Source organism: Castor canadensis, chromosome 5 (assembly GCF_047511655.1).
Source record: "Castor canadensis chromosome 5, mCasCan1.hap1v2, whole genome shotgun sequence".
NCBI lineage: Eukaryota > Metazoa > Chordata > Mammalia > Rodentia > Castoridae > Castor > Castor canadensis.
In genome coordinates, this window is record NC_133390.1 from 106,192,366 (window position 1) to 106,264,454 (window position 72,089).

Below are 72,089 nucleotides of genomic sequence, written 5' to 3' on the forward strand. Positions count from 1 at the left end.
AAATAGACAACAAATGCCGGTGAGTGTTCAGGAAAAAGGAAACCTTAAGGGGAGTTATTAGGTGGGAAGAAGGAAACCAGTATGAAGTGGAAAGGGGAAGGAGAGGATGAGGGAAGATATGATTGAGGTATGTTGTGTGCACATGTAAAAAGACATAATGAAAGGAATTTAAGAAATTAGTCAGAAACTGGAGTACAGTGGCTCATACCTGTGATCTTAGTTATGCAGAAGGCAGAGATCTAGAGGATTGCAATTAGAGGTCAGCCTAGACAAAAAGGTGATATGGTCCCATCTCAACCAATAGCTAGACATTGTGAAATTCACCTGTCATCCCAGACTGCAAGGGAATACAAGATTGGAATGATTGAGGATCCAGGATAGCCTGAGCAAAAAAAGTTTATGAGACCTAATTTCAACAGAAAAGGGCTGGGTGTTGGGCTGTGTACTTGTCATGCCAATGATGGTATGAAGCATAAAATAGGAGGATTCTGGTCCATGCCAGACTTGGCAAAAAAGCAAGATCCCATCTGCAAAATAACCAGAGCTAAAAGTGTGGAACAAGCTATAGAACACCTACCTGGCAAGCATGAAACCATAAGTTCAGACCCTAGTACCACCAAAATAATAATAATAGTAATAATAAATCCCAAAAAACAAACAAAACAACACAACCAAAAATCCATGTAAAAATGTTTTTAAAAAAGAGGGTGTAGAGGGATAAAAAACTGCAGTAGAGGAGTGAAAAAGATCAAAGTACATTATATGTGTGTACAGAAATATCACATGAAACTCTCCACTTTGTACAATTAATATATGCTAATAAAAATAATTAAGAAGGACTGGAGGTGTAGTTCAAGTGATCAAAAGTGATAGAGAGGTTGCCTGGGTTGAATTCCCAGTACAAACAAGAGAAGAAAGGAGAGGAAGGAGGAAGAGAAAGAGGAAGAAGAAAGAAGGAGGAGGAGGAGGAGGACAAAGAGGAAGAGGAAGAAGAAGAAGAAGAAGAAGAAGAAGAAGAAGAAGAAGAAGAAGAAGAAGAAGAAGAAGAAGAAGGAGAAGAAGGAGAAGAAGGAGAAGAAAAAGAAAAAGACATCTCTGAGAAGCTGATACATGGGGGGCAGAGACAAGTGGACCTGGAGCTCAAAGTTCGTATAGGCCAAAGTTAGGGAGACCATATCTCAAAAACAAAATTCCAAAAAAAGGGCTAGGAGTAAGGAACTCATCACCCAAGGAAAACCTAAAAGTTCCATAGGTTTTGGCTATGTCTCACAGATCCCAAACTTATTACTGAAAAAGGCAGCAACAGAGAAATGCCATTGGGAGCTGATAAAAAACAAAAAGACAAAAACTTAAGATTTTAGCCTCAGAAAATGAACCACACAGCAAAACAGCAAACACTGAGCCAGCTGCTAGGCTGAAGGTAATCAGCACAGGAAAATCTGACCACAACCCTGACCATGCCACTGAAGCCTGAGTAGAGAGACTTAGATTCCCACCTTCACAAGGGTTGTAATGTGTCATCGTAACCCACCCTTTGCCAATCCCCAGATAGTATCAGAAAGGGCTGAGGGATATGCTGGGACTGTTGTTCCCTGGTGTGGAAAAGGAATGTCAGAATAGAAGGTAATGAAACGTTACCAATTCCCTAAATATTAGGGGAAATCAGGTGGGCCCTGGGCATCAGTTTTCCTGGTACCTAAACTGGTACTCCATATCCTAACAGGAAATGCCAAAGGAAGCCTAGGAGCGATTGAGGATTTAACACAACACTGTCCCAAAACCAATCCCCCCAGTGTGGTGCCTGGAGAGGCTACATAAGGACATTAATGAGGCACTCTTGCTCCTCTTGCCAAGGAGGTATCAATGGAAGCCTAATGGACAATGAGAAATTTTACTAGTATCTCAAAAAGTACTCATAGTTGATTTTCAACAGAGCCTGAATGGAGAAACTGAAGTTCTACTCCTTAATTATAAAACCCCCCTACCCTGTATTAAGAGAAAACAGATAAAATGACAGGTTTAAATAGTATCTACAGTCTTATAATGCTATAATATTCAGATTTTGATTAAAAATCGCTCATGATACAAAGAAGAAAGACTTCTAATCAAAGTAAAAAAGGCAATCAATATATTCCAATAGAGAGATGATGAAGATGTTAGAATATATAACATTTTAAAGCAGACAACATAAAATTGTTCAAATGAACAATCACACTAGAGTTGAAATTAAGAAAAATAGATTTACCTTTAAATAAAAAAAAGAAAAAGAAAAATAGAAAATATCAGCAAATATTTAGAAGATAAATGGAAGAGAAAGATGAAATTTTTAAAGAAAAAATAAAATTTAAAGATTCAAAAATAGGTTTGATCTTAGATGAAGGAACTGGAGAAAGAATTGATGAACAAAAAAGAGAATAATAGAAATTATCTAAATAATAAAGACATAATATGAAGAAAAATGAACAAATACAGGAATCTGTGGAACTAAAAAGTAAGTCTGACAGACATCCATGTCACTGGGGTCCCAGTACAAAAGGAAAAGTAAAGGGGACTGAAAAAACTCTTGAATAAATAGTGAATAAAAATGTCCAGAATTTGTCAAAAGACATAAATATTGGGAATGAAGAAATTTTGAAAAGTAAACACAATAAACACATCAAAAATATAAAGAGCAAATCCATACAAAAACACCTAAAGCAAAAGAAAATAATAAAATATTGAAAGCAAAGAGAGAGCAGTGAACCCTAACCTACGAGAGAAAGAATTCAAACACTGACTTTATCATAATAAACAATGGATGTTAGAGGAACTAATTCACCATTTTTCAAGCCCTGAAAAAAAAAAACTGGCACTCCAGAGTACTTCCTGCATCAATTTAAAACACCCTTGAGGAATTAAAGGCAAGTCAAGATATTTTCAGATAAAGGAAAGCTGAGAGAATTATTCATTGCAGATTATCCTCAAACCATGATAAAAGAAGAACCTTGTAACATCAGGAAATAATAATGAAAGGAAAAAGCAACAATTTAGTTAAATGTAATAGACTTTTCTTCTAAGGTTTTAATTTGATGTTGATGATTAAGGAAAAATTTTCTTATATGGTTCTAAATGTATACAGATGAAATATTTGAAAAAAATATAAACAGAAAAGCATAAAGAAACAATAAGAGAGGCATGGTTTCTACACTCCATGCAAACTCTAATGACATCAACAGACTCTAATATGACATAGTATAATATATATGTGCAGTATATATGATATTGTAGCAGGGAGAAGGAATAGCAAAGTAGAGAGATAAAACTTAAAAGAACTGAAACTTGAAAAAGGTCAAATAGCACTGGGGAAATGAAATAGCCAATAAAGTCGCATGCAGCCATATATGGGTTGAGCTTTGCTTTTTGCTTCTGTAACCTACTTGCAAGGATATGTAAGGTGAGACCTCTTTGTTCTCAAGACTCAGCCTTTGGATACAAGTCTGCTGGGTCTGTGTTGGCACAATAAATGTTGCTTCCTGCTAAACTGCCTCAGTGTCCTTTATCTCAGCTTCAGATGCCCACAACAATATAATGTAATACTTAAAGAAACTACTAGGTAAATGATGAAAAAAGTTCTAGAACTAAATCACTATTACCAAGATTTGGATAAATGAATGTCCCTAGGAGGTTCATGTATTAAAGGCTTGGTCCCAATGATGGTGGCATTAGTAGTTGCTGTTGCCCTGTAAAGGGTGGTGCCTTGTGAGACATCCTTAGGCTGTTGGGTGCATTACCTCAAGGGGAATGGTTGTAACCTGGTGTTTCCCTGTTTCTCTGTGCTCCTTGGTTGGTTTGCACCTCTACACACTCACAACCATTGACATCCAGTACTCTCACCAGAGGTCCAGAGCAACGGATTTGCCTACTCTCTGATGTTAGTCTCCAAGTCCATGAACCAAAGTAAAGCTTTTCTCTCTGTTAGTAAATTTTCTAAGATATTTATTTTTTGGAGGAAATGTTTCTTTTATTTTTAAAATCATTGTTGTGTTAAGTGGGGATAAATTGTGGCAGTTACAAAAGTTCTTACAATGTATCAAATATATCACATTTTAATTCATCCCCTCTGAAAGCTGAAGAACACACTGTCATAGAAACAAGAAAACAGAAAACATGTTTTCTAGTTTTATAAAGCTATAGATCACTGGAGTTTTCCCCAAAGTAGATTATATTCACAGTCTCACTTATATCTGATTTGAATTATTTAGATAGTAGGAAATGGGATTTGATAGAAATAGGGAGCCAAACAATATAAGCATAGAGCTAAGAGAAGATTAAAGATGCTGATCTTGAAAATCAGAGAGGGACAGCCACAGGTGAAAGAATAACTAACCATTAAAAGTTGGAGACAAGAAACAAATTATCCTCTGTGACTGCCAAAGGAAATGAGTATCGGGCAGCACCTTGATTTCAATCCAATAAAAATGACTTAAGATTTCTTGCTGATATATTGGGTCACAACTGTAATCCCAGCTCTTGAGAGGCAGAGATAGGAAGATCACTGTTGGATTGGGCAAAAAGTTAAGGAAATCATATCTTGAAAAACAAGTTGTGTGTGGTGGTGAGTGACTGTTAATCCAAGCTTCATGGAAGGCATGAGTAGAAGAATGACATCTCAGGCTGGTCTTGAGCAAAAAATATTACCTGATTAATGCCCAAAATAGATAAATGACAGATAGATGATAGATAGATAGGTAGATAGATAGATAGATAGATAGATAGATAGATAGATAGGAAATTCTTTCCAGAACTGTGAGAGAATCAATATCTCTTGATTAAGCATCCACATTTGATAATTTGTTAGAAAAACTATAGGGAAGTGACATAGACATCACCAACTAGCAAGATCTCTCTTCAATATTGGCAAGTCATTGCAATCAACAGCAGAAAAATTATTCTTTCTAAGCATTCACAAGATATGTGTCATACTCTAAAACATACATCAATATATTTATGAAAAAGTAAACCACACAGAGTGTGTTCATAATTCAAAATGGAGTTAAATTAGATATCAATAAATTGAAAGCACAAAGACAACAAGGGCTGGGGGTTTAGTTCAATGCTAGAGCACTAGACTAGCCTATGTGAGGCCTTGGGTTAAATCCCAAGCACCACAAAAACATAGTTATGAAAAGATAATGAGAAAATTTCCAAACACTTAAAAAGTAAACAATATGTTTCTAGATATCCATGCATCAAAGAGGAAGTCTTGTGGAAAGCAAAAACACATAGAAAAAAAATGGAAATTCAATGTTAAAAATTTATGGCATATAGCTAAAACAGTATTAAGTGCATGTATTGGTAAAGCATACAAATCTTAATAATCTAAGTTTCTTCTTCAGAAACCTGGAATACAGAGAATACATAAACTCAAAGCAAGTTAGAGAGAAACAATAAAGAGCAAATATCAATGAAATTTAAAAATAGAAACAATACCAAAAATCGATAAAGCAAAGAGATGATCTTTTTGAATGATTACTAAAATAGGTGGATTTCTATAAGCACTGAAGAAGAAAAAAAATGGAAAGGACACAAATTATAAAATCAGGAATAAGAAAGATAACAAAATTATATTTAAGGCATACTATGAATAGCTCTTTACATATAAATTTGAACTGAGATGAAATGGACCAAGTCTTAAGAAAAAGCACAGACTACCACAAATCACTCAAAATATATACGTAATTCAAATAGCTGTGTTCTCACTGAAGGAGTGAATTTACATTTAATAAAAAGTAATAAAAATCAACATCAAAAACCTGGTCAGGATATTTATCTTGATTGCATCAATATCAGTACCTTGTTTGTGACATTGTGTAGTTTTATAAAAAGATAACATTGTGATAGACTGGTTAAAGTGCATGCCAGATTTCACTGTATTATTCCTTAAAACTACAGATCCATCTATAACTATCACAAAATTTAATGCTTACTTTTTTAAAAGCTTTAATTAAAAAGAATTTTGACAGTGTTAAAAAGCTTGGATATATAGCAGAGAAACCAATTTTCATTATTAACTTGTTGAATTCTTTGAGATTTTTTGATTATGAGAGCCAAATATTTCTAGTGAAGTTAATTCTGAATTTATTTTGCCACAAAAAAGGATGATTTGTTGAGAATATACTCATCTATCATCTGTTGTAAATGCTAGTCAAAAGCTTAAAGCATATAATTATGAGAACAAAAATAAAGCTAACCAAATATTGAAGGAGAGTAAGATGTTTCCCATTTGGAAGCAGTAGAGAAAAACATGTGTATATTACAGTATAATTAATACTTCCGACAAATTGCACTAACACTCGGTGAGGGCTAAAAGCTAAGCTTTAGAAGTTTATTCATGAGTGACCACTTTGGATTCAGTGAGACTTTCAAAGAGATTTACCACTCTGCAGATATATGTTTATATTTTCAAAGGGGCATGAGACTCTTAACAGTGTTGAAGGCTGGGAGGTTTCAGAGAAAGATAGAAAAAACAGATAAAGCTCTTTCCATTTGGAAATACTATGTACTCATGTATCAAAATGGAAAAATGAGAGCTGTCAAAACTATTCCAAGAATGGGAGGGCAGTGAAAGACAAAGGAGAATAAATGATGGAGTGAATGAATTCAACTGTGATAAACTGTAAGAAATTTGGTAAATGTCAAAATGTACCCCCAGCATAAAAATAATAAAAATAAGATAATAAAAAGATTGCTCTATTGAGTGTTTCAGGTTCTTCTCATGGTAAAAGAAAGAGTACAGAGAGGACAGGAGATGAATTAAGGAACTGGGAGAGAATTTTCATTCCAAAGCAAATGTGAATGTACAAACTAAAGTGGGGTGCGTAGGCTTTTGACAGTAAATTGTGCCTGCCAGTTTTTTGGACAGCCTATGCTATGGTCGAGTTTAATGAAAGAGAGGATTATTGGGGAACACGGTGGAGAAAGTGTAGGGAATCACCCAAAAAGTATTTCTGCCCTTTTTGGGGTTATTTTATGGGGATTTGGATGTGTCATGGCATCAGATCCACAATGGGACCAGACAATCTTTAAGGTTGGTGATATGAAGATAACATTATGATGAACCAAGGGACAGATAGAGGTCACCTTGGCTGGCTTTGTTTGTCTGAGCTGGCTTTGAGTGGTTGTATTTTCACTATTTGCTAAATGCCATGATACACTGTTGGAATGCAGCTCTGTTACTACATCAGCCTTTAGTGACACACAGTTGCCTCTGTTCTGACGCTAACTGGCTTATCTCAGACCATTGGGACTTTTGGAGATATACCTAGTTGTAAAACTGAAGGGTCTAGTTTTACTTATTTCCTCTTCTTCCCACCTCCAATGAGATTTATTTACATTCCAACTTATAAAGACTTAAGATTCTTCTCATTATATTTCTAAGATGAATCCCTGAGAAGGGGAAATGAGAACAAGACCATGTCTCAGTCCTAATAAATATACAACTTAATTTTGGGGCAATACCCTACTTACCTACAATAACAAGTTGGTACAGAGCAAGTAGGCTAGACTTAGCTCGGACAGAAGGGTCCCTGAAAAAACTCTATTATGACTTTATTGTGACCTTAAAGGACCTAAGGAAGGAAAACAGGATGGACCAGAATGAGGATACTACCAGGACTACTAGGAATTTCAAACCTCCATGATTTGAAGGGCACAACCAATCAAAACACTGCAGACACAACCAACTGGAATACTGCTTTCTGCACACCTAACTAACATAGAGTTTGAGCAACATCCTGGGGTAAATGGCTAAAAACCTTACACCAGGTCACATCTTTGACAAACCCTCCCAACTCTGAGGGCTCTATTCTTTCCTGTTTTTCTATCACAATAAACTCTCCTGCTTTATTTGCTCTTGTTGTCCATGATTATCATTCTACGAAATTTCAAGATGAGGATCCTGGGCTCAGACAGAGCATGTCCATACTGTACATCACAGTGAAACCTGGTTCTCATCACAGGACCCAGGAAGGAGGACATTCTGACACAGGAAAACTTGTGCATTATAGGCTATGAGTAAAGAATAATCTGCTCAATTTCAAAACCCTTTTATTAGTGCTTAGGATCGCACTAATAGATATTAAGGGCTTAAATTCAACCTCTGGTTGAATGTAGATTTACATTTGAATTCCATTTGACTCAATTTTCTGCTAGCTACAACATAAAAAAGTCCTATAATGTTGCATGAAGTTTTACAAGCTAACAAAAACATTTTTTATCAGTAGACATAATTTTTGAATTAAAGGAATTGAAAACATTTTTGACCTAAAGAAATAATCTATCATGCAGGTTCTTTTATAAGAAACATTCAATGATATGATAGGAAAATAGAAGAATTTCAAAGTAAAAACTTAAAATTAAGTAGCAAAGAAATAGTATGTAGAAGTTTAAGTGGAGGCATTTTGATTAAGGACTAAAGTGAGATTTTTACATGATTTGAGTAAATTACAGTAATATGAACAGCAAGGATTGTTTGCTTGAACACACCTTAGTCAGGATATGAACTTTCTTCTAGACACATGACTTCATGTAAAGCAAAGTCAGATCAGCAACAAGTCCCATTCTTGATATATAATGTTTAACACCTGATGAAGTTCTTCAAACTCCTCCATGACCACATGATCCTTGGTCACCCTGGCTTGCCTGCATCAAGAACTAATGGTTTACTCTGTTTGATCAGACAATATTTTATCCACTGACTCCACACTGTTCCTGGATTATAAATTCTCCCTCGTTCATGTTATATTCAGAGTTGAGGACAGTCTGTCTTGCACTACAAAACCTCATTGCAAGGATTTTAGAGAGGCTCAAGTTGTTGAACACCTATTTAGCAAGCATGAAGCCCTGAATTCAAACCCCAGTATTGCCAAAAAACACAACGAAAAGAAATAAAACCCTATTGCAAGTAGTCACTAACCTAGTAAAATGGTCCTGAATAAAGTGTGTCTACTCTGGATTACTAAGCATCATTGAATAATTTAGTATTTAATATAACTGTCAGAAGAATAAATAATGAATATTTTCTTTAATTTTCTAATAAAAATTCTATAAGACTATTATAAGTCTGAAGTATCAGATACTCACTATTGAATTCCTGATATAATATATAGCGTTTGCAGCATCCTAAAAAGAACTTGCTATCACATGTATTAGATATCAGATGTAGGGAAAGCAAATACATATTTGAGTGTATGTGTATATATATATATATATATATATATGTGTGTGTGTGTGTATGTATGTGTAAAATTTTAGAGCATTCACTGGGCCAGTCTTACTTCTGACACAAACTACAAACTCAGGGATTTCTAAGACTGCTATTAGGTTGAGGGCAACTGGAGACCAGCATGCTGAGTGAGATAAATCAATTTCAAATAGCCAAATGTCTCATGTTTTGCTCATTTGTGGAACCTAGAACTAAAATGATGCTGAAGATGACAATAAGGGGACATAAATGTAAATAGTGAACTGGATGGGAGGATCAGCAGGAGGGGAAGGGAGAAGAAAGAAAATTGAATTACACCACATATATACATGTATCTATACATATATATGTACATACACACATGTATGTAAATACATAGCATATATATGAAGACAGCATAATGAAGCTCATCAAACACTTTAAAAAAGGGGGAGGAGAAAGTAGGGGTTAATGAAAATGGACATATAATGAAGGTGGGGAACATGTTCAAAGTACACTGCATGCATATGTGGCACTATCACAATGAAACCTCCTTGTATTATTAATGTATGCTTATTCAAATTGTAGTTAAATTAAAAACTCTCTGGTAAAAAGCTTGGGACATATAGTATACAGGGTGTACTTTTGCTTTACAAATGAATTTAGAACCAATGGTATGAGTAACCTGCATTAATTGAAAACATGAGTAAGCCTTCTGTGGAATTGTGACCATGAGTATAATTCAGTTATTACAACCTAGAAATCTTCATCAATATAACTTAGGTGTTTGTTTCAATAATTACTTGGCCAGAAAATACATCTATGAACCAACAAATAACTTTAGAATTTGCCTCAACAAATTCTTGAAAACCAATTTATCCAAGAACCGGCTCACATTTTTCCTATTAGGAAAGAATTTGTACACTTAAATCTACTTCTTCTTTAACTAAAAATAGATCTCTCAGTAGGACTCTATTCTTAATGTGTTCACCAATCCTAGCTGATAATGTTAGTTAACTTATTCATTTGCAATATACCTTAGAGTGAAAACAAAAATCTCAAACATTCAAAGGCATATATTGCAATTAGTATGAGAATGCTTCCAAAGAAATTAGATTACAAAATTATTTTTCAAAAAATCCAATCACCAAGGCAAAGGAAAAATATTGAGAAACTTAAAACTATTTCAATTTTAAAATCCCCCTCCAAAAAAAATGCTATCTGATAGCTCTTATCTCAATATACCTGTCCTATATATGCCCAATGCTTGCTGCTTGTGTTCTTCCATAAGAACATAAATTACCTACTCTACTTATCACTCAGATACTCACAATGCTCAAATGCTTAATAAAGTTCAGTCACAACAAGAATACAGGTTTTTTACAAATTATTTTAAACACTGGCCTTGATAAGAGGTGATTGAGAGCATCATTAAAGATTTTCCCAAATCCAGAGAAATAGGTAAAAATCTGTAGAAGAATTTAGGATAACTCTTGGAACTTAATCTTGGACTCTGCTATGCTAATAGTATATCAAAGATGCAGAGTAGAAAGATGATAAGATTGATTTAAGTGACTTTATTTTACATAGAGAATGACCGTGGTTTCTAAAAGCTGGATAGTAATGTTTGGAACTTTCTTGTGAAAATAGTTTATACTTTCACATAATTCTACAAGTAAAATGAAGATAATTCCTTAGAAGATTTAAGGCATAGACTTTAAGTCTTTTATGCAACAGTCAGGTGTAAATGCTAAAATAGAAGTACCAGTCTTTTTCTTCATGTGTTCTCACCAGCCTCAAGTTAGAAATAAGGAACTGAAAAGGCAACAAAATGTGGATTGGGAAGATTCCAAGATGGTGGCTAGAGGGAGGAAGCAGAAAGCATGCCTCCTAAAAAAAATCTTGGAGAGGCACTGGAGATACACCTTACAGGAACAACCACTGAGAAGAGGCAAAACTTTGACTCCTCCACACCTCCAGCCTGCACATAGCATCTCCACTTCACATTAAACAGAGAAACCAGGAGGGCTCCCATGCCACCACCAGATGGCAGTGCACAGACAGATTGGGAAGTCACAGACCACCAGGTGAGCTAAGCAGCACTCGGTACTCCCACAGACAACCCTGGGCCAGATCAGCATAGCCCCCTGGACAGACCGACCCCCACCCAGGGAAAAAAGAGAAAAAATAACTGAATAATAAGCAATAACAAAAAAGACACGTTACAAAGAGGGCAGGGTGCCCTGAGCACCAAAGGCGGGGTAGGGGAAATCCCTCACAACAAGCTGGCTGGAGAAGACTGGAGCAGCAGCACACACCAAGCAACCAGGAGCAGGAAAGCTTGTAAAAGAGGCAGTGGGAGGAAAACTCCACAGGAGTAGGGGGAAGAACCACTTCCCATGTGAACTATAAATAAACATGCTGGCCTGAGAAAGCCGGTGCAGTGTCATTTCCCCCATTGTGCTTGAAAAGGGGAAAGCTTGCAGCAGTGGCTCACGCCCAGGAGAACTTTAAGTAAACAAAGCCTGAGGGACCAGGTGAGTGTTAAGCTCACTCCTGAGATCTGCATAAATAACGCCTCCAGCAACAGCAGGCTGACAGCAGTGGTCAGGTAAGACACAGCCTCAGATAGCCATCCACAGAACTGTCTCCAGACTCTTTTTTTTCTCTCTTCCTTTGATGAGACAACAACCTGCCAACCTGCATGCTGAAAACTTACTGAAACTGTATTGCAATTAAACTTGGGACACTTTGTGGGGTTTTTTTTGTTTTGTTTTGCTTTTTCCCCTTTGATGAGACAATGACAGAACTACACATTTTATGAAGCCAGTATTACACTTATCCCAAAACCAGGTAAAGACTCCTCCAAAAAGGAGAACTAAAGTCAATAAATGTAATGAAACGCATTAACAGAAGCAAAGACAAAAACCACTTGATCATCTCAATAGATGCAGAAAAAGCCTTTGATAAGATCCAACACCATTTCATGATAAAAGCTCTAAGAAAACTAGTAATAGAAGGAAAGTACCTCAACATTACAAAAGCTATATATGACAAACCTACAGTCAACATTATACTTAACAGAGAAAAACTGAAACCATTCCCTCTAAAATCAGGAACTAGACAATGATACCCACTATCTCCACTCCTATTCAACATAGTACTGGAATTCCTAGCCAGAGAAATTAGGGAAGAAGAAGGAATAAAAGGAATACAAGCAGGTAAAGAAACTGTCAAAATATCCCTATTTGCAGATGACATGATCCTATACCTTAAAGACCCAAAAAACTCTACTCAAAAGCTCCTAGACACCATCAAGGTAGCAGGATATTAAATCAATGTAAAAAAATCATTAGCATTTCTATACACTAATAATGAACAAACTGAGAAAGAATATATGAAAACAATTCCATTTACAATAGCCTCAAAAAAAATCAAATACCTAGGTGTAAACCTAACAAAGGATGTGAAAGACCTCTACAAGGAACACTATAAACTTCTGAAGAAAGAGATTGAGGAAGACTATAGAAAATGAAGAGATCTCTCATACTCATGGATTGGTAGAATCAACATAGTAAAAATGTCTATACTCCAAAAAATAATCTACATTTTTAATGCAATTCCCATCAAAATTCCAATGACATTCATTAAAGAGATTAAAAAATCTACCGTTAAATTTATATGGAAACAAAAGAGGCCACGAATGGCCAAGGCAATACTCAGTCAAAAGAACAATGCTGGAGGTATCACGATATCCGACTTCAAACTATATTACAAAGCAATAACAATAAAAACAGCATGGTACTGGCACAAAAACAGACATGAAGACCAGTGGAACAGAATAGAGGACCCAGATATGAAGCCACACAACTATAACCAACTTGTCTTTGACAAAGGAGCTAAAAATATAAGATGGAGAAGAGACAGCCTCTTCAACAAAAACTGCTGGGAAAACTGGTTAGCAGTCTGCAAAAAACTGAAACGAGATCCAAGTATATCACTGTATACCAATATTAACTCAAAATTGTTTAAGGATCTTAATATCAGACCCCAAATACTAAAGTTGATACAGGAAAGAGTAGGAAGTACTCTGGAATTAATAGGTATAGGTACGAACTTTCTCAGTGGAACCCCAGCAGCACAGCAACTAAGATATAGTAGATAAATGGGACTTCATAAAACTAAAAAGCTTCTGCTCAACAAAAGAAATGGTCTCTAAACTGAAGAGAACACCTACAGAGTGGGTGAAAATATTTGCCAGCTACACATCAGACAAAGGACTGATAACCAGAATACATAAGGAACTTAAAAAACTAAATTCTCCCAAAACTAATGAACCAATAAAGAAATGGACAAGTGAACTAAACAAAAGAAATTCAAATGGCCAAAAATCACATGAAAAATGCTCACCATCTCTAGCAATAAAGGTAATGCAAATTAAAACCACACTAAGATTCCACCTCACCCCTGTTAGAATAGCCATCATTAGCAACACCACTAACTTCAGATGTTGGTGAGGATGTGGGGAAAAAGGAACACTCTTACACTGCTGGTAGGAATGTAAACTAGTACAACCACTCTCGAAAAAAATTTGGAGGTTTCTTAAAAAGCTAAACATTGATCTACCATATGATCCAACAATACCATGCTTGGGGATATACCCAAAAGACTGTGACACAGGTTACTCCAGAAGTACCTGCATACCCATGTTTATTGCAGCACTATTCACAATAACCAAGTTATGGAAACAGCCAAGAGGCCCCACTACTGATGAATGGATTAAGAAAATGTGGTATCTATACACAATGGAATTTTATGCAGCCATGAAGAAGAACGAAATGTTATCATTTGCTGGTAAATGGATGGAATTGGAGAACTTCATTCTGAGTGAGGTTAGCCTGGCCCAACGACCAAAAGTCATATGTTCTCCCTCATATGCGAGCATTAGATCAAGGGCAAACACAACAATGGGATTGGACTTTGATCACATGATAAAGGGAGAGCACACAGGGAGGTAAGAGGATAGGTAAGACACCCAAAAAACTAGATAGCATTTGTTGCCCTCAATGCAGAGAAACTAAAGCAGATACTTTAAGGCAACTGAGGCCAATAGGAGAAGGTGACCAGGAACTAGAGAAAAGGTTAAATCAAGAAGAATTAACCTAGAAGGTAACACATATACACAGGAAATTAATGTGAGTTAATTATAGCTATCCTTATCTCAACCAGCAAAAACCCTTGTTCCTTCATATTATTGCTTATACTCTCTGTACAACAAAATTAGAGATAAGGGCAAAATAGTTTCTGCTGGATATCGAGGGAGTGGGGGAGAGAAGGAGGGGGCATGGGGGGGTAAGGGAGGGGGTGGGGGAAGGGAGGAGAAATGACCCAAACATTGTATGTACATATGAATAAAACAAAAAGAAAAAAATGTGGATTGGGTAATAATCATCCTGCCACATCTCCAACTGTGAGTGTTTTGAAAGAGTTTAAGAATAAAGGCAGTGTAAGACCCAGGAAAAACTGATGTTGCTGGATTTCCCAGTAAAACAACTAAGTACTCCCATCCAGCTATTAAGTACAGGGGAAGAGAGCCTTTTGAAACAGACAATTGCAGAAAATGCTAGGAGAAAACAGCATTGGACAAATAATTGTCATGTGTTCCTGAGAAACTGAAAGTGAAATTGAATTCATCAGATGATCAATGAAGCACATGCCCAATTTCCTTCTGTACCCCTATACACTCCAGGAGTATGAACTGATCACTCTATGAATTTCTGATAGGGTCTAGCATTGAGTATGAATCTTGAACAACTGACATCCTCACACAAACTCTGTTCAATATTTGATCCTAATAATCTGCAGTTACTCTCACTGTCCAGCCTATAACTTTACATGGTGTGGCTTTTATTACAAAGGAGAGAATATCCACTTTCATTTTTCTAAAAAAAACCATGAGAATATAAGAAGATAGTTATAGCTCAGGCACTTACTGGGGTACTTTCTTTTTCACCAGCCCTTAGCCAAGACTGTAAGGTCTTAGATTTAATGAAATTGTGCAATAACCTCTTGAAGTGTTCAGTTTCATGTGAGTTTGAAGACTGATTGTAATGATCTCTTTGTTATCTTTGCTAAGAAAGAATATTAAGCTTCCAAATTCTTGTTTTATTTTATAAAAAGAAGTAAATTTCCTGGGACATGACTTATGCTGAGGAAGTAAATTTTTATAGCACTTTTCTGGTCATACATTTCTATCCAATTCTTTTTGTGCTATCCAAAGAAGTGAAAATTCATGTGTCTTAGACTCTTTCTGAAAAATGTCAATTTTCCATGTACATTCCTTAAAAATTCCTCCTGTAAAAATCTTGGATTACTCTTATGTTTTGAGGGTTTATGCTTAAGAACAGGAACAGGAACATCTCTGTCAGGCTATAACAGGACAGATCTTAACTCATCCCTGAATATGGCTTTTTACCAAAAAGAAACTGTTCATATTATAGAACTCGTGTTATTCTGTGGAGCTTGCTGAGTACCTAGAAATAAGACAGCTAAAATATTCACAAGAACAGCAAATGTCTTGCAGTAGTTCATAATTTGGAATGTTATAGCAACCACAGGGTTTTTGAAAGCCTCATTAAGAATGACCAATACACTAAAGACACATGTTCTGTTACCTGAATCTATAAAGGTGAAGGAACACAAAAACAGTAAGAGAAGGCATGCTTGAGGATCAGTCTGTCAGGTAGGCATCAGTCACTAAGACTTTGTCTTACAATACTCCAAAGTGCTCTTCAGAGAGTTTCAAAAAGCCTATTATGTAATGTCAGCAATTTTATCGAGAATCTGAAAAGAGACATTTGGGGAAATATGGTTGTAAATAACATGAGAGTACTCTCTGACAGTTTTGGGACAGCATTTGTTAACACCAAAGGACATCAAATAAAATCTTGAAAGGAATTTATATCTAACTAACCATAATAGGCAAAACAAATTGCCAGTATGCTCATCACATCAATGGGCAAAACTGCTGAGGATAAGTCTGGAGAATGTCTTACATATCACAACATAATCTTGGAAAAGTATAAAGGTAAAACATGGAAAGAATCCTTGAGTCAGGTTTTATTTTCATACCTCAAGCTAGATTTCATACAACTACCTCTGGAAAAAGTCCTGTTATTATTTCCTAATTATAAAGATGAGCTGAAATTTTACCTTGTTAGACAGTTATAGTTATGTTGGTAAAAAAAATCCTTAAGTTTTAAGTTCTCAACCTGGAGAATAACAAAGCACCCACTGTGTTGGGACTATCAGGAAGAGCTTTGCAAAGCCTTATTATCTATCTAGAAATTTTATTATTATTTCATTGAATTTTCAGGGAAAGTAGAAAAGACCAATCATATTTAGGTTTAGATGGTCGACCACTCTGACACAATTAAACTTCCTTAGCCAATTACATTTTCTGGCTCACAATTTCTCTCACAATTATTGATCCTCACAACAAAAATTATGAAGAGTCATTCTATGAAGTTATTTGTTTCTCAATTTTGTACTATACATTAATTCAAGATGATATAAATTACTGAAAGAATTCAACACATATATTCAATGATTTTGCAGTGAACTATAGTCACAATTACTAAACTACAACCTGCCCTTCCTCAAGAAATCTCCACGTGGTTGAAAACCTGTGTACGTTGTATTTGGAAAATACCTTTAAAGAAGTGTTAAAATCACATCAGGAAAGATCTTATCATACATTTTAAATAGAGCATAGTAACTGCTCAGTAGGATCCAAGCCTCTCAACTGAAAAGAGATACAAGTTTCATTTCCTATCATTTGTCTCCATCCTAATGAGAAGATTTTAAACTGTAGACTAACAAATCATCTGTAAGCAGAGACCTTAGAAGAAACTGAGCTTCCCCAAGGTGATAAAATCATGCTGATGACAATGGGAAACACACAACATCCACCTCAGGCAGCGGATCAAGATGCTGCCTTTCTTTGTTCTTTGTTTCTCTATAATTTTAGTTCATGTCTTTTGAGTTTTGTTTTCGTGTTGCTTTTTTTTTTAGTGTAGTCATCCACTCTAATTTTTAGTGTCCACATTTCATTTAAAGATGAAAATTTTTCTTTCATTCTAACCTTTCTTCTTATTCCTGTGGATTCCAATGGCTTTCCTCTGATATGATAGGAGTATCTTAAAATTATCCACTTACTAGTGTGATACTCAGGAAAGCACTGCAGGTTAGAGGTGCTCTTTTATCTCTTTGGGAACTTCTGTTAATGTCAATATTGTTGTCAGGAAGGTGGTAATTGTTTAAATTATTTAATTCACTATATATTTAGTTCACATCCCATTTGTTTCTTGAAAAAATGAACATAATTATTTTTAAAACATAGTTAATAATAGCAATGTTGATATTAATTGGAGATCTCTTTTAATTCCTTTTTCCCTCAGTTTGGATATTTTCCCTACATTTTAGTATGCTTATTTTTTGTCTTAGTTTTTCTAAATTTTTATGATAACCTTTCAGATATATGAATGACTTATGCATAGCTTCTTGAATAAAATCAGTACTGTCTAAGTATCTTGTAAATAAATATGCCATGTCATTTTTTAAAAATTCAAAATATGAATATGCTCCTAAAAAGAAAAAAAAAATAATCACAGCCTAGATGCCCACACATCAATTGCTGAGAACTTTTTAATTCTCATAGCATGCACTTATTATTGGATGTTTATTTTTATCTTTTAATGTTCAAAAAAGTTGGAAAAATATATAAATAAACCCCATATACTCTTTGCCCAGGTTCAACAAGTTATAACATGTTCCTTTACTCCTTAATATTTTATATTTCCTAAAAAGAGAGCATTTCATGAAAAATGATAAGGTTATCATGTACTAACTGTAACACTGATACAACACTTAAATGTGCACTATACATTGATATTCATATTTTACAAGAATGCCCTATTTGAGATTTTCTTTGCTTTACTTACAGGACCCAGTCAGGAAACAAAAAAAAAAAAAACTTGTCAGTGTTTGCTATGTCCACGTAGTGTAATTTGGAATCTTTCCTTAGTTGTCTTATGTTCTTATGTCTTGAAATACCAATTATTTCAACTTAGGATTAGTTTTTCTTGTCTTTTTCTGTCTTTGTTCCTCATTATTTGGTTCAAGTATGTTAGCTAGAATATTATACAGTTGACTGTCCTTCCCAGAGTGTCACATGTACAGGCAAATGGTACTTTATTGGTCTGTTATTAGTTATTTTAATTTTGATCATTTAGGTGAAATACTATATGCTTTCTTTCCTTTATAGTTATTCTATTTTCTTTTTGAATTATTAAGGAATTTTTCCAGAAGCATATAAAATTTTGTACATAACCTGTCCATGATAAGTATAAAACTATAATGTGTTTTAAAGTCATGTTATAGGAGAATGTGTCTGGTGTATTTCTCAGAGTATTTTCCAATTTGTGGTCACAACACTAAAATTAGACATAGTTTAAAAATTCTATGTAGTTTCAAAGTTTTAGGTCTTATATTAAGGTTTTTGATCTACTTTGACTTGATATTAGTAAAGAGTGAAAGACAGGGATCTAGTTTATGTCTTCCACATAGAGATACCCAGTTTTCTCAGAACAATTTGTTCAAGAGGCTGTCTTATCTACAGTGTATGTTTTGGGCTCCTTTCCCAAAAATCAGATGGCTATAATTTGGGCATTTATGTCTGGGTCTTCTGTTCTTTGTGTCTGGTTTTGTGCCTATATCTGCTCTTTTTGTTGTTATGGCTCTGTAGTATAGTGTGAAGTCACATACTGTGATACCTCCATCATTGCTCTTTTTGCTCACTGTTGCCTTTGTTTTCATGGTCTTTAGTGCTTCCATATGAACTTTAGGACTGATTTTTTTAATTTTTGTGAAGAATGGTATTGGAATTTAGATGTGAACTGCATTGAATACATGGATTGTTTATGGTCATATAGACATTTTCACAATATTGATTCTGCCAATTCATGACCAAGGGAAACATTTCCATTTTCTGATGTCTTCTTCACTTTCTTTCTTCATTGATTAAGATTTATAATTTTCATTGTAAATGTATTTCACTTCCTTTATTAAATTTATTACTAGGTATTTTTGAGGCGATTACAAATGGAATTGTTGTCCTAAATTTATTCTCAGTCTGTTCATTGTTGTTATGTAGGAAAGCTACTAATTTTTGTATATTGATTTTGTATCCTGCTATGTTGCTGAGAAGGTTTATAATGTCTAGGAATTTTTTGGTGAGGTTGTTCAGGTCTTTTTAGTATGAGATAATATCATCTGCACATAGGGATAATTTGACTACTTCCTTTTCTCTTTCATTTTTTTTACTTCTTCCTCCTGCCTTATTGCTCTAATAATTAAAAAATTATGATTAATAAAAGCCAGAGACTAGACAACCTTTTCTTGTTCTTGACTCTTCAGGAAATGGTCTCAGTTTTTCCCCATTTAGCATGATGTTGGCTATAAATTTGTCATATATAACCTTTATTATGTTGAGGAACAGTCTTTCTAGTATTAGTTTCATCAGAACTTTTATCCAGAATGGATGTTGAATTTCAACAAAGGATTTTCTGAATCTATTAAGATAATCATGTGATTTTTGTTCTTGCTTCTGTTTGTGCACTGTATTACATTTATTAATTTGCATATATTGTACTTTCCCAGAATTTCTAATGAATAGGGAAAATACTGTAACATGTAGGCATACGCAATAACTTCCTGAATAACACTCAATAGCTCAGCATTTATGAGAAAAGACTGACAAGTGAGACTACATGAAACTATAAATTTCTACACCACAAAAGAAAAGGTTAGCCAAAAACAGGAAGAACTACTCAATATCCCTAGCCATGAGGAAATGCAAATAAAACAGCATTAAAATTCCACATTATTGCTTATGTTCTCTCTTCAACAAAATTACAGATAAGGGCAAAATAGTTTCTGCTTGTAGTGAGGGGGTAGGAGGGGAGAGGGAGGAAGTAGGAGCAGGAGGAAGGGGGGAGAAATGACCCAAACATTGTATGCACATATGAATAAAAGAAATTTTAAAAAATTAATTAAATAAAAAAAATTCCACATCACGCTTCTAGATGGTTGTCATCAAGAACACAAACAAATGTTGTCAAGGATGAGGGAAAAAGGAACCCTTATTCACTGTTGGTGTGAATGTAAATTAGTTTAACTAGTATAGTAACCAGCATGGAGGTTTCTCAAAAAACTACAAACAGAACTACCATTTCAGCAATACCACTCCCGGGCATATATCAGAAGGAATGTAAGTCAGGCTAGAATAAAGACATTTGCTCACTGATGTTTATTGCAGTGTTATTTTCAATAGCCAAGCTATCTTATAACTGATGAATAGATTAATAAAACGTGATAATATATATAATGTATATATATAATTATGTAATGATATATATACATAATTATATATATAATATATAATAGACTATTATCTAGCCACAAAGAAGAATGAAATTATGTTATTTGCATGCAAATGGATGGATAGATCAAATGATAAATGTATACACAAATACAAGTATGATCATGTTCCATATATGTATATGCATACATGTGTGTATATATATATATATACTTCTAATAGTGGGACTGTTTGAGGAGACTAGGGGAGGAGAAAAAAGATGGAGAGCAAATAATATTGAAATGCATTGAATGTATGTAGGAACAAGACACAATGAAACACACTGAAAATTGTTGAACAAATGGGGTAGGTGGAAAAGAATAAGTCAGAGTAATATACAGGTTAGACTGAAATACAATATATAGAAATACCAAGACAATATGTTGGTATTCAATATATTTGAACAATGAACAGACACTATAACGATGAAGGACAGGAATGTAAAACAGGTTATGTTAAGGGGAGGGCCCTAATGGTAGGGAGAAGGTAAATGAAGAGGGTAAAGGAGTGTGAAAATGGCTGATGGACTTTCTATATGTATATGAAGATGGAACATTGAGACCTGTCAATGTCATTTTAAGAAGGGGAGAGAGGGATGAGGAAGAATAATGGTAAGTATGAACGTAACTAGGGAAACATTGTATTATATGGAAATGTCACAATAAAACCACCTGTAGAACTATTATATACAAGTAAGGAGGTTAAAAATTTTACTAAAAAGGGCTGTGTAAGTTATTGAAGTACACGTGTGGCTCAATTACTTAAAAGAGTAAAGTGGTAGCCAGGCACTGGTGGTTCACACATGTAATCCTAGCTCCTTGGGAAGCTGAAATCAGGAGGATCACAGTTTGAGGGCAGCTCTGGCAAATAGACGGTAAGACTCCATTTTAACCAATAGCTGGGTGCATTCATGCATGCTTGTCATCCCAGCAATGGTGGGAAATATAAAATAAGAGAATTGCAGTCCAAGTCAGCCTGGACAAAAATTGGAACCTGTCTTCAAAATAACCCGAGTAGAAAGGGCAAAAGGTGTGACTCAAGTAGACTGCCAGCCCAGCAAGTGGGATGCCCTGAGTTCAAAACCCCAAAGAGTGAAGTAGTAAAATTTGACTTAGTGATTTATTCAGTACACAATAGGTAGTTATTTTGATTCAAGTTACCCCATTTGATGTATAACTATATGTTTGGGAATTCAATGCAGCTTTTGAGGATTAAGCTATTTTTAATGTTTTGTTTCATTTATATTTATATCATTTATATTTTAGTAATAATAAGATATATTTGGTAAGAACAGCAACAACAAAATCGTTCAGTATTTCATTATCTGTGATGTAATTTGTTTCCAAGGAGCCAAGTCCTTTTAATTCTGCTGTGTGATATGCAATGGTAGTGTCTCCAGTTAAAAGCAGTTACATTTTTGAATGAGCATATTTACGGTGCCATTAAGAGAAGACAAAGCATTTTGTTATTTATCTCGTGAGTGATAAAGTTACTAAAAATTTATGCTCAATTTTGAAAATTTTAACTCAATGATGTTTTGAATATGTGGGGGGAATAAATTATGTGCTTTTACAAATAATGTATGCCTTTTTCAGAAATTAGTAGTATTTATTGAAGGCAAAGTAATTTTCACATATTATCATAATAGAAAAAATATTCAAATTTATTTTGATAAGAAAGAAGAATAAATTGTTGATGAAGCTGCAGTCAATCTGAACATCAGTAATATTAAAGATATGGCAAATAAATCACAGGACTTAAATAATATAGGAGACCATGTCATAGTTTATCTCAGCATCAAGACGCCTTACAGCATTCAATTTTTACTTTGTGTTCTATGAAATGCAAAAGGCCACATTTGTAACTCATTGAAAATTCATTTTGCTTGTTTCCAGATAATAAGTAGAAATGTTATTGAATTATTTAATTATTTCTAATAGAATATTTATTGATATATTGATCATAATATGTTTTGGAGACTCACTTCTGAAACACTTAGGAAAAAAAAAATGAAAGCAATCCCTAGTCTATAATTAGTGAAACTGTTAAACAGAGAAAAAATTTCTCTAAGATATATGAGCTGCCATTACTCTAGTGTGCTTGTTATCTTTTTGTTTTATTGATATAATACCTACCATAAGCAACTTAAATGAGGGGTTATTTATTTTTCTCAGATTAAGAAATTTCAGTCTATGTTGAGGGAGAACAATCATGAAACCAAGCCTTTAACAGTGAGCCCGTCAGGGAATGTTTCAAATTCTAACTAGAACTTGTAGTGTGATATTTTACTTTGGCAACTGGGTTATTATGCAAAACTAATTTCAATGAAAATTGAAAAGTAAGCAAAAAACAACAGCTTGCTGACAGTTGAAAAATAACTGTTTATTACTTCTTTACTTCTTTTTCCACCTCCTAAAATGTGAATTGGTTTAAAACAAAGTTTTCTTTCTTTCTTTCTTTCTTTTTTTCTGGTATGTTGGGAGTACTCTTTGTTTCACAGATGCAGAAATTGAAGCTCAGTTTTCATAACCTATCACCATTGCCAGGGTAAAGCAAGTGTGCTCCCAGTTCTGTGTGACTCTGAAAACCACACTGTGGGTAAGATCCAATGGGAGGGGAGGGCTGTCCAAGCTGGGTCCCTCATCCAGCCAGTCCTGAATGTTGAGGAGCCAGCAGAATCGCAGAATCGTTCCATTAACACATCACTATTTTGCAATGAATTCATTGATCAATAAAGGTTGCTTACCATAGGTGAATTACACTAATTCACCAGTGTCCGCATTTTTTTATATTATTATTATTACCATTGTACTGGAGATACATTGTGATATTTACAAAAGTTCTTACAATATATGATAGTTGAATTTATCCCCATCATCATTCTCCTTCTTCCTTCCTCCCATCATTCCTGGGATAGTTTCAATGGGTCTCATTTTTCCATTTACATACATAAATACATAACATTTCCACAGTATTTGCCTTCCTACACTTTTCTTCCCGATGGTACCCCCCTTCCCCCAGGCAGGACATGTTTTGCCTTACTTTTCCCAGTAAAACAAAATTTCCATGAAAAAAAAAAGAAAACATGTTACAAGTTAATGGATAATAACTAGTTAATAGAACTTTATATATTACATGCAAATATAAATATAAATATCTACCAAAAATGGCCAGGCAGTCAGAAGCTCAAGCTTAAGAAAAGACACTGATAATAGTTATCATGCTTTTGAAGAACAGGTCAAACAGGAAATGAAATAACATATTTGAGGTTCAGGAAATAATGAAAACATGAATTTTTGCTCTCTGTACCCTAGATATGCCTCCAAACTCAAACAGTTAGCAAATGCTAGTGATGATAATGTAAACCATTATCAGTGTGTTTGATAATGATGTTCACTTATACAAAATGAGACCCAAAATAATTCACTTTCACATATTTAGTAGTCATCCTATCCATGTCTCTTCTTTCTAAAACAATTAATTTGTGTTATATATAAACTATGAAGACACTAACAGAAAAAGTTTGTAGTTTATATTAGAATGCAAGTGATAATGAGCAGTTTTTAAAGCTTTGTAACAGAAAATAAGCTTTCTTTTTTGAACTTTCTGATAATCTCACATTGTCCTCTATATTACTCACTTGGTTTTCTACAATATCATTGGTATATTTTATAGGTTCCTAACACTCTACAGTCTTTATAAGAACTGTTAGCAAATTTACAATGATTTTTTTACTATTGATTTCATTTCCCACTCAGCTAACAGATATAGATTCAGAAAATACACTTACTTTCTTGGAGAAGGAAAATCATACAAATATGCTACATATATATTTTTGACTTGGACCTGAAAGGTAATTATGGACTAAAGAACACATATGTTTTCTGATTAAGTATGATCAATATTTAGTTTAAACATTAGACTAAATAATTTGATGGCTCTGCATCAAATCCAAATATGTCCATTTTGAAAGGGAGAGATCTCAGGAGAAAAGATTGAAGTCAATACTGAGGAAGAACCTACATGAAGAAGTGTTATTTCTATATTCCCAAACTAGATGCAAATAAATTTCCATTTGAAGACCCAACTTCTAAAAAATTCATAAACAATTTTTCAAGTCTGCCCACACAGGTAAGTTGGAGAATTGTGCCCTGGCTCTCATCTTCTGTAAGGTAAAATTTTGCCCTAATGTTGAATACTTCTGTAGTATTTGGAGGATGTTATGAGATTGAGTCTTCATTAAGTTAACTCAAACCCACATTTTGGTGAAAAAAGAAAAAAACTGAGTCAAGAATATCTGTAAGTTATTATGAAATGTTTGATGAAATAGTGAAAATTATACAATAAGAAAAAAATCTCTGGGTGCATATATTGAATTTCAAAAGAGAAAAGCATCTTACATAAACCAAGAAAGAAGAAATTGAAACCTCAAAGCAAACAATGGACTGTACTGAATAATATCTAACAGATGGTTAAGAGTAAGAACTCTTTTTAAGTTCCTGTTAAGATGAAGTAGAATGAACTACTATCACCACTTTCCATCATGTCACCTTAAGGATATTAAAGGGAATTTTGGATGTTAGGAACTAGCACAAATAATAGGATTGAGTCTTGAATCAAGTACTTGTCTTGTACTGGCATATTTGTATTGGATGAGGACACTCACTGTTCAGGCAAAAGGCTGTTAGTTTTGACAAATGGAGCAGAGGTCAGAGAAAAAGTCCTTAAAATATCTTTTGCCTGTCTTCTTCTTCCTTTCAGACATTTTTGCTTGTTTATTAATTCACTGTAGAAATTTTATGAATTCCTAACTGAAGATTTTTATGCAAAGAAATATAAGAGTAATCTAAATTTCTAATGAGATGAACAATAGGGTTTGGTCATCCTCCTCTATTCTCTTCTTGAACCCTTCCATACCAAATCATAAAGGCTGATGAGTCACAGTGAAAGTGACTCTTACTGATGCTGCTAACTAGTAAAGAACTTATAGGTGATATCAGAAGGCTATGGCCCAATGCAAAAATTAGCTGAGAAACTTTTAATGGCTAAAAATAAAGGAAAATGATGTGTAGCTACAATCAGTTCTTATTACTACAAAGCTATTTTATTTAAGAAGGTGTGGGGTAAAAACAAATCATCCAAAGGAACTTGATATATGGCATTCTTGACAAGCTGGAAGAGCAGAGAATAACAGAATTGTTCATCATCTGTAATGATGAAATAAAAAATATCTTACAAATGCATATGTTGATATTTAAGGAAGGACTATGATACATTAACTAACTTTCCCAAAGTCATATTACTGGCAAAAGCATGAGGTATTGCTAGGAGCTAGATATACTGTCACCTCGCAATTAGGACAAATTGAAGGAGAGAGAATTGAAGCTCTGCATTCTCTGAAAAAAGTTGTAACTTATACTCATTCCATATTACCCTACTAGCTAACATGATATTTCCTGTATAACTAATACAGTTTATTAGAAAGGTTGGCCTTACTAATAGAAAGATCATAATATTTTCTAACCTAATATATTATATTATATAATATAACATAATATGTTATATAGTCATAATAAATCAATTATTATAAGTAAAACTTTATAAATGTGATAAAATTTCATATTAAATGATGATGTCTACTTCTTATAAACCCAGTTACTCTCTCGAAACAAAGATCAAGGAATTTATTTCATAACAGAAGTGACTATGGTTTCACATGTGATGATAATCTTTTGAAAAGTGATTAGAAAAAGGACAGAAGAAGAACAGAAGAAGATGGTAGGGGATGAAGGAAAGAAGGGGAAAAAGGAAGAAGACACATACATGTAACATACTTTTAATTTGTTAAAAGTATTTTGAATTGAAATATATTCTGATTTTTCACATTTCCCATTATGTTTTTATTGATCAAAACATTTCAAACAGCAAAAATACTGATTCATATAAGTTAAATTCAATGACCGTGTACAATAACAAAGGGAATTTTGACTCCAAAAGCATTGAGCCAGAGTGTTCTGTTACAATGAAGAAAAATAAATGACAAAAACACTGACTTATGGGTGTGAAAGTAACTGATTAGTGTTAAAATTAATGGTTGTAGGAACCTGAGACACAGATGAGAAATATTATGTTCTCAGTCATAACTAGAAAAGTTTAACAGGTAAAATTAATGTCTTCAGAGAGATTTACTGAGAACAAGAAGCATAAATTAATGATAATAGTAATTATTATGAAGTAAGTGGTAAAGTGTATTTAATTTAACTCATGTATTATCATTGAATTAACAGGGCCTATTCATGTTCCAATCTTAATCATCTGTGTTATTTCTGGAATTTTAACAAGAGCAAACACATCATGGTGAAATAAATGCTATGAATTTAAGAACTTTTATGATATGAGTACTCTCATATGAAAATGGGTGCATACCTAAATGAGTATGTTCAATATGAAGTGATTTAATATATTTTCTTCTAATAGTCTGTACCTTCCTCACAAATCAATTTTTCCAAGAAATTGAATTAAGTTACTGAAAATAATTCTATGGTTAAAATCCTTAAATATTAATAACTTTTCTCAGAATTTTAAATTCATTAAATATTTGCAAATTAATTATAAATGAAGTGGAAATTATCCAAAGTTAATGTACTTAGGTTTGATATTTAAAACACATTTAGGACTGGGAAAATAGCTCAGAAGTAGAGCAGCTACTTAGCATTTGCTGTCATAAGTAATTAAATAAATGATAAATAAATAAATGCAACAAAGCAGAATTGTATTTTAACAACACTATTTTTTGTTATTTTTTTAACAGAGATTGGAGTTAAAAATGAATGGGAAAATATAAGTCAAGCAAGGGAGCCCTCATGGAGAGTGGGAGGATTGTGATTCTAGGAAGCCCAGGTAGAAACATGAGCCCTACTGAAAAATAACTAAAAGAAAGAAAGAAATTAAAAAAGGGTTTGGGGATGTGGCTCAAGTGGTAAAGCACCTGCTTAGTAAGGATGAGGCCCTAAGTTCAAAACCAGTACTGACTATCTATCTATCTAGCTATCATCTATCTATCTATCTACCATCTACCTCTCTATATATACATTCATAGAGAGAGAGAGAGAAAAAATTTTTAAAACTGAGATATAAAAGACCTTATCAATTCTGCAAATACATAATAATTAATTCACAAATAGGAAAAAGTCTAATTCCTTAAGACAAATATCATTTTCCTTAGAAGTCAATAGTGGATCTCTTCAGGTCCATCAACAAAAAATATAATTTAGAAATGAAAACTCTTACTGCTTATATTTTAGAGTTATGATTATTTATAAATTAAATTTCTGTGTAAAATAATTATTCTTCATTTCAATATAGAAAGCATATCATTTTGATACATTTGCATGTGGAAAGGAATTTGCTTGCATGATACAATGTCATCCCTGAGACTTTTTTAGTATGCCTCTATGTTTGTAATTTTTGACATGATTTTTCTATATAAAGTGAATAAATTAATATTTCAATGAGCATTGATTAAACACCAGCTTTGTGTAGGGCATATTCTGTATAAGTCACCAAAGTGACCACCATAAATACAACAAATAAATCCTAGACCTCAAAGTCACAAATTAAATAGGTTACAGATGAAGATACGTGGTCAAATAGAATCAACTGTATTAAGTATCTGAAGCCACCCTGTTCATCTTGGTCATAATTTAGGTTAGCAATAAAAAATAGAGATGCAGAAAGATGGAATAAGTAACACTCCCTTGCTGGTTGCATTCAGTTGCACCTGTATTTACCTATTTACCCCACATTGTGCCCAACATCATATGCCTTACATCCATTAAGAGGGTGGTCCAGTGGATTTAGGAGGCCCAGCAACCATCTGTGCCTGTGCAGGTATGAGGTAAGGGCTTGATCTTATCACTAAGTCCTGTCCAAATCCCCTTGGGACACTATGGCATCGCTTTCAATATAACTTTGTCTTTTGTTTTATTTTTATTTCTGGTGTCCAAAGAGTTAAACAATATTCCCATGAAAAAATTAGAACCCCAGTGGGAACAATTTTATTGTTGTTATCACTCCTTTGATAATGACCCAGGAATATGATAAATGGTATTACTTGCATTTGGAAAGAAAAAGAAATTAAGTTGTTATGTTCTTTATCATTCTACTTGCATAAACTTTTCAATAATTACAAATAAAACAGAAACACAGTAACAGAGAATTCCCAAAATCATTGTTTCATTTAATTTTTTTAATGAGAATATTCTCAAACTTTAAAGAGAAGTGTGAAATTTCTTTATTACACAACTGCATAAAATGTGTATTGTTTCCCTTTATTACTCTAATGTCTCAATACTAGAGAGCCAAATAGTATGTATGAAACATCACTATAGCAACAACAATATTGGTAATGCAAATTTAGTTTTAATTATTAACATAATAAAATTGAGAAAGAAAATTAACAATTTACAAAAACATTATCTAGCATTTTCTTTTCACTTCAGCAGCTGGTTTTATTTTTATTCATGTTGGTAAAATGCAACTGGTAAACTGGCCACTTCAATTTCTCACATTAAAATATTTGTTTGTTGTTTTATGTTAGTGCTGTTTCATTTCAATTGTTCATAGCCAAAACCTAATGGTGTGCAGAAAATCACATACTTAAAATCTGAAAGTTGTGAATGATATGCAAAGGATTTCCCATAAAAAAAGTCTAAGATTGCACTTACTATCTACTTTTCTATCTTTAAAATATCATTTGCCTGCTCAAATCTGATTATTCTGTATCAAATATCACTAATTATGAGACATAATGTACCATGAAATTCCCTTTCCTCAAGTTATTAAACATATGACAATTCAATATCATCTTGATTGCTCCTTCTTACCATTTCTCAAATACATTACTTCTATAAATATTGAAAAACTTTCTCAGATTTAATAACCCCAAACCTGTATAAAGGTAGACATCTGATTAAAATCTTTGCTCATGTAGTCCCATTTGATAGAGAAGTAAGAATTCCATGGAAATACAAAAAAAAAAAAAAAAAGATAGCTGGTTTCTGTTCAGCTCATTTCTAAAAGTTACTAAAAAAGTCAGTTTTTAACACCTCAAAGATAAAATGTGAAGTGAGCAGTATCAGATGAAAAATAAGAGACTGTATTAATCATGTACACACAATGAAACACTTGATAGAATAAGAATGAGTTAAATAAGAAATTTGAGGACAAAATGCACAGATTATCAATTTGATGTGGGAAAGCAATCAAAACTGAGATGCAGTGGTTTATTTTCTTACAACCATGGGTGTGACATGTGAGATGGGCCAACAGAATGAGAAGCATTTTAATAAATCAAAATTAAGGTTCTCACAAAGAATGAATTGTACATTTACCTTGAAAGAGTGTACTGAAATTTCAGCCCCACCTCCTAATTAAGGAATAAAAATAAATATAAATTGATGAACTAGAAATTAAGAGACTGAAGGCTGGACACAGTGGCTCACTGAGACCCTGTCTCAACTAATAAAACTTGACATAGGCCTGTTATGCCTGCTATGCCAAAAGCAGGAGAAAGTAGGAGAATCAGGGTCTTAGGCCAATCAGGGCTAAAAAAGTGAGACCCTACATGAAAATTAACAAACTCAAAAAAAAAAGATGGGGGTGGGACTCAAGTGGTAGTACACTTTCCTAGCAAGCAGGAGGCCCTGAGATTAAACCCCAGATAACACAAAAATAAATAAGTAAGAATTTAAAAAATGAAATTAGAGACTGCAGAGGATAAAGTGGTGACTGGGACACAGATGTAGACAGTGTGAATTCTGAGAATCAGGGACCTTGCTGAGACACTGAAGACACACTTGGCTGAGGTAAAGCACCAGGAGAGCTGAAACTTCGGTACCCTGATCTCCTACCCTGTGGAAGACTTCTCCACACCACCATACATTGAAAGAACAGGAAGGCTGCCACCCCCAAGCTGCTGATGCCCATCTGTCAGTCCAGCAGCCCACAGGTCTACAACTGCCAGCTGGCCCACTGGCCACTGCCCACCCACCTGCCAGCCTGCTGGCACAAAGGTCGATGGCCCACTAACCCGCAGGCCACTGCCACCCACCTGCCAGCCTACCAGCTACTGGGAGACCTTCAGCAGACCAAACAGAATACTTTCCTGCTGGAGCCACACTTGGTAAAAAAAAAAAAAAGAAAAAAGAAACAAATTCCAAAACCCTGAACCCCAGCCCATAAAAAGCTTCTCTATGCCACATCACACTGAGAAAACAGGAGGGCTCCATCACTGCCAGACACTGGCTCCAAACCTGACTAGGAGATGCAAAAAAACAGTACAGGATGCTAAAAGACTAACACCAGAACTACTAAGACTGAAATTCTACAGTTCCTGAACTGGGAATTTTTTTTTCTTTTCTTTAAGTGTTCACCTTGTTCACTGTTTGATTGACCACCACCTCTCCCTGTTGATTTCTTGGATTCTCCTTTTTTTTTCTTTTGTTTTTTTTTTTTTCATTTTTCTCTTTCTTTCTTGGTTTTGTTAGTTTTACTTTTGAAAGTTAGCTAATACTAAATTACACATACACCAGGGACAGAAACAGTATGAAGTGAAATGATGGGAAGACAAGAAAGTGATGGAAACCATTCTGCCCCCAAAAATAAATTAGTACAGTATTCAGAGGGAAATAAAAAAAATGTAAACCCAGGTCCAAAATCCAACAAAACAGAAATAAACCTTACCAAGGAACTGAACAAAGCCCACAAGAACAACCTGAAAGAAGAAATCCTACAACTAATCAATGAGAATTTCATAGAGATGTTAACAGACATGGTCAACCAAAATGTACAGCAGGCACTCAAGAAAATCCATGACAACAAAAATAAAGAATATAAGAAAACACAAAAACAAATAAATGAAATCACAGGAGTCCTAGATAAACACCAAAGTAAAACAAAGAACACCATAAATAGAAATAAATAAATTAAGTAAGAAAATTGACAATCTTAAAGAGGAAACATCCCATGATATGAAAAAGCTCAGAAAAGAATGAAACAGAAATGCAAAACAAAATGGAAGGCCAATCCATTAGACTAGAACAAAAAAGACAGACTCTCAGAACTTGAAGATGAAATGGTAATTAAAGGAAAAACTGAAGAACTATTAGACAACTCAAGTTCTGTGAAAGGAATATGCAAGAACTCACCAACTCCATCAAAAGACCAAACTTGAGAATCATGGGCATTGAAGAAGGAGAAGAGGTTCAAGCAAAAGGAATGTGTAATATATTCAACAAAATAATAACAGAAAATTTACCAAATCTAGAGAAAACTATGCCCATTCAGGTACAGGAAGCCTCTAGGACACCAAACAGACTTGACCAAAATAGAACTACCCTACAACATAGTATCATTAAAACAAGAAGCACAGAGAAGAAAGAATATTGAAGGCTGTAAGGAAGGAAAAAGAAAATAACATATAAAGGTGAATCCATCAAAGTCACAGCAGATTTTGGAATGGAAACCTTAAAAAGAAGAGCATGGAGTGAGGTCTTCTGGGCACTGAATGAAAATAACTTCAACTCTAAGATATTCTACCCAGCAAAACTATCATTCAAAATAGATAGAGCAATAAATGTCTTCCATGATAAGCAGAAACTAAAACAATATATGACCACCGAGACACCACTACAAAAGATTCATCAATGAATTATACACACAGAAAGTGAAAGCAAACAAAACCATGAAAAGTCAGGCAATACCAAACCACAGGAGAAGAAAAGGTAAGAAAGTAGAGAGTAACATTGATTAAGCTGCACACAATCAAACTCTTAAACAACAAAGACAACTAAATGACAGGGAACACCACAGACCTATCAATACTAACACTAAACATTAATGGACTTAATTCTCCCAAGGAAAGACATCGTTTGGCAAATTGGATTAAAAAGGAAGATCCAACAATCTGCTGCTGACAGGAAACCCATCTCATAAACAAACAAGCACTTGCTTAGGGTGAAAGGCTGGAAGAAGATTTACCAAGCGAATGGCCCTCAAAAACAGGCAGGAGTAGCAATACTTATCTCAGACAAAGTAGACTTCAAACTTACATTGATTAAACGAGATAAAGAAGGACACTCCATACTAATAAAAGGTAAAATACACCAAAAGGAAATGACAATTATCAACCTATATGTACCCAACATCAATGCACCCAACTTCATCAAACATACTCTGATGGAACTAAAAACATATATAAACTCTAACACAGTGGTAAGGGAAGAATTTAATATTCTCCTATCACCAATACATAAGTCATCCAAACAAAAAAAATCAATAAATTCTTGAACTAAATCAAACCAGATCAAATGGACCTAGCCAATGTCTAGAGAATATTTCATCCAACTTCTGCACAATATATATACTTCTCAGCAGCTCACAGAATTTTCTACAAAATTAATCATATCTTAAGACACAAAGGAAGCCTCAGCAAATATAAGAAAATACAAATAATCTCATGCATTCAACTTGATCACAATGCATTATAACTGGATATCAACAATAAAAACAATAGTAAAAAACATGCAAAAAATCAGAAGCTGAAAAACACATTGCTCAATGATCGATGGGTAATTGATGAAATAAAAGATGAAATTAAAAGATTCCTGGAAGTTAAAGTAAATGAATACACAACCTACTGGAACCTATGGGACACAGCAAAGGCAGTCCTAAGAGGACAATTTATAGCCATGAGTGCATATATTAAAAGGGCAGTAGGATCTCAAATCAATGACCTAATTCTCTATCTCAAACTCCTCGAAAAACAAGAACAAGAAAATCCCAAAACAGGAAAAGGAGAGAAATAAGAAAAAGAAGGGCTGAAATCAATGAAATAGAAAAAAAAAAAAACAAACATAAAAAGAATCAATGAGGCAAAAAGCTGGTTCTTTGAAAAAAATAAAAAGGATTGACTGACCCCTGGAAAACCTGACTAAAATGAGGAGACAAAAAACCCAAATCAGTAAAATCAGAAATGCAAAAGGGGAGATAACAACAAACATCATGGAAGTCCAAGAAATCATCAGAGACTACTTGGAGAACCTTCATTCTAATAAATTGGAAAACTTGGAAAAAATGTATAGATTTCTAGATACAAGCATCCAAAATTGAACAAAGAGGATATTAATCACCTGACTAGATCTATAAAATAAAATTAAATTGAAGCAGCAATAAATAGACTACCACCAAAGAAAATTCCAGGACCTGAGGGATTCTTTTCTGTATTCTATCAGATGTTTAAAGAAGAAATAATACCAACCCTCCTTAAACTGTTCCACAAAATAGAAAGGGAAGGAACACTGGAACACTGCCTAACTCATTTTATGAAGCCAATATTACTCCTATCACAAAACCAGACAAAGACACCTCCAAAAAAGAGAATTGTAGGCCAATTTCCTTAATGAACATCAATGCAAAAATCCTCAATAAAATAATGGTAAACCGAATCCAACAACACATCAGAAAGATCATCCACCATGACCAAGTAGGCTTCATCCCAAAATGCAGGGGTGGTCAACATACCCAAATCTATAAATGTAATACAGCACATTAATAGAAGCAAAGAGAAAAACCACTTTATCATCTCAATAGACACAGAAAAAGCCTTTGGCAAGATCCAACACCACTTCATGATAAAAGTGCTAAGAAAACTAGGAATAGAAGGAATGTACCTCAACATTGTAAAGGCTATATATGACAAACCTACAGCCAACATCATACTTAATGGTGAAAAAATGAAATCATTTCCCCCAAAATCAGGAATGAGACAAGGGTGCCCACTCTCCCTACTCCTATTCAACATAGTACTAGAATTTCTAGCAAGAGCAATTAGGCAAGAAGAAGAAACAAAAGGAATACAAACAGGTGAAGAAACTGTCAAAATATCCTTACTTGCAGACAATATGATCTTATACCTTAAAGACCCAAAAAACTCTACCTAAAAACTCCTAGACACCATAAACAGCTATAGCAAGGTGGCAGGATACAAAATCAATGTACAAAAATCATTAGCTTTTCTATACAACAACAATGAACACACAGAGAAGGAATATATAGAAACAATTCTATTTACAATAGTCTCAAAAAAAAATCAAATACCTAGGAGCTGACATAAAAAAGGATGTGATGAACTCTACAAGGAGAACTATGAACCCCTGAAGAAAAAGATCAAGGAAGACTGCAGAAGGTGGAAAGATCTCCCGTGCTGTTGGATTGGTAGAATCAACATAGTAAAAATGGCTGTACTACCAAAAGCTATATACATGTTTAATGCAATTCCCATAAAAATCCCAATGACTTTCATCACAGAGATTGAAAAATCTACCCTAAAATTCGTTTGGAAACACAAGAGACCACAAATAGCCAAGGACATACTCAGCAAAAACAGCAATGCTAGAGGTATCACAATACCCAACTTCTAACTATATTACAAAGTAATAGCAATAAAAGCAGCATGGTAGTGGCACAAAACAGACATGAAGACCAGTGGAGCAGTTAGAGGACCCGAATATGAATCCACACAACTGTACCCACCTTATTTTTGACAAAGGTGCCAAAGACATACAATGGAGAAAAGGCAGCCTCTTCAACAAATGTTGCTGGGAAAAGTAGTTAGCCGTCTGCACATAACTGAAACTAGATCCACGTTTATCACCCTGTACTGGTATCAACTCAAAATAGATCAAGGACCTTAATATCACACCCAAAACTCTGAACTTAGTACAGGAAGGAGTAGGAAACACTCTGGAAGTAATAGGTATAGACAAGTACTTCCTCAATAGAACCCCAGCATCTCAGCAACTAAAAGAAAGGATGAACAAATGGGACTTCATAAAATTAAAAAGCTTCTGCACAACAAAAGAAATATTCTCTAAACTGAAGAGACCACCACAGAGTGGAAGAAAATATTTCCAGTTATACATCAGAAAGGTCTGATAACCAGAATATACAGGGAGCTCAATAAACTAAACTCTCCAAAAATCAATAAACCAATAAAGAAATGGGCAACAGAACTAAACAGAACTTTTTCAAAAGGAGAAATTGAAATGTGTAAAAACACATGAAAAATGCTCACCATCTCTGACCTTAAAAGAAATGCAAATCAAAACCGCGCTAAGATTCTACCTCATCCCTGTTAGAACAGCTATCATCAAAAACAAGTGAAAAAGGAACCCTGTACACTGCCGATAGAAATGCAAGCTGTTGCAACCACTCTGGAAAAAAATTTGAAGGCTTATTAAAAAACTGAACATAGATCTGCCATTTGATCTAGCAATCCCACTCCTAGGGATATACCCAAAGGAATGTGATACAGGTTACTCCAGTGTCACCTGCACACCCATGTTTATTGCAGCACTGTTCAAAATAGCCAAGTTACAAAAACAAAAATATGCCCCACTGCTGACGAATGGATCAAGAAAATGTGGTACTTATACACAATGTAATTTTACTCAGACATGAGGAAGAATGAAATATTGTAATTCACAAGTAAATGTATAGAACTGGAGGACATCATTCTGAGCGAGGTTAGTTAGGCTCAGAAGACCAAAATTGTATGTTCTCCCTCATATGCGGACTTTAGGTCTATGGCAAATACAGCAGTGTTGTTGGACTTGGGTCATGTGACAAGGGGAGAGCACATATGGGAAGTATAAGGATAGGTAGAAAACCCAAAACATGGAAGTGTTTGATGTCCCCACTCCAGAGGAACTAATACAGAAACCTTAAAGCAACAGAGGTCAACACGAGAAGTAGATCAGGAACCAGTGTAAAGATCAATTAGACATGAATCAACTTAGGTTGCAACACGTTTGTGCATGGAATCAATGCTAGGAATCTGACTGTATCGCTATCCTTAACTCAACTAGCAAAAATGCTTTGTCTTTCTTACTATGCTTATGTCTTTTCTTCAACAAAAGTAGACATAAGGGCAGAACAGTTTTGCCTGGATGTAAGGGGGGTTGAGGGCGAGGAGAAATGGCCCAAACAATGTATGCACATGTAAATAAATGCATAATAAAATAAAATAAAATACTCTCATCAAATATCAAAAATAATGAAATTAGAGACTGAGGAGCATGAGCTCTTGCAAATTTGGGAGGAATGTCTATAGGGTTTCGATGTGTCTATTGAAAAAATAAAGGAATATTTCTAGAAAAGGGTTAACATGAGCTTCATGTTTAAGAACCCAGTCTTGGGACTACAAGCTTGGTTTATCTGCCTGTGTTCTGACCATCCTCAGCACAAATAAATAGTAAAGTTTCCACGTGCTTGAATTTCCTTACTTAATCTGGTAGGAACATTTCCACTTGGAAAGGAGCCTGTGTGGAGCACAGTGTGTGGATGTATTAGTTAAGAATCTATATTTTTATATTCTTTGTGAGGTGTAAAGGGTAGATAGAGTATCAGGCAGAAGTAAAGAGATGGTTTTGGAGGAACAAATTGAATATTACCATTGCAGCATCAAAATACCATTTAAGTCTGTGGGAGAAATGATGATCAAAGAAAAGATTGGGATGATACATGTCTTCAAGTGACACTTGAGGAACAACTGTGATTTAGACAAATCAGTTGGATTGACCCTTATGATCATCTTAGTTGAATGGACTGATAGTAATCTATGGTTCTTTTTTACACTTGTCCAGCATACATTTAAATAATTATTTGAGCATTACCTTTTTTCCAAAATTTAATTTATATATATATATATATATATATATATATATATATATATATATATAGCAAAACATTATGATTGACTTGTTGATTTCTTGTTTTTGGCAAAATTCTAATTCTAAGATGTCTCCAATTGGTAGTAGATATGGGGACACACACCTTCTGCAGGTGTTCAATGGACTCCCAGTACTGCTGTGATGGACTTTTCCCTTATCAGTTGACCTTAAGGTAAAATTATTATCCCTGATGAAATTTACTTAATCAGGGGAACACTTATAAAAGTCTGAACTCTTCCTGGAGAGGTGTTCAAAATCAGATTCTACACTGAGATGAATTTGATGTGAGGGAAATTTTTCCATTTCTGAATTTGAAAATAGAGATAAAGAATATGGGTGGCACCTGGGACCAGAAAATTACCATTGGATAACAGCCAGTAGGGAAGCAGAGACCTTACTTCTAGAGCAGAAAGAAACTGACTTCTGCCATCAACTTGAATGAGTTTAGAAGAAACTTTCTGCATGCCAGACTTCTGACCTGCAGAATTTAGCTACTAAATCCTATTGCTTTACATCATTAAATTTGTTCATAGTAACAGAAAATTCATACACTGCTATATCCAAAAGTGATACAGTGACATAGTGTACATAGTGAACAATGACACAATGAACAAAATTGAATGAATAATTTTTGTGTACAACAGAAGTATTGTAATAGTAGCTTTACAGATCACATGATCCATACTTCTTAAATAGTGGATAAGAAAGCAGAAGCTCAGAAATGTTTATACGTCAATAATCAGCAGGAAAAATAGCTGAAAATCTTTGACCAGATGAATGTAAAGTCTTTTTTTGCCCTTCATGCACCTGTCTGTCCTCTGCGTATTTCAAAGACATAGCAAGGCACTTGCAAACTTTTAAACTGCAGAGATTCTTAACCAGCAAATTGACAGCAATCATTTAAAAAAAAGCATATTTTAAATTTAACTTGTAACTTACTGGAAAATTGATAATCCACAAAATTTATGGAAATTATAATTCTATTTCAAACACATTTATAAACTTAGCCTCCATCTACATAAGACATTGGAAAAAATAAAAAACAATGAATTTAAAATTATACAGTGGTTGGGCACTGGTAACTCATGTCTATAATCCTAGCTACTCAGGAGGCAGAGGCCAGGAGGATCACAGTCCAAAAGCAGCCTGAAAATATAGTTTGTAAGACCCTATTTCAAAAATACTCAACACCATAAAGGGCTTGTGGAATGGGCTCAAGTGACAGAGCACCTGCCTAACAAACATAAAGCCCTGAGTTCAAACTCCAGTACCAACCAAAAAAATTATACAAAAATAAAATAAAAGTGTATAGCTAATATGAAAACATTTTACATGAATATATTCCAGGAAAAACTGAATCTCAATAATGAGATTTTAGATGATTTACAGTTTTTAAAGTGAAGAAATGCCATTTTACAGAAACATTTAATTTGAGCCATTCCTAGAATAATCCTATTTTGTATTGTTCTGTATTCTGGTACACCTTTGTTGAGGACCTTCTAACCCATAGAAACAAAAGCATATAAGGTAAAATATAAACAGAAGATTTCTATTCTGTATGCCCTCTCTTCATTAACAATGATATCTATATTTTTAATTTCAATTTTATGTATTTGAAATGCATGAATCTGAATATCATTTTAAAACTAAGTATGTAATTTTAAGAATATTTTTGAAGAAACAACTACATCTAAACTTATTTTACATATGAAGAATTATTTAAAATTTTATTATTCAATTTTAAATGAAAAAATAAAAATGATATTATTTTAGCAAATAAAATTCAAGTTCAAAATTTTTGAAAATCAAATTATACTTATAGGAGGATAATTGTTTTCCTTTTATCAAAGTTACAATGCAATTATGGATTTGAAATTCTCATCATTGTAGGCAATGACAGAATTACACTCATAATGTAATTTGACATCCAGCTCTTAAAGATCAACTGGAAAGCCAGAGTTACTTGTGAGGCTTGTTTCTAAAATCAGAAACATTTTGTTTAATAGGCTTGCTGACTTTAACTATACAGAATGTTTTCCTTAAAATTATAATGATGCAGAAATACATTTTTGCTTGAATATATATATTGATCAAACCAACAATTCTGAAAACTTCAACAATTTTGATATATAAAGTATTAACTACACATTTAATTGGAAATGTTTTAAAAACAAAAGTTGAAAAAAATTTCCAGAAACTAGATTTTACATTAGCATTTCCAGTTAAAGATAATGAGTTTACTGAGATTCAGGTCTTTATTGCCAGCAAATAATTCCTTAGTGTACTTTGTGTGGGAGTATATTGCACTGCATTGTATTTAACTATATTGTTTTCCCAAATTTGGCCTACTAATTTTGTAAATTATACCTAAGTTTCACTTCACAGTAAGTTCATCAGTCACTTTAAATAGCTTTTATTTCCTTTGCAAAAATTTAAAATGGAATTAAACAAAAGAAAATTGCTTTTTACATTTGTAAAATTCAATTAGACAAACCAAAATATACACACAATTAGTCACAGTGTGACTTATTTTTGTTGTTTTGATAATTCCTAATTACTTGCATGCATCATAATTTATTCTGCCATAAATTCTTTTTAGAATATAAGTAGAAATATAAAAACAAAAATAAACTTTTTTCAAAAGAACACTGAGTGTTACTCAATTTAATTTGACATTAACAATATTGAAGATGCATGTAAGCTAAAACCAAAATGTTGATCAAAAGATAATATTTTTCTGTGTTGGGACAACTTATTTTTTAATATACATTTTTTCAAACTTCATTTATTCTGTTCTGACAGTCACCATCTATTGGTCATCATTTACAAATTTGTTGTCAATTTATATTAACTTGAACTTGTGTAATAGGTGACATTTTGTTCTTCTTTTCACTAGGGCTGACAATCTCTCTTATAGCCCCTTACCCTTTCTTATTGAAAAATTTTTTGTTTATGGTAATTTGCATGCCATTTAATACACAAGAGAATTGTTATTTTAATTAGCTTCTTTTCTCAAGTAACAAAGAAAATCTACAAATATTTTGGAAAAGAATTAAACAGTCTTGCATGTTTTTTATATGCAGAGATAGGTGGAACTAAAAACTGAAAATTTTCATTACTTATTATTCATGATAAATGATGTTATATGGTAAACAGAGAAATACTTAAATCTCAGTGCCATAGTATTTTAAAACATATTTATCCTTTTACACATACTCAAGGTGAGTTGGTAGCTGTTGTGTGTATGTTTGAATTAAAAAGTAAATAGAATAAAAATTCTTCCCTTTGTCACTCTTTAAAGCTCTCAGTCTCCTTGAATCTAAATGACTATATATGACAAATTCTGATCAATGCAATGTGAATGGAAATGTCAATTGTAGGGTAAGCTCCTGCACAGTGAAAGTATCTCCTCTAAACTGCTTGGTTTTAATTTAATTTAATTTTATTTTATTGAATCCACTAACTAAATGATAAATGCTCTAACAACCTTGATGTTTCACCATAGGGTATTTACTACAATTTCCATTGTCATTTTCTCACATTCTTTGGAGTTTCTCTCTGAAATCCTTGCCCTTTTTCCTGTCTTTGTTAATTTCAATGAAAGTTTCTGACAACAAATTGGTCAGAAACATGAACTCATATTTCTGTTCTGTGAAAATGACTGTTTCATCTTCATGTTTGGACCTTTTATTCCTTTGGTCTGTATACTTCATTGTTACATGTCCTTTAAGCACTGTGAGAATGTTATTTCATTTACTTCTGTTTTTTTTTCTTCCATCTTTCCTATTTGGAAGTCTTCTTTTCACTGTTTTACTGATAATATGTTTTTTTTTCCTATAACCACTTTCAAGATTTCTGTTTGCTTTGTTTGTCAAAACTTTGAACATTACATGCCAAAGTGCATTGTACCAGGGCATATTCTGTGGAAAAAAAGCATAAACACAGAGATTTGTGTACATGTACTTCCTCCTCCTCCTCCCACTCTTCCTTGTTCCTTCTTCCCTGTTTTCTTCTTTTTTGTTCTAATGAAGCAACTCTTTTTGGATTTCTTGGTCACCAGAGAGATCAGTGTATAATTATTAGTAGAAGCTCTCAGCTTCACTTTCTATTATTCAGAAAAAAAAAAAAAAAAGATGAGACAGAAATAGAGTGAATAATTGATCATGTCTATGTTATAAATCCTCCATAAAATTCACTTACCTATGTGCTTCAGAGTTTCCAAGATGGCAAATGAAAACATTACAATGTGCTAGGAGTGTGATACATGCAGCTCAACTCAGAGAGATAGAAGCTCCAGCACTCAGGTCCTTCTTTGTCCTCCCCCTGTTTATTTCTTCGTCTATTTCTTACTTTGGGACCTTTAACATACCCTTTGTAATAAATAGGTAAAGTGTTTTCCTGAGTACTGTGGCCACTGTATTAAATTAATTGAACCTGAGGAGGACTTGGTGAAAACCTTGATTTAAAGCCTGCTGGTCAAAGCAAAGGTCATATCTATGAGCTTGTGGGTGGCATATGAAATAGGAACAATCTTGTAGGACTGAGCTGTCAATCTGTGGGATCTAATAGTATCTCTAGGTAGATAGTGTTGGAATATAGTTAAGTTATAGGATTTTCCATTCACAGGTGAAGAAGAACATGTTTAAAGTATTGATTCTCACACATATTTTGTTTTCCAAGGGTGGTATAATGATTGTTGAGTCTATAAGAGAGGAAAACTGTTTTGGTTTTCCTTATCTCAAGCAAAATATAAAATTTATAATAGAAATTTCTTCACACTTAATTCCCTCCCATATGTCAGTCCACGTGTCTCTTCCCAAGACCTTCTGTCCCCAGTCTACCATATCTGTTTGTTCCAAGGCCCTGATCAATCAACCAACCATTTGCCATTGACCATGTGTCCATTTACATTTAGCTAGGTTTTGTAATTCCTACTGAGTATTTCCTTATGTCACATGCCTAGTTCTTTCCCAAATAAATTATTACATGAATCTAGTTGCTGAATTGTGAGGTAGGAGGGCATGTAGGCGCAGATCTTGACAAAGACACAAACATTTGCCTAGACATTTTCTAAAGCTGAGAGGACTCACTCCTGTAATGCAGAAGACGGCCCCTTTAGCATATCCAAAGTATTCAGGCAAGTTTGAGAACTCCAGATTTAAAGTTTCCATCTCAAGTCTCTCTTTCCCAAACCTTTACTGTGGCTTCATATTTGAAAATTCTACACTCAATTCATCTCTGCTATTCTGATCATTAAATCTTGGATCCTAGCCTTGGTTTTCCTGGCTCAACTAACTTTCTTAGCAAAATGTTAATGTTGCTAATATAATTGTAATAATTATGATTATATAAAATATGACACATATTTATTACAATCATTTGTAATACATATAACACAAGTTAAGTGTCCCTTACCCAAAATGATTAGAAACAAAAACCCTGAAGTCCAAGACTCCTGTGATTTCCCTTATAAACCCACCCTTCCCCTTGGGACAATACTATGGTTCCCTGGCATGCTAGTCCACTATAATCATTTATTTGCCTAGCAAGTTAATAAACCTTTATTTACTTTTCTCCAAAACCTGGAGCTCATTATTTGTGAATTGACTGACTGGGGACTAAATTTTTATACACTGGGGCCTCATGTGCCCTAGACATGCGCTCTACCGTAAGGTTATAGTCCTAGCCCCTTATGTTATTTTTAATGTGGTCATATTTTGTCCATGATTTGTCACTTGAGGTCAGGTGTGAATTTTTCCACTTATGTAGCTATGTTGCAACTCAAAAAGTATCAGATTTTAGAGCTTTTTGGATTAGGAGCGCTCAAACTATAATGATTATTACAACAACTTGCAGAGTACCAGATGCTAGTGAAAGGAATATGAGGTCTCAGCGGGCCCCAACCCCCTTGTTGGAGAAACCAGTACCAAACATCCCATGTAGATAAGATAAGCAATGAGGCAGGGCTCAGTTAGGGCATATAGAATGTGAGGAATGCAAGATGTGAGATACGAGCAAGATGTGAGGTACGAGCAAGATGTGAAGTACGTGCAGGATGTGCTCTGCCTGCTTGTCTAATGTTGATAACAAAAATATGCACGCCACTGCAGTCTATATAAGATTTCCCCCTAAGAGGCTCAGGGTCTTGCTTTCCTAACCGGTCCTGCGTGTCCGTGTGGGAGCTCGACCCTGGCTAGCCAGTCCAATAAACTCTGCTTTGTTGATTGCATTCACGCCTGGCTCTCTGTCTCTCGGGGGAATAGGATTCCGGGTCCTAACATTTGGAGGTCCCACCGAGATTTCATTTTCTCGAGAGACAGAACCTGCCTGCAAGAAAGCAGGGGCGATCCCAAGTCCTAGGCGTTGGGAGGGGATCCCAGACCCTCATTTGGAGGAACTTGAGTGTTCCATTTGGGCCGCGGCGGGGATTCGGCCAATCCCCAGGGAGATTCATTCTGGGAATCTTGCAAGGAGGACCACAGGGTCCTATTGGGAGAGGCTTTCCTCTCATTTGGGCTCGAGCATTTTAGGAACCCTGGCGCCAGGTGAAGAACTAATTGAGCTAGTCGACCGACCACCCGTCAAGTGGACACCTTTCGGCCTGATATCCCAGTTGGACAGTGAGGAGGTTGAATGGGGTGCGCACCAGTGTGAGAGAAGGACCGGTCCGAGCGAGTGCTGGAGAGTGTTGTGTGTGTGTGGAATTATTGTTGCCTTTACCCTTTTTGTTCTATCTCTCTTGGTGTTTGAGTCTCCTTCCACAATGGGACAGGGACAAACAACCCCAAAGTCTCTGATCCTTTCTCACTTTCCAGAAGTTAAAGAAAGGGCCTTAAATGCGGGTCTGGTCATCAAGAAAGGTAAATTCGACACCTTTTGTTCTGCAGAGTGGCCCACCTTTGGAGTCGGGTGGCCCATTCAAGGTTCCCTCTCCCTAGACCTGATCACTAAGGTTAAAGCAGTCATTTTTCAGCCAGACAATCGAGGCCATCCAGACCAAGTTCCTTACATTTTGGTTTGGGAGGATCTGGTGAGGAACCCTCCCCCTTGGTTAACAGTTTTTCTGACCCACCCCTTCAGTTCGGCCCCCGGGGCTAAAACCCCAGTCACGCCCGCCTTGGTCATAAAGGAGGAGGAAAAACTTCCTCTTCCCACCTTGACCGGTCCTCAAATTAGGGCATCTCCTTCACCATCTCCGGTCTTACCAGAGAGTTCCCCCCTTTACCCATCCCTCGCAGGGGCAGAGGAAGATCGGCCGCCTCCATACGTGACTCCCCCTGGCCAAGCCAGTGCCCCGGAGGAGGAAATTTCCTCATCTTCCTCAACAGGACTGGCAGCAGGAGGAGGAATGGGTCGAAGACTTCGCCCCCGAGGGATCCGGGAAAGGGAGGGGGAAGACGGGCCCCCCTCATCAACACAGGGGGAGGAAACTGTCCCTACACTTCCAGTCCGGATGGTGGGCCAAGGGGGACCGGGAGGAGGGCAACAGTTTCAGTACTGGCCCTTCTCCTCCAGTGATCTATATAACTGGAGGACGCAGAACCCGCCCTTTTCTGAAGACCCCAAGTGTCTCATAGATCTCCTGGAGTCCATCATGCATACACACCGTCCCACTTGGGATGACTGTCATCAGCTGCTCAATACTCTTTTTACGACGGAGGAACGAGAGCGCATCCTCAACGAAGCGAGGAAGAACGTCTTGGGGGATAATGGGAGACCCACAACTCTCCAACCGGCCATAGACGAGGCTTTTCCCCTACGCCGCCCTAATTGGGATTTCGGGACCGCAGAAGGTAGGGAACGTCTTCGGATCTACCGCCAGACTCTTATGGCCGGTCTCCGAGCGGCTGCTAGAAGGCCCACCAATTTTGCAAAAGTAAAAGCAGTCATTCAAGGGGAAAACGAAAGCCCAGCCGGTTTCTTAGAGCGCCTCCATGAGGCATACCGTCAGTACACCCCGATTGACCCTGAGGCGGACCTCCACCGGTCTGCTGTGGTACTCTCATTCATTAATCAGGCAGCCCCAGACATTAGGAGAAAACTCAATAAACAGGAAAACTTAGGGGAGATGACTATAAGGGAAATGCTACAGGTAGCAGAAAAGGTCTTTACCGCTAGGGAAACTCCAGAAGAAAGGGAGGAAAGACAGAGAAAGGAAGACAGGGAAGCCCAGGAGAAATTGAGAAAGGAGGACCGGGAGTTCCAGGCTAAGGAAAACCGAAAGCAACAGAGAGAAATGGCTCGTATTTTCCTAGCGGGTGTCCGGGACCAACCCAGAGGAGGGGGCCACGCCAGGACCCCGGATAAGGAACACTGTTTTTACTGTAAGGAAACGGGGCATTGGAAGAGAGAATGTCCTAAGTTAAAGGGAAGAAGAGGGTTTGGAAGGAGACCGGGGGAAAACAGGGAAAGGGAACAAGCAGTAGAGCAGGCCAGAGTCCTACTAGCCGGAGAAGAGGACTGAAGGAGACGGGGCTCAGACCCCCTCCCCGAGTCCTGGGTAACAATGCATGTGGAGGGGAAGCCGATGGGGTTCATGGTGGATACCGGCGCCCAATATTCGGTTTTAAACAAGGCACATGGACCTTTGAACAAGGCACGAACAAGTGTTGTTCAGGGGGCCACCGGTACGCAGTTATGTACATGGACTACCAAAAGAAAGGTGAACTTAGGAAAACACCAGGTCACACACTCCTTCTTGGTCGTCCCTGAGAGCCCCGCTCCCCTGCTCGGACGGGACCTACTCACCAAAATAGGGGCCCATATCCATTTTGAACCAGATGGAATAATTGTGACTGATCGAGAAGGGAGCCCGATTCATGTCTTGTCCCTATCATTGGCTGACGAGCATCGTCTGTTTGAGAGTCAACAGGAACCAGGAGGGGACATGACTCATTGGGTAAAAAGATTTCCCACGGCCTGGGCGGAGACTGCGGGAACCGGCCTCGCCAAACACCTCCCGCCCGTAGTTATACAATTGAAGGCTTCTGCTCTCCCCATTCGGGTGAAACAGTATCCTATGCCTGAGGAGGCCCGAAGAGGCATAGCCCCTCATATCCACAGGCTAATAAAGGAAGGAGTACTGCGACCTTGTCAGTCTGCCTGGAATACTCCTCTGCTCCCCGTCCGAAAGCCGGGAAGCGGGGACTATAGGCCTGTGCAAGACCTACGAAAGGTAAACGAGCGGACGGAGGACATTCATCCCACCGTTCCGAATCCCTATACCTTGCTCAGCCACCTACCCCCCTCGCAAGTATGGTATACAACCCTTGATTTGAAAGATGCTTTCTTCAGCATTCCATTGTCAGAAATTAGTCAGCCGCTATTTGCTTTCGAATGGCAAGAAGATGGGGGCCAATCCGGACAGCTCACTTGGACCAGACTGCCGCAAGGATTTAAAAACTCTCCCACCCTGTTTAATGAGGCCCTGAGCCAGGACCTGGAACCTTTTCGTCGGAGCCACCCACGAGTCACTCTATTACAGTATGTTGATGACTTACTGTTAGCGGCAGAAACCCGAGAGGAGTGCATCAAGGCTACTGAACACCTGCTAACGGAATTAGGTGAGCTGGGGTATCGGGCAAGTGCCAAGAAAACTCACATCTGTAAAAGGTCAGTGACATATTTGGGTTATCGGATTGCAGATGGGGCAAGATGGCTGACTGATGCCATGAAACAGACTATTCTGGCTATCCCATCCCCGACATCCACTAGGGGGGTGAGAGAATTCCTGGGCTCCGCGGGGTTCTGTAGACTCTGGATTCCAGGATTTGCGGAAATAGCCAGACCCCTATATGAGGCCACCAAAGAAGCTCCAGATTGGAGTTGGGGAGAGAGAGAACAACAGGCCTTTGATCAGCTAAAAGACGCTCTTTTGCAGGCCCCTGCCTTAGCCTTGCCAGATCCTACAAGACCATTCACTCTGTTTGTAGATGAGAAAAAGGGGGTAGCCAAAGGAGTCTTGACCCAACAGCTAGGTCCCTGGAAGAGACCAGTGGCATACTTTTCCAAGAAATTAGACGCAGTAGCGGCAGGATGGCCCCCCTGCCTCCGCATCATAGCGGCCATTGCCGTGCTGGTGAGAGAAGCCGATAAACTAACCTTTGGACAGGCCCTCTGGGTAACGGCCCCTCACCCGGTGGAGGGAATCCTTAAACAACCCCCTGGGAAATGGATGACGAATGCCAGGCTCACCCACTACCAGGGGCTCTTGTTGGATTCCCCTCGGATCACATTCACAGATCCCGTAATCCTGAACCCTGACACCTTGTTGCCTAACCCGGAACTGCAGACACCTGTCCATAACTGCAAAGAATTCCTCTCCGAAGTTACACAGGTACGGGCTGACCTAAAGGATACCCCCCTGTCCGGCTGCAAATTAAACTGGTACACGGATGGAAGCAGTTTTTTCCAAGATGGAGCCCGAAGGGCAGGGGCAGCTGTAGTCGACCAAGAAGGAAATACGGTATGGAGCAGCGCCCTCCCACCCGGAACATCAGCCCAAAAAGCGGAATTAATTGCCTTGGCAGAGGCCCTGGAGAGGGCAAAAGGAAAGCGAGTCAATATCTACACCGATAGCCGCTATGCTTTCGGTACCATCCATGTCCACGGGGCCATCTATCGCGAAAGAGGATTCCGCACAGCAGAAGGAAAACATCTAAAGAACCTAGCCGAAGTCCAGCGTCTATTAATGGCAGTGGAAAAACCGAAGGCAGTGGCAGTGATGTATGTCCCAGGCCACCAGTCTGCCAAGACGCCGGAAGCTGTCGGTAACAACAGAGCAGATCAAGAAGCAAAGAGAGTAGCAATGGTGAGTCCTCCCATGGAGACAGGGCAACCTTCCACGGTTGCGGCGATAGACGTGCCGGTCCCAGAGCTCCCTCCGCTACCCCCCCGACCAGAATACTCCACAGAGGATTTCACTTGGATGAGAGCCCACTCCCCCTTTAGAGAAGGGGAAGATGGATGGAAAAGCGACTTGGAAGGCAAGTTAATTCTGCCTGAAAAACTCGGACGATTCCTGTTGGCTAACTTACATAAGTCCACCCATTTGGGGCGGAGAAAATTACTAGACTTGTTGACATCTGCGCAGCTCCGATTTCCGAACCAGACCATAGCAGTCCGCCAAATTGTGGAAGATTGTGCCAGCTGCACAATCATGAAACCAGGACGAAGGGAGGGGCACCATACAGGTACTCGGGAACGGGGGAGGGCTCCGGGAAGAAGTTGGGAAGTGGATTTTACTGAGGTAAAACCGGGAAAGTTTGGGTACAAATATTTGCTGGTATTCATAGATACCTTTTCAGGCTGGGTGGAGGCTTTTCCTACAAAGAAGGAGACGAGTCAGGTAGTGGCAAAGGCTTTGCTAGAGGAAATCATACCCAGATATGGGGTGCCCGAGGCAATTGGGTCAGATAACGGTCCGGCTTTTGTTAGTAAGGTCCTGCAGGGACTAGCCCAGACTATGGGGGCCAATTGGAAGCTACATTGTGAATATAACCCCCAGAGCTCAGGGCAAGTAGAAAGGATGAATAGGACACTAAAGGAGACTTTAGCCAAATTGGCCCTGGAGACTGGCGGTGATTGGGTGACGCTCCTTCCCTTGGCCATCTTCCGAGTCTGGAACTCCCCCTATGTCCATGGGCTAACTCCCTTTGAGATCCTGTATGGGGCTCCACCCCCCATCATTCAGAGGACCTTAAGCCCAGAACTAGGTGATCTGGCCCCAAATTACCTGACCATGTTGCAGGCTTTAGCTAAAGTGCAACAACGGATTTGGCCCTTAATTCAAGCATACCACGCTGTTAAGAGGGACCCGGCTCCGGAACATGGCATAGTCCCGGGTGACATGGTATGGGTTAAAAGGCATCAGTCCAAAACCCTAGAGCCTAGATGGAAAGGACCTTATGTTGTACTGTTTACTACCCCTACCGCCCTCAAGGTTGATGGCATCGGACCTTGGATCCACCACTCCCACGTGCGTCGAGCCAATCATCAAAAACAAGAAGGGGTCAAGGAGTGGACTGTACGGCGGCACCCAGACAACCCATTAAAGCTAAAGCTTTTGTGGCCCCGGGAACATGCAGAGCCTTCAGGAACAGCCACGGATGGGGTGGCTGATCGCTCTGATCTTGCTCAATGCCCAGAGCGGGAGCCTCGCAGAAACCAACCCTCACCAGCCCTATAAGCAAACCTGGATACTCACCGATGGGGAGACTCATACCACCCTCAACGAGACTACTCGCACTGCCCCCATAGGAACTTGGTGGCCGGAGCTTCAGTTCTGCTTCAGAGACATCAATCCTGCCTACAAGTCTACTGCCCCGGAGTCAGCCCGACGTTATGGGTTTTATGCCTGCCCCGGCCACAAAAAGAACCAGGAATGTGGGGGGATACAATACTCCTTCTGTAGGTCATGGGCATGTGTCACATCCAATGATAGTGAATGGAAATGGGGGATATCAAAATCAGACCTAGTCAAATTTGCCTTTGTAAATGGGATATTAAGGGGGCACAGAATTCCAATACCCACCCATAAATGCCAGCCCACGGATCTAGATAGAATCAAGGTCACTTTCACTGAAACTGGCAAGAAGGACACCCCTGGGTGGATACAAGGTAAGGTATGGGGACTTGTATTTTATAAATATGGTGGACATGCTGGCTCGACCATAGTGGTCAGATTAAAAATTGAGCCCATAGGGCCACCGTCCACAGCAGTAGGCCCCAATAAGGTACTTAGGCCGCCCAATGTAAAGCCATCTCCCCAACCTTCCACAACTCACCACCTTCCCTCAACCATAGCTCGGGCTAATGTTACAACTCCAAGACCATCAGAAACCAGCCCTCCCCTGGTGAGGCCCAGTCTCATGACCGCATCTAAAGACCCCCTCTGGGAGCTAGTGGGTGCTGCCTTCCTGACGTTAAACCACACCAACCCTAACATGACTAACTCCTGTTGGTTATGTTATGATGTGAGGCCCCCATTCTATGAGGCAATAGGGCTAAACACCACTCACGATACCTCATCTGAGGAAAACCCTACTCAATGTTCCTGGGGAGACCGTAAGAGAGGTCTGACCATACAGCAGGTAAACGGCCAAGGAACCTGCTTAGGAAAAGTGCCAAAGAACAGACGGGACTTATGTACTGTTATTAACGCCAGTTCTACCTGGGGAAATGCTATTAAATGGGTAATTCCAAAGGACAATGGGTGGTGGCTATGCTCGCGGTCCGGACTCACCCCATGCCTATCAACTAAGGTGTTTAACAGCTCTAAAGAATTCTGTGTTATAGTGGTTGTGCTGCCCCGCATCCTCTATCATTCGGAGGAAAGTCTATATTCATACTGGAATATAGGAACAGGTGAGAGAAAGAAGAGAGAGCCTATTTCTACACTAACCATTGCTACCCTACTTAGCCTAGGGGTGGCTGGGGCAGGGACCGGCATAGCCTCCCTGGCTACTCAACATAAAGGGATGTCTTCGCTGCGCGCAGCCATAGACGAAGATATAGAGAGAATAGAAACCTCCATTAGCCACCTAGAAAAATCCCTCACTTCTCTGTCTGAGGTAGTACTTCAAAACCGACGAGGTCTGGACTTGTTGTTCCTCCAAAAAGGGGGACTATGTGTTGCTCTAGGGGAAGAATGTTGTTTTTACGCTGACCATACCGGAGTTGTTCGTGACTCCATGTCTAAACTCCGAAAGAGCCTGGAACAAAGAAAACGAGAAAAAGAGGCAGGGGAAAGCTGGTTCGAGTCTTGGTTTAACCAGTCCCCATGGTTGGCTACCCTTTTATCTGCACTGGCAGGGCCAATAATAATCATCCTACTGCTTGTTACCATAGGACCCTGGATTCTAAACTGACTTATGACTTTTGTCAAAAGTCGAATTAATACTATCCAACTTCTGGTCCTCCGCCAACAATATCAGGCTCTTCATCCTCTAGAGGATGATTCCTCAATTTAGGCCATAAGAAAGGGGGGAATGAAAGGAATATGAGGTCTCAGCGGGCCCCAACCCCCTTGTTGGAGAAACCAGTACCAAACATCCCATGTAGATAAGATAAGCAATGAGGCAGGGCTCAGTTAGGGCATATAGAATGTGAGGAATGCAAGATGTGAGATACGAGCAAGATGTGAGGTACGAGCAAGATGTGAAGTACGTGCAGGATGTGCTCTGCCTGCTTGTCTAATGTTGATAACAAAAATATGCACGCCACTGCAGTCTATATAAGATTTCCCCCTAAGAGGCTCAGGGTCTTGCTTTCCTAACCGGTCCTGCGTGTCCGTGTGGGAGCTCGACCCTGGCTAGCCAGTCCAATAAACTCTGCTTTGTTGATTGCATTCACGCCTGGCTCTCTGTCTCTCGGGGGAATAGGATTCCGGGTCCTAACACTAGCCTGTGTGTTAACAACACCCACACCACCAAAGCCTAATAAGAGTAATGTTATTATTATCATAATACCTATATTTGAACTAAGCATTAGGGTGTTAGTGTAACTAGTCTAGGAATATTTGAAACATAGTTACTTTATCATGCTGAAGGCCAAGTACCTGTTAAAGGCATATTTAGACACTGATATTATGATTCCAAAAATATTTCTAGCCAGTCTGCCATTGTGTCCTTATTTTATTTGTTTTGGTGGTACTGGGGTTTGAACTCAGGGCTTCATACTTGCTAGGCAGGCACTCTACCACTTGAGCCCCATGCTATCTTTTAACATATTTCTATGTCTGTTTCCAGACACTATTTAGCCATAAGCAAAAATCATTTTTGAAGTATAGATATAATTCTCAAACCATACTAAATACTTTATTGGTTCGTATTAGATAATACTTCTCATTTTAACTATTTTTGATTTATAATAAATATCCTACAAATATTCTCAAGCCATTATATTTTCTTTCTTATTTCAGTGATTGCATGATATTTCATTTTATAAACAATATTGTCCTTAACCAACTTCCCTAGATTTTGATGTGGTAAATGATCAAACATTAAATTACCATTATGTAGGTTCTTAAGTATTTGTGCACAAAACATTGTTTCTGAGATTCCTGACTAATGGTATCCTTAGTAATGACTCATTCTTTTGCATAATTTTAGAATAATCTATCATAAGACTAAACTACATTATACATTTCTATTTTACTGTTGATAGGCATTTGAGCATTTTCCAATTTTTGACTTATAAATAATGATGTTATGAATATTCAGATACACATATTTGATAAACATATGTATATATTCTTTGTTAGGAATGTTAGAAGTTGTCATTTTTTGGTGGATACTGCCAAGTATTTCTCAAAATTAATTATAATACTTTGGTTCTATTGGAAATATATGAGGGATTCAATTATTTCATTATATCTGTATCAACACCAATTAATAGTAGGAGCTGTGTTTCATTTGTTTTGCTTTCATAATTTCTTCCATTCTGATCTATTTCTCATTGTGGTTTTGAAAAATGGAAACAGTGTTCTATGAATATTTCTTTTATGGTTAAGGCTTCCTGAGCACAGAAAAGTGGTAGAGCCTTACTGCTCAATGGACTTATATTTCAACTGATTGGAGAAAGTTACTAAAAAAGGCTATTCTTTTTGAGTAGAAGAGGTGGGTATCCTGCAGGGTACACAGACCCTCCAAACTAATAATGTTTATTTTCCTCTCCTGTGGCTTTATCACAGTCTCACTGTAAGAATAGGCTCTGTATCCTTTCACTGTCATTAGAATTGCCCTAACGGGAAGCACCAGTGTGGAAAAATGATTTAGTTTTTGTTATTAGTAATAATAATCTGCCTTGATACAGAAACTGTGTTGCTTTTGTCATAATAAAATATGTATATGTACTGTGATGTTAAAATTTTACCAGGCATTATAAATTTACTGCACAGACAAGTTAAAAACTGCTTGTTCATGAATTTTGCCCATTAGAAAAACCTTTCTGCTTTTTTCATATTAATTCATGTACTTGGATTTTGTCTGGTGTTCTGACAGTGAGTCTGTCAGACATATGTAACACAAATATCTTCTCCCACTCTTGCTCTGTATTTTCAACCTCAATTTTGTTTCTTTTCTTGTTCTTTCGGGAGGTTTTGGCAAATAGAAGGTATTAATTTTAGCTAAGTTCAATTTACCAACATTTTCCTTTTATGATTAGTCTAATTGTGTGTATTGTGTATGTGTGTGTGTGTGTACTTTCTTTCCAAGATACATTTACCTAAACCAAGCTAATTATTCTCCTGTTACTTCTAGAAGCTGCATTGCTTTGTTTATACATCTGAAACTACAATTATATTAAGTTACTTTTAATGGCATGATTCATGGTTTAATATTGATTTTTCTCGTGTCTGTGTCCAAATTGATTCTGAGTAATTTAATGATTTTTTTTTAACCTATGGATAGAATAAACCAGGATGTTATATGTGTATTCATTTAAGTTACATTGCATCTATTTATTTATATTTGCATTTGCATTACACTGGTTTAATTGTTATAGTTTTATTATAATCTTGATGTATAATTATATAAATCTATTTTAATAATACATAGTTTATACAATATAATGCAATATGCATATACAAATAGCAATTCATATATTTAGGAGTCTATTAATATTATCAACTATGTTTTAGGGGTGTTTTAGTTATATATCATGATCCACTCAAAGGTCAATGAATTTTTCAGAGACAAATGATAGCAGATATATACCTTAAACTGAAACATTACTACAGCACAAAAGAAAATATAATCAAAACTGTCATCTTTCTCTAATTTTCTAAACTTAAAATTTGCTTACTTTGGGAATAGATGATCCACATTAGCCCATAAATATAGTGTCAAACTGTTATACTGATCAATGAATATAAATTATTGAAAAATAATGTAACTTTAAGGTCACCAATGAATTGAGCTTAGTGTTATTTTAAAAAGATGTTTCCATTCTTTAAAATACGTGCCTATTTAAAACTAAGTGCTTCTATTCTAAGTAGAATTTATTGCAGACTTGTGTTTGCTCACAGGAATAAATGATAATTTTTAGTCTTTTTCATCATTGTCTTTACTAAGAGCAACACTTTTGGAATTCTTATGTAATCTCCTATGGTAGTTAAGATATGTCTATAAATCATTTGTTGATTTCCCCTTCAAAAAATCTTAAATAGTGCTTTCCCCTTGAATGAGAGCTGTGCATAATGGCAAGTGATTCACCTTTCAAGAACAAAATATGGTAGGAGTGATCATGTGTGACTTCCAGGGCTAATCCTAAATGATACCAGCACTTTTGCTTTGCTCTTTCTTGGATCATCTGACCTGAGAGGATCTCAGCTGCCATGCTGTGAGGCCATCCAAACAGTCTGTGAAGAAGTCCAGGTGGTGAGGAACTGAGGTCTCCACAAGCTAAAAAAAAACCTTGCTAGTCATGTGAGGAACCATCTTGTGTGTCCTGTGACTCCTATCATCTTGTAGATAATTATAATTTTGGATCATATGTTTGCTCTAACCTCTGAGAGTCCTGAGTAAGAATCAGTTGGTTAACCTGTTCCTGAATTCCTGATCCACAGAAACTGGATCATAAATGTTTTCTATTGTGTTAAATCTGTAAATTTGTGGGTAATTCATGAATGCAATAATATCTAACTAGTAAATACTCATTTACTTATGTAAATGTGAAGTTGGCAAAGTGGAGAAAAATGTTCATTATTACCAATAGTAGCTCATGGGCACCAATAACTGAGGAGAATGACTCCAGTGGGGAAAGCATAATTTAGGATAGAGGGATCTTTAAATTGTGTCAGCAAACCCGCTGCCAAATGCATTGTGCATACCTTGTCCTTCCCACTTTTATAGTGCTGTGGTGCTTCTAATTTTATTTCTCCATTAATTTTAATTGACTACTTCTAGTCTTTGCTGTTTGTATTAAATTTGAAACCAACTTAGCAATTTCCACCAAAGCATGTTCTTAATATACACATTTGACAAGCATTGAATTAAATCTATAGGTCAGCTTAGAGGAACAGTCAAATGATTACAATAGTGTCTTCCTCCCTTGGTAACTTTTGTGATACTTCAGTTGAAATTTGGCCTGATCAAATTAAGAAAGAAGCAGAGATCCATCAAAAAATGTTTCTTCTCTATTATTATTTTCTTTTTCATATAAAACATTCAGCAGATATACTTAACATAATTTATTTAGTAATTAGTAATCAGTATATCTTCATCACCTCTACTACTGAGATTATGAATTAGAAATAAGAATACCTGAAAAACTAGAGCACACATCCATCTATCTCCATGGGAAGTAGTCTACAAAGATATAAATCAGCTTCTCTTCTGTTTTTCTCCATATATTATATACTTAAATTGACTTTGCTTCATTTAAATTTCATCTTTTTATAATTATCCTCTATGAAAGACACTTCAAAGTAGCATTGTCCAAGCATAATAAGCATTTTTTGGTACATAAAATGCAATTATGGTGAAGGGAATATAATTGGGCTCATGCAACAAGGCAGATAGTTTTCACTTCACATTTCAATGCTGAAGCACAATACAATAGAAATGAAATAGTAAATATATCTGAATTGAAATAATTGAACAAATAATAGGAAAAGAAAACTGAAATCCTTATCTAGTAAAAATATTCCATGATGGTTGGGGAATTCTAGGAACTGATTAAAGAGTTATAATTGAAATAGAGATGATATATTTTTAAAATTTTCATCATGGGTTGCCTCTACATAAAACAAGTAATATATGGTATATAGTGAGGAGAAACAAAATGATGTTTTAGTTGACAGACAGCATATATGATGGTGATTTCATAAGATTATATTGCCTAGTGATGTTTTTAGCCATATGAAATTGTGCGAGTATACTCTGTGATAGTTTCACAATAAAGAAATTGCCCAGTGAGACACTTTTCATAACACATCTCCATCCTAACTGATAAGCAACACAACACTGCTGAGAGATAGCTATGCAAGAAAATAAGAAATAGAAAACATAATGCAGAAACAATTTGTACAGTTCAGAATGAATAAAAGGAAATAAGAGGCAGATAGAACATCAGAAAAAGGAGTAGGCTAACTCAGAGTAGGTTAGAGGATATTGATGATTAATGCCTACCTTGAATTGGCAAGTAAGAAAGAAATAGAAACATGTGTCACACCTATTAGGCTCTACATTTTGCTTTGTTGTTACTCAATTCATTTGTTGATCATTAAATTTTCAAACATTTAAAATGTCCAACAGTTATTTTTACTCTCGGTGATGCCATATGGTGGAATACAGAAGTCAAGGACAATGAAGCAAAAATAAACAAGGACAGATGAGTCAGACCAGGTACTCGTTTCCTATTGTTTCATATCCCTGAATTAAAAAGGTTGTATTTCTTTGCATACTTATAATGGAAAAATAGTATTTAATGTCAGCCAATTAAGGTATTTTTTATTTATAAAGAAAAAACAAGAGAAAACATATCTTAGAATGATATTCCTCTCAAGATTGCTCTAAGACATGAAGTTTATTGATGATTAAAGATGAAGTCTACAGGGGTTGTAGCACAACAGGAGATCCTTAGCACTGAAAATAATATAGTTAATGTACTAATTGTAGAAAGAAACCAATAATATTTCTCAAGAATTCCATAACCTTAACTTTCAAAAAGAGTATTAGAATTCTTAAAATTATTTATTGATATCTCTTTAAAAATAACAATTTAATGATCATTAATCTCTACAACACCCCTAGTTCTAGAGCAATATTGAGAGGAATGTTCTTAATCTAAAACAAATGTTTTTATATAATTTTATCTAAGCCATGAAGACTGAGCATTTATTTCAGGTTGGGTTTTTCTACCAAAGTTCCAATAATTTTCAGCTAACATCTAAGCTTTGGAAGCATGTAACAATCTTTGTTCCACACACATGATGCATAATTTTGTTTCTCTTATTTATTTGGATATACTTTTCTATAAATTCTTTAAATAATGAAAATTTACAGCACATTCCTAATTTTGAATCTATTTTTCTATAGGAAAATTGTTTTATAAATGTATTAGTGAGATGATACAAGATGGCAACTAGGGCATGAAGAAGACAGCATGAGCTCCTTGAATCAAAACCTTCACTGAGACACTGGGGCACACTTGGTAGAAATAAAGTACCAGGGAGAGTCAAAACTTTGACAACATGAACCCCTGACCTGTAGAAGGCTTCTTCATGCCATGTTACACTGAGAAAGCAGGAGGGTTCCGTGCCACCAGATCCTGTCTCCAAACGTTCTTGGGAGACATTCAGCAGACCAAACAGGTAAGCACCAAGTGCCACACAGTATTCCCCCAGCCACCCCTGGGATAAACCAACATAGCCCCCTGGGGAGACTGACCCCTCCCATGCAAAAAAAAAACCAAACAAATTGAATAAGCAATGAACTGATAAACCACTGCCTGAAATAGGGCAGATAGCAGTCCACAAAGCTCATTTCCTGAACCAGTGAGCAACATCCAAAGTCAAACAGCCTTGCAAAGTTGAAAAACCATCAGCAAACCATCACAACACACTGACATCAAGGGGCCGGCTAATGGATCAATGACATTACCCCAGAGAAAGGGAGCAAGGCAAAGAAACAAGCCCCCAGTAAACAAGCACAGTGAAAACCCAACTCCAAAGCAGGATAGCTGGTGGACTATAGAGTTGATTCCAGAACCTGAGGAGAACATACAAACTTAAACTGCCACACCCCACTGAGGGAGGAGATGACCAAGCAGCTGCCACTAAAAGACAGAAGAAAAAAACCACTACCCAATCACCTGGCAAAACTATGACAGAGCTTTTGCTTAAATACCAGCACCTGGACTGGATGCTGAAGGAGTAATACCAGAACATAAATTAAGACTGAAATTCAATTGTTCCTGAACCTGGAGGTTTTTGTTTGTTTTGTTTCTTGTTTGTTTGTGTGTAGTTGTTCATCTCTCCCCATTGGTTTCTCTAGGTTTTTGTTTTGTTACTTTTAGTACTATAAATTATTTAATACTAAATTACACCCAGACCAGGGACAGAAATAGCGCACACACACACACACACACTTAGCTAAAAACCCAATACAGCCACAAAACAAAATTAATTAAACCAATGGAAGAAAACAGGTGAATGAAACCACCAACTAGCCTATCAAGAACATAGTTACACAGTACCAAGTGGAGTGATAGGAAGACAAAAAAGGCTTAGAAACCATTTTCCCCCCCAAAATAATTTAATACAGGATTCAGAGGGAAATGAAGAAAACAGATACCCACTTCAGCAGACTAGAACAAGCAGAAGACAGAATCTCAGAACTCAAAGATAAAATGGAAATTAAAGAAAAAACTTAAGAGATATTAGTCAAACAACTCAAGACCTGTGAAAGGAATAGGCAAGAACTCACTGACTGCATTAAAAGACCAAACCTGAAAATCATGGGCATTGAAGAAGGAGAAGAGGTGCAAGCAAAAGGAATGTGTAATATATTCAACAAAATAATAATAGAAAATTTCCCAAACATAATGAAAGCTATGCACATTCAAATACAGGAAGCCTCCTGGACACCAAAAAGACTTGACCAAAATAGAACTACCCCACAACATATTATCATTAAAACAAGAAGCACAGAGACTAGAGAAAGAATATTGAAGGCTGTAAGAGAGAAAAAACAAACAACATGCAAAGGTAAACCCATCAAAATCACAGCAGGTTTCTCAATCGAAACCTTACAAGCAAGAAGGGCATGAAGTAAGATAATCTAGGCACTGAATGAAAACAACTTCAACCCTGGGATACTCTATTTAGGAAAACTATCATTCAAAATAGATGGAGCAATAAAAGTCTTAGACAATAAACAGAGACTAAAACAATGTATGACCACCAAGCAACCACAACAAAATATTCTTCAAGAAATTCAGCACACAGAAAATGAAAGCAAACAAAACCATGAAAGGACAGGCATCACCAAACCACAGGAGAAGAAAAGACAAGGAATCAGAGAGTAACATTAATTCAGCTGCACACAATCAAACCCTTAAACAACAAAAACAACTAAATAACAGGAAATCACCACATACCTATCAATATTAACACTGAATGTTAACAGACTTAACTACCCCTCAAAAGACACCTTTGACAAACTGTATTATAAAGGAAGATCTGACAATCTGTTGTTTACAGGATACCCAACTCATTGACAGAAACGAGCACTGGCTTATGGTGAAAGGCTGGAGGAAGATTTACCAATACAATGGCCCTCAAAGGCAGGCAGGAGTAGCAGTACTTATCTTGAACAAAGTAGACTTCAAACCTACATTGATCAAGCTAGATAAACAAGGACACTCATACTAATAAAAGAGGAAATACACAAAAAGGAAATAACAATTATCAACCTATATGCACCCAATGTCAGTGCACCCAATTTCATCAAACATACTCTGAGCATATATGGACTCCAAAACTGTGGTAGTGGAAGACTTAAATACCCTCCTATCACCAATAGATAGTTCATCCAAACAAAAAATGAATCAAGAATTTCTAGAACTCAATCCCACCACAGATCATATGGACCTAGCTGATGTATACAGAACATTTCATCCAACTTCTGCACAATATACATTCTTTTCAGCAGCACATGGTACTTTCTCTAAAAGTGATCATATCTCAGGGCACAAAGTAAGCCTCAAAAATATAAGAAAATAAAAATAATCCATCTGAACACAATGCATTAAATCTAGAACTCAACAACAAAAACAATAGAAAACATGCAAACAATTGGAAGCCTAATGACACACTGCTCAATGATCAGTGGGTCATTGATGAAATAAAAGAGGAAACTAAAAATTTCCTGGAAATTAATGAAAATGAAAACATGACTACCACAACCTATGGGACACAGAAAATGCAGTCCTAAAAGGAAAGTTTATAGCCATAAGTGTATACATTAAAAGGACAGAAAGATCTCAAATCAATGACATAATGATACATTTCAAACTTCTAGAAAAACAAGAACAAACAAAACCCAAAACATGGAGAAGGAGAGAAGTAATAAAAACAAGGGCTGAAATTACTGAAATAGAAACAAACAAAAAAAAAAAAAACAAAGAATCACCAAAACAAAAAACTGGTTCTTTGAAAACATGAAGAAGATTGGCAGAGTCCTGGCAAACCTCACTAAAATGAGGACAGAAAAAACCCAAATCAATAAAATCAGAAATGCAAAAGAGAGATAATAACAAACACCATGGAAATCCAGGGAATCATCAGAGATTACTTTGGGAATCTATATTCCAATAAATTTTAAAATCTTGAAGAAATGGACAAATTTCTAGATACTTATGACCACCAAAATTGAACCAAGTGGGTGTTAATCACCTGAGTAGATCCATAACACAAAATGAAATTGCAGCACCAATAAAGAGTCTCCCAAAAAAGAAAAGTCCAGGACCTGATGGATTCACTGCTGAATTTTATCAGACCTTTAAAGAAGAACTAATACCAATTCTCATTAAACTTTTCCATGAAATAGAAAGGGAAGGAACACTGCCTAACTCATTTTATGAAGCCAATATTACTCTCATCCCAAAACCAGACAAAGACACCTCCAAAAAGGAGAACTATAAGCCAATCTCCTTAAACAACACCAATGCAAAAATCCTCATTAAAATAGTGGCAAACCAAATCCAACCACATATCAGAAAGATCAATCACCACAACCAAATTGTCTTCATAACAGGGATGCAGGGGTGGTTCAATATATGTAAATCTATAAATGTAATACAGAACATTAATAGAAGCAAAGACAAAAACCACTTGATCATCTCAATAGATACAGAAAAGGCCTTTGATAAGATCCATCACCACTGCATGATAAAAGCTCTAAGAAAACTAGGAATAGAAGGAATGTACCTCAACATTGTAAAGGCTATATATGACAAACCTACAGCCAGCATTATACTTAATGGAGAAAACTGAAACCATTTCCCCTAAAAACAGGACTGAGACAAGGGTGCCCACTATCCCCACTCCTATTCAACATGGTCCTTGAATTCCTAGCCAGAACAATTAGGCAAGAAGAAGAAATAAAAGAATACAAATAGATAAAGAAACTGTCAAAATATTTCTATATGTAGATGACATGATCCTATATCTTAAAGACCCAAATAACTCTACCCAAATACTCCTAGACACCATAAACTGCTACAGCAAGGTGGCAGGATACAAAATCATTGTACAAAAGTGTAGCTTTTCTATACACCAGCAATGAACAAATTGAGAAAGAATATATGGAAACAATTCCATTTGCAATAGGCTAAAAAAAATCAAATACCTAGGAATAAACTTAACAAAGGATGTGAATGACCTCTACTAGGAGAACTACAAATCCCTGAAGAAAGAGACCAAGGAAGATTACAGAAGGTGGAAATACCTCCCATGCCGATGGATTGGTAGAATTAACATAGTAGAAATGGCCATACTGCCAAAAGCAATCTACATGTTTAATGCAATTCCCATAAAAATCCCAATGACATTCATCACAGAGATTGTAAATCTACCCTAAAATTTATTTGGAAACACAAGAGACTGAGAGTAGCCAAGGCAATACTCAGCAAAAAGAGCAATGCTAGAGGTATCACAATACCCAACTTCAAACTGTATTACAAAGCAATAGCAATAAAAACAACATGGTACTGACACAAAAACAGACATGAAGACAAGTGGAATAGAATAGAGGACCCATATATGAATCCACACAGCTATGCCCATCTTATTTTTGACAAAAGCATCAAAGACATCAGATGGAGAATAGACAGCTTCTTCAACAAATGTTGCTGGGAGAAGTGGTTATCTCTCTGCAAAACACTGAAACTAGATCCATGTTTATCATCCTATACTATTGTAAACTCAAAATGGATAAAGTACCTTAATATAGACCCAAAACTCTGAAGTTAGTACAAGAAAGATCAGGGAATACACTGGAAGCAACAGGTATAGACAAGGACTTCCTCAATAGAACTCCAGTAGCTCGGCAACAAAGAGAAAGGATGGACAAATGGGACTTCATAAAATTAAAAATCTTCTGCACAACAAAAGAAATGGTCTCTAAACTGAAGAGACCTTCCTGAGTGGGAGAAAATATTTGCCAGCTATACATCAGACAAAGGATTGATAACCAGAATATACAAGGAGCTCAATAAACTAAACTCCCCAAAAATCAATGAACCAATAAAGAAATGGGCAACTGAACTAAACAGAACTTTTTCAAAAGAAGAAATTCAAATGGCTAAAAAGACATGAAAAATGCTCACCATCTCTGGCCTTAAAAGAAATGCAAATCAAAACCACACTAAGATTCCACCTCACCCCTGTTAGAACGCTATCATCGAAAACACCACCAACAAGAGGTGTTGGCCAGGATCCGGGAAAAAAGGAACCTGCGTACACTGTTAGTGGAAATGAAAGCTAGTGCAACCACTCTGGAAAACAATATGGAGGCTTCTTAAAAAACTAAACATAGATCTGCTATATGATCCAGCAATCCCACTCCCGGGGATATACCCAAAGGTATACGACTCAAGTTTCTCCAGAGGCTCCTGAACACCCATGTTTATTGCAGTGCTATTCATAATAGTCAATTTTTGGAAACAGCCAAGATGCCCCACTACTGACAAATGAATTAAGAAAATGTAGTATTTATACACAATGGAATTTTACTCAGCCATGAAGAAGAATGAAATCTTATCATTAGCAAGCAAATGGATGGAACTCAAGAACATCATCCTCAGGGAGGTTAGCCAGGCTAGAAGACCAAAAATCATGTTGTCCCTTATATGTGGACTTTAGATCTAGGGCAAAGGCAGTAATGTTGTTCCACTTGGATCCCATGCTAAGGGGAGAGCACATATGAGAGGTATGGGGATAGGTAGGAAACCCACAACTTGAAAGTTTTTGATGTCCCTACTGCAAAGGAGCTAATACAGTAACCCTAAAGCGACAGAAGTCAATATGGTAAGATGACCAGGAAGTAGTGAGAGGTCAGGTAGAAATGAATCAGCTTGAGTTGTAATACCCTTGTAGATAGAAGCAATGTTAGGAATCTCTCTGTATAGTTATCTTTATCTCAACTAGCAAAAATGCTGTATCTTTCTTATTATTGCTTATTTCTTCTCTTCAAAAAAATTGGAGAAAAGGACAGAACAGGTTCTATCTGGAAGCAAGGTGGGTGAGGAAAAAAGGGAGGGGGCGTGGTACAGGAGGGAGAGATGGCCCAAACAATGTATGCATATATGAATAAATGAATAAAGAAAATTAAATAAATTATGCTTTTCATTTGAGCAATTTCTGTTATTGCTTGTAAGCTGTGGATATAGGCCAGCATGTATTTGTTTTGCTGTGCTTTTGTTTTGTTCTGTTTTTAAAAAATCCTAGGTCCTCTTTTAAACAAAAATTTCACACTGGATGAAAGATTGGCAGAGTTTGGATAACTGCTCAAAGATATGAGGGTGCAGATGGTGTTAATGCAAAGTAATAAAAAGTGAAACGATGAGAGAAAAAAATGTATCAGTGAAATGAATGATGTTTCAAATCATATAATTTGTATTTGGTAGATGGAGGATAGAATCACTCATTTAGCATGTAATTTTAGGGAAAGAAAAGCAAATAAACTAGAGAAAATATTGTTTTCCTGGCCATATAAATCATTATTTCCTAGAATTATTAAACTTCATCTTCAGAACAAAATAACACTGTTTTAACTGCAAAGTAAAAAAAAAAAATTAAAGTTTCTCATACTCCCTCAAGAGAAATCATATTCAACAAAAAGTAACTTCTTGTTTCTTTCACTAACATCCTTGGAGAAGCAGCAAAGCACTAGGAATTGTTCAATGCCTGCTTGTTAAATGATTCGCAGATTGCCATAAAAATTCACAATGCCTACCTTTGGACTAGCAGCCAAAGATAGGGTTTTAACAGTACTCTGCTCTGCTCCTTCGGGAAACTGTAAACTCACAGCCAGTCACATGGGTTTTTAGGCAGAATGAAAGACATGTGGTCGCTTAGTTGGGACCACTTCCATTTTTGCCTCAGAATCTCACTGCTTAACCTCTTTGCTATTTTTCAGTTTTTTTATATTCCATAGTCATGATGTGCCAACGGGAAGGGTGTTTTTCTGGATGTAATACACATTTAAAAGGGTAAACTTGAGCAAGAATATTGCTGTCTATAAGGTGAATGTGCCTCATCCAGTCAGTTGAAAGCCTACATAGGATGAAAAGACCAAACTTGTTAAGCAAGAGGAAATTGTCTGGAGGCTCCATCTCCTTCTCTGTTCTCCCCAATCTACTGACTGCTGGCCTACACTGCATAGTTCATATTGCCAACTCCCATACTGGTGTGAGTCACATCTTTTTAATAAAACCGTTTCTTTAGATATACATTTCCTATGACTCTATTTCTTTGAAGAGTTCTGACAAATATTATACTTATTTTGATTACTTCAAATATTGAATCCCTCTGGGAGTTTTGTTTTTGTTGTATTTATAGATGAATACCCAGTTGAACCACCAAACTTATTCAATAATCAATGCTTTTCTTCAGTTCTGAATAAGTAAATAGAAAAATTTCAATTATACTGAGATATATTTGTCTAGTCCCTCTTCTGTTCCACTAAATTCATCATCAGTTATCATTTCGAATATTTACTGCTAGCATCTGCTATTCCAGTAACAAACTATTTAAACTTAACCACCACAACCCTCAACAAAAATAATGTATAAACTGCACTTGTATCCTTTTTATATTATTGGAAATTATTAAGTTGTGTAACCCATTTTAAAATATTTTGCAAACAAATATGTTTTTCCTTTCTTACTTGAAAACATAGTATGAACCATTTCTGTAACCAAAATACCTATTACACACACAGACAAAATTTTCCTTTACTCATCTTTTAATTTTCTAAGAGAAATATTTTGGTTCTTTCCTGTTTTCTTCCTACTTTTTGAAATCTTAAAAGAATGTTTTGATTTTATTTTGCAAACTTACCTAAAAGGATTTCAGAATTGGTCCCTCAGTCTCAGGAAACTTAACCAAATCGTTGTCTTTGTATACTTAAAAGTAAATTGAAATACATATGCTACATATTTAATTGCTTGTGATTATATTTCTTTTGATTTTGTACATAGCCTCTGTTGTTTGATTTTAATTGATTATACTTTCTTGACCATCTGCTTCATAGAATCAATGGTTGTTCACTCTTCTATGCATTTTCTAAAGCTACGTGACTGGGTACTATCTAATGTACTGCCTCTAGCTTAAAGTGTTGTAGGTAAGAATGGGATGCCCATCTGATTTTCCTTTGGATGTGCTTGCTGCCTCAAAATTTAAACTTTAGCCTTCAAATATATTCTAGGTCACGCATGGTAATGTCTCAAGAATCAGTGTGATGTAATGAACATGACCTCTGATTCTGCCACTTGAACAAATTACTTGATGTGTCAACAACATTGACTCCTTATGTAAATAGTAACCACCTCCCAGAAACAATTTGAAGGCTAAATTAGCTAATACCTTAAAAATGCTTAGAGTAGTACCTGACATCTAGTAAACCCTATAAAAGTGTATTCTGTTTAAAATTATGATTATTGCAGTTATCATCAAGATTTTTGTTGCTCCTTTTTTATTAGCATTAACCACCAGCCTAGAGATGGGTGAGTACATTCATTTGGAAAATTAAAAGTCTGTTTTCTTCCTTTTTATTTTCTCCATGAATATTAACTCCATTATTTAGTGAATTATTTCTTTTCTTTCTTAAACTTCAACTACTTAAATATTCCTTCGATTATAGTGTCTGTGCTCATGATTTCAATACATTTTTTTCTCTATTTTATAGAATATATTCACATAATTTTTGAGATTTAACTCTTTCCTTCAAAGTCTGAAAATCTGATTCATAAATTAGATACAGGAAGAAGTTTTCTCATTTGTTTATGGATTTGAAACTGCTTAAATCATTTTTTAAGTTAAGTTTTTTATCAGTGTGCTCTAATATTATTATTCTATGAGGAGTGTGCTCTGAGTGTGTTTTATTTTCTTCTGATCTCTGGCCACTTAAGCGCCAATATAGGGACTGTGTTCTGAGGACAGGGAAGCACAGTTTGATTGTAGGAGCACAGTGAAGAGCAGACCATGCACAGTTTGCATCCCATGCAACATGGAAAGCAAAGCCATCTCACTCCTCCTGGGTAAGCAATGTAGAAGACACAAATTAAAGTGATTGGAATGAGTGCTCTCCACCAGTACTGTGGTTTGAATGCATCCTCCAAAGTTTCATCTACAGGAAGCTAAATCTCTTACTCATATGTTGTTGGAGATGGGACCTTTAGGAGCAAGTAAGATGAGGTCATGAGGGGGAACTCCTTGATAAGATTACTAGCTTATCAAAAGAAGATGAGAAATGAGCCAGCATGTATGCTTGCTCTGTTGCCATGTGTTACCCTCTGCCATGTTATGATTTAGTAAAAAGGCCCCTACTGGATTTCTATTTGATATAGTACCATGCGCCTAGAACCATGGATCAAATAAGTATCATACCTTTATAAATTACTCTGCACCATATACATATAGTTGTAACAATACAAAAAAGAGTACAAGAAATTGAATACTTCAGTAATGTGACATATTTTAATGGATGCTTTTCCATTCCCCCTCATTGTATTATAATGTTCACGAGACACAACGCATCAGTCACAAAGTTTTCAGAATGCCCTATTGGCAAAAAAGACTATCCAATTGTATGGCAAAAAATCCATTCTCTCCTTTTATATTGATAAAAATGTGCAACCATGTTCTCATTTTCTAGACTTACCTCTGATTTCAAATAAATGGCATTTGAAGTTTAACTTAATGCTAATTCTTAGATTTTTATGAGGATTCAGTACTATATATTTTATTTCATAATATTCTTTTTTTAAATTTTATTATTCATATGTGCATACAAGGCTTGGGTCATTTCTCCCCCCGCCCCCACCCCCTCCCTTACCACCCACTCTGCCCCCTTCCTCTCTCCCCCACCCCCTCAATACCCAGCAGAAACTATTTTGCCCTTATTTCTAATTTTGTTGTAGAGAGAGTATAAGCAATAATAGGAAGGAACAAGGGTTTTTGCTGATTGGGATAAGGATAGCTATACAGGGAGTTGACTCACATTAATTTCCTGTGCGTGTGTGTTACCTTCTAGGTTAATTCTTTTTGATCTAACCTTTTCTCTAGTTCCTGGTCCCCTTTTCCTATTGGCCTCAGTTGCTTTTATACATGGTATTTTTGTTTCAGTATAAGTACATGAGATACTGGAATACACAGAATGCAAATTTCATAGTTTATGTGAACAATGCAGATGCTAGATAATACCATTAAAAAGTATATTGTTCAATAAAACCATAACCCGTAATGAAAGTTTTTGAGTAATTCTCAATCATTTGGTTTCTGTGTTGTAACCTAGGTTAGCCATGTTAATAATTCAGCATCCTGTCTTTCTTGAGTTTATTCTGGAACTTGAAACTGCCAAAGACTGTCAAATAAGCAAAATACATTCTTTCGTTTCAAATATTTTTGAACAGTTGATTCCCATTAGTCTTTGTTTTAATAGTTTTTTTTCTCTAGTTCTAGTAAACTGTTTTAACTAAGTCATAAAGTTTTCTTGCTTAGTGGATTTTCTTATTCCTTAGATAACTGTTTTTCCTCTTTCTTAGCGTTCTCAAATATAAAATGAAATTATTTTCAAATATATACTCTTCTCAGACAGTCATAACACCATAGTAATTAGTAATTGACTTCAGTCTGGATAAAACAACACCTTAAACTTCTTTTCATATGAATTGTGATTAATTATATTTAAAATATGCTGCAGTATTGTCTTTCATTTAAAATTGCTAGAATATCTACTTCATGAGACCAGTTAGTCTGAATATTGATTGAAAATTGAAAAATAACAAATGAATAGGTATTTGGAAATCAGCTATTTTTATACAAATTTTCATACAAATATTTAGTACTGTTATCCTAACTCAATCAATTTGTTATTATCATTTTTAAAATAAATTAGCATACTCGAATAGAAATTTCTCAATCCAGCAAATCTTTTTTTCTGTCATAGAATCTTGACTGGACCCAATGTACATATTTAATATTGTAATCTTTAAGTGAAGAATCTAGGTGAAATTTTTCTTCAGTATTCACATAGTCTCCCATTTCCCTTTAATTTTCTTATTTTCATATCTGCCACTGACATCACTTGTAATAGTATTTTCCCCTAAGAATAAAAACTTTGATGGTGATGTTGGAATAATTTTTCTGTTATTAATGTAAATATGGCAAGAAAATAAAAGTTTCCTAAGCAAGATTTATTCTTTTCTGTCTTTATGTGTTGGTGAAAATCCATAGTGACTAGCAACAATACACCCTTTCTTCATCTCAGACTTGTATTTCTACATTAAGACTCAGTGAAAGGGGAAATAGCAAAATAAGAGAAACTTTCTTCTGTCAATTCTCTTTGATCTATTCATCTTTTCCTTGAGGTTTTTCTTCTATGGCTTTATCGAATGTTTCTGTAGCAGGTACCATGTTTACAGCCTCCTGAATCAAATAAGATGCTCATATATCCTTTTTATATTTCATGTCACATATATATTTCATTAATTTCTGTTATTGTATCTATTTATCACTTCATCATTGTTATCACTTTCTAAATCTGAATTTGTAGAAACATTTTAAAGTACAGTGTCTATATTTTTGTTAAGATTTACATTGCTTGTATAAGAAAATTCACATGTAATAATAAAATATATAATGTAGAAATAAATGTAGTTAATTTCCAATTTAACAAGTTTGAGCAAATCAGCAAATGACAAAAATTCAACCATGTTAATTAAAATAACATTACAAGTTTTATTCTACTTAAGTAGTTAAAATGTTATTAAAACATTAGGTGTTTAAAAAACATTTATACTGAGAACACAATACACAAAAACTGCACACTAAATTTTATAACTTATTATACAGTTACACATTGAACCACCATAAGTCCATAAATAAAAGTAACCAACATCCCAGAATATTTCCTACAATCCAGAAGATCTCTCATACTCTATCTAAATTACTTTTCCTTTATCAAAGGTATTAATGCGTCATTTTCTGAGAGTTATTTTGAAATATGTATAAGCACAATCATATTCTTGTATTCTTTTATGTGTTGTTTTTGTGTTATTATATAATTTTAGTTAGAACCATTTATTTTCTGTTGAGTATAACTACTTATTGGTACCTAATAGGTGTAATCTAAATATTTAACAATATTTTCTTAATGCTTCAGTGCCTGTAGGAACAGGTTGCTAATACCCTACCCAGACTATCAGGCACAGTGCTATGATAGGGATTACCTCTGCCATAAATCCCCCTTCAAGCCCTCCCTTGACTGTGCCATAGTGACATTCTAATGCATGAGTAAAATTGCCAGTATCTTTTGCTTATCAAATTCCCCTAACATGAAACAAAATACTTTACCTCCAGGTCCTCTCTCATTCTCCTTGAGGTCCTCCCATGACCTCCTCTGTGGCATGCCTTGCCTTGCTCTTTGTAGAACCTATAAGTTTAATAAATCTCTTTCATTTTCCTCTGTCTCTTTGTAGTGTTATTCCACGTTTTCACCTACTGTTCATCCAATAGGAAAAAAGAGCATTTTTAGTAAATAAGTGTTATGGTTTGGTTATGTAGTTACCCAAGCCCCCGAGAAAGCTCACGTCTTGGAGTCTTGGTCCCAAATGCAATGTACAAAGGGGTGGATTTTGAGAAGTGATTGCATTATAAGGTGTCTGACCTTATATTATCCACTGATAGATTCATAACTGAAAGGACTATTGCGAGTTGGTGGAAACTGTTGTAAGGTAGGGCCTCATTGGAGAAGTGGGGTACCGTGAGTTGATCTATGATGGGCATAACTTGACCAAGTCTCTTACTCTCTTGGCCTCTCTGCTTTTCAATCATGATGAGGTGAGAAGCCTCCTCTGTCATATGTTCCTGCCATCATGAAGTTCTGCCTCATCACAGGCCTAAAATAGTGCACGTGGATGACTATGGACTAAAACCTCTGAAAGCATGAACCAAAAAATCTCCTCTTACTTAAGTGTTTATCATAGTTATTTTGTCACAGTGATGAAAAAGATAGCTGACACAATAAGCATTGTTTAATAACATGAGGGAGATTTAGGGTTGTTTTCATTATGAGATTATTAAAATAATTTTCCTGTAAACATTCTGAAATATGTACACTATAATTATATATATCTTCTCCTCATATATATATGTATATATATACATATATATGAATAAAGTACTAGTTCAAAGATATCTGTTCAACTGGAACAGATAAAATGAAAACTAAAGTAATGCAATAGTAATGAGGTAGGGGAGGAGCCATGTTTTTATTTTTCACATGAAATTCTGTAGTGAACAAGATTTATTTAGACAATTACTTCTAGTATCACTTTTGTCACACATCAAATGCTCATATGCATATAGGTTTCTCAGTTTTCTATTCTGTTTCAGTTTTTGGATTTTTTTTTATACATAAAATGGATTTTATTAACTCAAAAATAACTAATATTGCCACAATTATTTTAAATACATTTAGCAACAAATAAGGCAAATCATCTGACATAGAGATATTTGTGAAGAATTTCAGGAGGTCTCTAAAAAACTGAATTATATAAAACTAACACATAAGGTCCATTAGTACTAGGTAGGAATCCATCAAAACCAAATGTTCTTAGAATATAAGCTGTCAATTTTGACTTCAGACCACAGATTCTATGAGAAAGATTACTGAATCAAAAACATTTTAGATCATATATAAAAGATGTATTAGATGTATTTGGGGGCAATCTGTAGAAACCATAACTAGAAGTTCTCTGTCTGTCCCTCAGGGAAAATAGAGCTGTTGTTTTGAATGAGCTCAACTTTCACAACTGCAGATTCAGCTGTGTATGCAGGCAAGCCTGTGCACAGGTTGGGCTGCCTCTGGTGACAAAAGCTGTTAAATTGTAGTTCCAAGGCCACTGGCTATTTGTCGTGTCTGTCAATGGGTTTCATTATAATATATATTGGTTTGTTATTTGACAAAAGCCATGAAAGTTAAGGATAGTAATATAGGGAACCATCAAATTTATGAGAGATAAATACATTTTGTCTATCAGATTTAAAGCAGCCGCCACAAAAATGAAAGAATATAATTTAATTGATTAAATGGTAAACAAGTTTAAACCCTTCCAATGTTTGTCAGCTGTTGGATTTCAATGACACTGAGTAGAAAAGGAACAGTGCATATCTTCTTCAAATGCTCTTAATATGAGGAATGAAAAATTAAATTATATATATGAGTTGACTTTTCACAAATAAGGAAATATGTTAACATTTTCCAACTAATTGGAACTCAATGATGGATTGTTTTAATATCATCATTGTTCAAATATTTTTAAATTTCTGATGTTTAGTGTACTTTAGGAATGTTCATTTTCCATCTTTAAG